Source organism: Canis lupus, chromosome 31, assembly GCF_011100685.1.
Source record: "Canis lupus familiaris isolate Mischka breed German Shepherd chromosome 31, alternate assembly UU_Cfam_GSD_1.0, whole genome shotgun sequence".
NCBI classification, from domain to species: Eukaryota; Metazoa; Chordata; class Mammalia; order Carnivora; family Canidae; genus Canis; species Canis lupus.
Window position 1 is genome coordinate 28,417,270 of NC_049252.1, and position 60,097 is coordinate 28,477,366.

Consider the following 60,097-nt stretch of genomic DNA (forward strand, 5'->3'; position numbering starts at 1 on the left):
CAAAATACGTGCTTTAAGATTTTGGCTTTTCCTGTGATCTGCAAGGGCTGGGTGGGGGAGTAGCTCTCTCGTGCCTGAGCTCTCTCTTTCTCCGTCTCCTTCTCCCACATCATGTCCACTCCACTGGAGCCTCCTTCTCAATCCTGGGCCTCCCCACAAGCCTCCTTCTCAACCCTGGGCCTCCAGCCCACATGGCACTATGGTGGATGTATACAGGGAAATCCAGGTCTCCCCAGGCCCCATGCCACCTGTTACTTTGCACCCCATCTAGGGGCTCACCTGAACCTTCTTTTTAACATGATCCACCCTCTTTAAAGACCAGCTAAGCTTACACATAGCTTTTAAGTTTTCGGTTTCTCTTAACAGCCCATGTAACCAGTTGTCTTGTTGAATGCCTTCTACATCATGGTGACAAAAAGGGCTCTGGAGCCGGACTCCAAGGTTAGAATCCTGGATTCACCACTTACTGTGTGTGTAACTTTGAGCAAGTTACTTATCCTCTCTGCACCTCGGTTTTCTCACCTACCAAGGGGGGAAGGTGCTAACAGCTCCTGACTCTCAGGGTTGGGGTGAGCACATGACTCAGTATGTCAGGAGCACGCCGCAGTGCCCGTGTTGTGTAGGAGCTCAGTCGGTGGTGCTGTGTGGTCTGCACGGGATGAGCTGGGAAAACAGAGCCCAGGGACAAGGAAACCCTCTACGTGGTGTCACAGTGCTGTTATGACAGAAATACAGGGTGCTGTAGGCTTTAGGGAGGGTCATCCTGCCCATATTCCGGAAGCAAGAGGCTTCCTGGAGGAAGGGACAGATAAGCAGAGTCCAGGAAGGGAAGGAGGGACCAGAAAAGAGGAGGTTGAGGGTCTTCCAGGGACAGGGAAAAGCATTTGCACGCACACCCCCACAGGGACCAGGGAAAACAGAGGTCAAGGGAGGACGCTAAGTTAGCCCAGCAGGGCAGAGGATGGGAGGAGGAGTGACCCAAAGACGGGAGCAGGAAGTGGGGACGAGAACAGCTGGCCTTCACCCCGTGGAGGAGTCTGCATTTCACCCCAAGGATGATGGGAGCCCAGAAGCCCCGTGGAGGAGTCTGCATTTCACCCCAAGGATGATGGGAGCCCCAGAAGCCCGTATGCAAGGGGGCAGAGGGATGGAATTTGCATTTTGGCAAAATGTTGCCGGCTGCTGGGTGGAAAGCGAGTGAGAGCATGGGATTTTGTATTTTTTATCTTTGCCTACAACCCACAGGAAGTGAAACATGCCCCACCACAACCAGAGGAGGTCCAGAGTTTGAGGGGAGGGAAGCTTATCCAACCCTAAGAAAAACAGTATGAGGGGCAGCCCCGGTGGCCTAGCGGTTTAGCACCGCCTGCAGCCCAGGGTGTGATCCTGGAGATCCGGGATAGAGACCCACGTCAGGCTCCCTGCATGGGGCCTGCTTCTCCCTCTGCCTGTGTCTCTGCCTCTCACTCTCTGTGTCTGTCATGAATAAATAAATAAAATCGAAAGAAAGAAAGAAGAAAGAAGAAAGAAAGAAAGAAAGAAAGAAAGAAGAACGACAGAAATAAATAAATAAAGAAAGAAAGAGACAAGAAAAGAGGAAGGAAGGAAGGAATGAAGGAAGGAAGAAGGAAGGATCCTCCCTCCCTTCCAAGACCCTCCCTCCCCCTCCCCTCCTCCTCCCTCCCTCCCTCCCTCACCCTCCCCCCGTTCCTCCTTCCTGCCGTCCTTCCTCCCCTTCCTTCCTTCCTTCCTCCTCCCTCCCCATCCCTCCCACCCTCCCTCCCTCCCGCCCCCGCCCCCGCCCCTCCCTCCCTCCCTAACCACGTATGAGGGGGCGCCTGGGTGACTCAGGTGGTGAAGTGTCTGCCTTCGGCTCACGTCATGCTCTCAGGGTCCTGGGATCGAGGCTCCCTGCTCAGCGGGGAGTCTGCTTCTCCCTCTGCCCCTCAGCACACATGTGCATGCTCCTTCTGCCTCTCAAAAAAATAAATAAATAAATAAAATATTTTAAAAAAAGAAAAAAGAAAGGACAGCAATACAATAAACAATACAATATGGCATTACAAATACCCTAATAGGGAAAATAGGGACAGGGCTTTGCAAGGGGGCTTGCAGCCCTGAAGTTCATGCTTCAGCCTTGGGGTAAAGCCACTCCTGGGACGCCGGGGTGGCTCAGTGGTTGAGCATCTGCCTTCGGCTCAGGGCGTGAGCCCGGTGTCCTGGATCGAGTCCCGCATCGGGCTCCCTGCATGGAGTCTGCTTCTCCCTCTGCCTGTGTCTCTGCCTCTCTCTGTGTGTGTCTCTCATGAATAAATAAATAAGATCTTTTTTTAAAAATGAGACTTTCCTAAACTTTAAAATAAAAAAAGGCACTTCTGATTACAACCCATTACATCCACGTCACATACACACAGACACATCACACATACATACACACATAACATACACACACACCACATACCATACACACCCTTCACTACACTTATACTACACGCACACATACACCATACACACCACACACATACTACACATTACACACACACGCCACATACCACACACACCATTCATCACACACATACTACATGACGCACACACCACACATACTACACACCAGGCACATGCACCACGTACTGCCCACACCATTCACCACATATACACCACACACCACATGTATCATTCACCGCACATACACACATCCCATACACACCACACATACACTTCATGCAATGCACACACCTGAAACAGTTCGATATTTATCATTATTATGTACAGTGTGCTGTGCTATTTTCTATTCTGCTTTCTTTCTTCTATTCCATTCCATTCCATTTTTTTTTCTAATGATGTCTGAGACTCACTAAATTGGTTTCATGAACTACTAGGTCCCAAGCTGCAGTTTGGGAAAATGCTGACTTTGAGGGAAGCATGGAAGGCCCACAGGCTGCTTGGGAATGGGGCTTTGAAGCAGAGGGGGCCGCAGGGTGTGCTGTAAGCATGAGTGGAGCCCCAGCGCCAGCTCTGACACACAGCCACCTCCCACAGTGGGGTACCAATGGGGTGACGCAGGGCCTCGGAGTCTGCTGGAGGTGCTGACACGAGCGGGCCCCTTGCTGTATTGGCATAGCTAAGCTGACCTTAAGAAGTTTTGATTTTTAAATTTTTTTTATTTAAATTCAATTCAAAAACAATTTTTAATTAAAAAAAAAACAAAAAATAAATTCAATTCAATTAGCATATAGTGTATTATTAGTTTCCAAGGTAAAGTGTAATGATTCATTAGTTGAATATAACACCCAATGCTCATTACATCACGTGTCTATAATTAATGCCTGTCACCCAGTTACCCCATCTGCCCACCCTCCTCCCCTCTAGCCACCCTGTTTGTTTCCTACAGTTGAATCCCTTATGGTTTGCCTCTCTCTCTATTTTCATCTTATTTCATTTTTCCTTCTATTCCCCTATGTTCATCTGTTTTGTTTCTTAAATCCTATTTTGTTTAGCATAATACACTCTGGTTCCATCCATGTTGTTGCAAATAGCAAGATTTCATTCTTTTTGATGACTGAGTAACATTTCACTACATAGGGATGCCTGGGTGGCTCAGCGGTTGAGCTGCCTTTGGCTCAGGATGTGATCCTGGAGTCCGAGGATTGAGTCCCACATCAGGCTCCCCACAGGGAGCCTGCCTCTCACTCTGCCTATGTCTCTGCCTCTCTCTGTCTCTCATAAATAAATAAATAAAATCTAAAGAAAAAAATTCCATCATATATATAGACCACATCTTCTTTATCCATTCATCTGTCGATGGACATCTGGGCTCTCCATAGTTTGGCTATTGTGGACACTGCTGCTATAAACATTGGGGTGCAGGTGCCCCTTCAAATCACTATGTTTGTACCCTTTGGATAAATACCTAGTAGTGCAATTGCTAGGTCAGAGAGTAGCTCTATTTTTAACTTTTTGAGGAAACTCTGTACTGTTTCCTACAGTAGCTACACCACTTTGCATTCCCACCAACCATGTGAGGGTTTCCTTTTCACCACACCCTCACAAATATCAGTTGTTTCCTGAGTTTTTAACTTTAGTCACTCTGACTGGTGTGAGGTGGTATCACATTGTGGTTTTGATTTGTCTTTCCTTGATGCTGAGTGATACAGGACATTTTTTCATGTGTCTGTTGGCCATTTGTATATCTTCTTTGGTGAAATGTCTGTGCATGTCTTCTGCCCATTTCTTGACTGGATTTTTTTGGCTTTTGGGTGTTGAGGTTGAAGAGAACACAGGCAGCAACCTTTGAATTTGGCCGGAACAACCTCTTACTAGACATGTCTCCAAAGGCAAGGGAAACAAAAGCAAAAATGAACCATTGGGACTTCATCAAGATAAAAAGCTTTTGCACAGCAAATGGTCGACAAAACTAAAAGGCAACCTATGGAATGGAGAAGATATTTATAAATGTTTATCTGATAAAGGGCTAGAATCCAAAATCCATAAAGAACTTAAGATTTTATTTTTTCTAAATTTTTTAAGAAGGTTTTGATTTTTTGATTTTTTTTAAAGAAGATTCGATTTTTAATTGTACTTTGCTTACAGTGGGCTGTGGGTTTCCTGTTCGTCTCTCCAAATCAACGTTTTCTAAACTGCACTTTGGAGCTGGGTTGTGAAATCACTTCAGTGAGTCTCAGACAGCATTACAGAAAAAGAAGGAATGGAAATGGAATGGAGTGGAGTGGAATGGAACAGAACGGAATAGAGTGGAATGGGATAGGATAGGATAGGATAGGATAGGATAGGATAGGATAGGAAAGAATGGAATGAAATGGAATAGAATAGAATAGAATAGAATAGAATAGAATAGAATAGAATAGAATAGAATAGAATATGCTGCGCACATGGCATATGGTAAGGATAAGTACTGGCTTGTTTGGACTGTATATGTGTCTATATGTGTGTGTAACTTTGACTTCAGACCAGCCATTGAGTAAGTAAATACAGGGCAGAGAAAATCACGTCCAATGATTCAGACACAGAATATACAGAATGGAGCAACCCAAGAAACTATAGCCTGAAAAACAAAAAAGTACCCAGTGCCCACAGCCTGTCGCTGAATCTGCCAGATGATGCCTCAGTGAGAGTTTCTGAGTAATCTCTTCATTGGGCCAACTTTTTTCCTCATTAATGTTCATGCCAGCTGTCCTTTCCTCCTGCTTCCAGTGGGCCTGGGTAGGATGGGGCTTACAGTAATGGAATGACTCACCCTCCCAAAAGCTACTTCAAAAGCCCTCAAGCCAAGATTGCTCTTTGCTTTTCCTCACAGAGGCCTCTACAGCGACAGGCCACTGCTGGAAACATGTGGGAACCTGCTTCAGGAATTTCCCACAAAGTGGTAACTCACTCCCTAGTGTGTCAGGGATTTTCTGAGAAATGGCAGCATTGCTGGACTGCTATTCAGCATTAGTGGGTTTTGTCTCTTAAAAACAAAACAAAACAGGATCCCTGGGTGGCTCAGCGGTTGAGCATCTGCCTTCAGCTCAGGGCGTAATCCTGGAGCTCCAGGATAGAGTCTCACATCCTACTCCCTGCATGGAGCCTGCTTCTCCCTCTGCCTGTGTCTCTGCCTCTCTCTCTCTGTGTCTCTCATTAATAAATAAATAAAATCTTTTTTAAAAAAATGAATAGTTTCTCAACTAAAAACCATGGCCAGGTGTTTTAATTTGACAATTTTCCTGAGTTGTATGACTTCTATGAAAATGACAAAGTCAAGTTCTACGGAAGTGTATTTTTAATTAACTGCCACTGTGAGAAAGAATTAAAATTTTTAAATGGTACTGTCCTAGAAAAATCCAGAATGTGGAGCCATCATATGTGGATGTATGTGTGTGCACACACATAGGAATGTATGCAGAGCCCCCCATGCTGTCTTCATCCCCCATTTCTCCAACCACCTCCTCCCTCCCCCGACCCAGGCCTGCATCTCTCACCCCACTCTGCTGACCTAGCCTTGCTAAGATCCTCATTGGTCAGGCTCTAAAATGCAATGGACACACTTTGGTTCTCTGCTTCATCTCGCAATAGCGTTCAATACAATTTACTTGCCTCTCTTTCTAAAAACACTCCCTTCTCGCGGCTTCCACTTGACATCACACATTCCTGGCATTTCTCCTGCCTCTCTGGCCACTCTTCTCAGCTTCCTTTGCAAGCTATTCTTCCTCTACAAAACCTCAATGTGCACAGTCTGTCCTGGGTCTTTTTCCCTTTTCATTCTATATGAGAATATAGAATTCTTTTCTTTTTCTTTTTTTTTTTTTTTAGAATTCTTTTCATTCTATATTTTCTCTCTAGGCTACAAGCAATCATGGGGAGGTAGCATGGGAAATGTGTGAGGGCAGATTGGGGCTGTCACAGTGACAGAGTGGAGCCTGCATTACCAGCTTTTAGTGGGTGGGGGCCAGAAAGCCAGGCAGAGGGCAATATCACCAAAAAATTCTTCACCCCCGAGCACACTACGCACCCCCATTAAGAAACACTGTAGCCACATGCACTCTTAAGGGTTTAGTTACCATCTACAGGCCAACAACTCCCCACCCAGACCTCTTCCCCAAGCTCTGGTGTTCCTCTTAGACCCATATATATACCACATATCATGTGGCATGTGTGTGCATGTGTGTATATATGTAGTGAATGGTGTGGGATATGTGTGTATGTATAGTGTGTGGGTGAGTGGTATGTGTGTGTGCAGTGAGTGATGATGGTATGGTGAGTGGTGTATGTGTGTAGTGAGTGGTGGGGGGTGTGAATATGTGTATGTGTAGTGAGTCGTGTGGGAGCGTGCAGGTGTGTGGGGAGTAGTGTGTGTGTGTGTGTGTGTGTGTTTATGCAGTAAGTGATGTGGGGATGTGTGGTGAGTGGTGTGTGAGTATGTATGTAGTGGGTGGTATGTGTTTAGGTGTAGTACGTGGTAGGTGGGTAGGTGTGCAGTGAGTGGTGTGTGAGTGGGTATGTGGTGAGTGGTAAGTGTGGTATGTGGCAAGCATGTCTTAACAGGCATACCAAAGTCAATATGACCAAAGTCAACTCTTCATCTTCCCCACAATGCTGCTTCTCCTCCACGATGTCATTCCTTACTTCTTGGCATCACCATTTGGGCACCTGCACCCAATGCAATCACCATACCCTACCTAGCCCAGCCCCAAAATATCTGCCAAACCCTCTACGTTTCTCCTCCGCCACTGCCAGCATTCAGGTCCAGCTCCCATCATCTCCACCAAGACTACTGCAGTAAGTATCCCCACAGATCTCCCTGCTTCCGAGTCCCTATCCTTACTGCAACCAGAGTCACCTTCTAAGGTAACAGCTGTTTCTCCCACTCTCCTGCTCACACTCACTGATGGCTTCCCATTGCTCTCAGCTTTCAGCCCCAAATCCTTCCCCCCTGCCTGTGAGGAAGACCCTGCCTGCTTCTCCAGTGTTGCTCACCCTTGGCAAGTTCCTTGAGCTCAGCTATCTCCTGACAGCAACTCTTGATGGTACTTTACATGCTAGCTACTGTGAAAACTTTTTTATCACTTAAATTAGCAATTTTGGTGACAAGAAACATTTTTGAGACTTATCAGCTAAAAAATATTTACTACTTCTGATCATTAAATGAATAAATAAACTATAATCACTGTTGTGGGTTTTTTAAATGTTTTATTTATTCATTTGAGAGAAAGAGAGCACAAGAAGGGGGAAAGGGAGAAGCAGGCTCCCTGCTGGGTGGGGAGCTCAAAGTGGGGCTCAATCCCAAGACCTGGAGATCATGACCTGAGCCAAAGTCAGACGCCCAACCATCTGAGCCACCCAGGTGCCCCTCATCACTGTTTTTAAACAAAGAACATTTTATTATGTTAACCAAACCTTTACTTCCTATTTACACAAGCAAAAAACATAATCCAAAACATCCCCACCTTAGAGAATGCCCCTTCTCTTAGCCTCTGGATCTTTTCCTCCCCCCATCCCGCCCCAGTAGCTAATGCTAACATTTCTGTAGGATCCTGGTATTGGTTCAGATGTCACATCTTCTCTAACTCCCTAGGATAAGTGCCCCCATATATTCTCATGGCTCCTAGTCTGTCTCCTTTCTAGAACTGATCATAACCCTCATGAATTACTTGGCTGTGTTGCACTTTATTGAATGTCTTTCTTCATGGCTCTGGAAAAGCTCTGTGGGGTGAGGAATAAGCTAGTCTCATTCACTGAGGGTCCTATGGCTCCCAGTGCAGCTTCTAGCAGAGTGGACATTCCAGATTCCAGCAAGACTGCTGATTCACCCAAGATAAGCCCAGGAGAATCTTTAGGGAGAAAACTGATAAAAATATGGGAAACTTCTGGGGAATGTGGTTGTGAAAGCATGGGGGGCTTTGGCCAGAAGGCAGGGGTTGGTAGGCTGGCTCTGAAGACTCGAACAGAAAAGAAACCATGGGCTCTGTGCTTGTTCCTCCCCAGCCAATGTCAGGGGCATACAGTGACTTCTCTACACCCATCCTGACCCAGAACTGTGGTCCAGACATCTCCAGGAGAAAAATCAGGGCATCTTAGCAGTCCTGTGCTTATGAGGAGTTAGAAAAACTAGTAGGGAAACACACACAGTTGATTGCCTTCTCTGGCAGTCTGCTTTCAAACCCCCATGCCAGAAGAATCACAATCCAAAACTCTTCCTAAATTGTTTCTCCCTGGTGCAAAAGATAGAGAGATAACCTGAGGAGTTTGTTTTGTTGAGTATGGACTACAGGGACTGATCCATCCCCACCCATACCCCTGGGGCCCATGTAGACTCGAGTCCAACCTTCATAGGTAATGCCTGAGAGAGACATCTATCCCCCACAGCCCCACCATAGAAAATGAGCTCGCTGGTCAAAATAGCAAAAAACATTTGAGAAGCATAACCATTTTCAAAACAAACAAGCAAGAAAAAACAACAAATTTTGAGTTACAGATTCCACCAGAAGCAGAAATGTTGTTTAAGGTAGGATGTTAAAATTAGCCTAATAAATTAGTGAGAAATAAGTAGAAGTGAAACAGTGATAAAGCAATACAAAAAAGGAAACAAGTGTAAGAAATAAAAAAATATATATATATAATTCAAGTAAAAAAAACCACCATGATGGAAATAAAGAGCAGACTGGATGCAATTCAAGAACAAGTTGCTGAATTGGAAATCCAGACTGAGGAACTTCTTTAAAAGAAGGCCAAGAAAAAATAAAAAGAAAATATTAGAGAGAAGCAAAGAAATGTGGGTGATGTATATGTAAGTGCTAATATACCAATAATGAGACTCAGACAGAGGAATAAAATGAAAAGAATAAAATGGTTGAAGGAACAATAGAGCTAGATTTCCTAACTTTAAAAAAATGAAATATCTCAGAATTAAAGGGCCTATTCAATGAGAAAGAGGAAAAATGGGGTGGGGGGGGGGCTGTGTGGAAACCACACCCAGACAGCTTAAATAAAACAAGGAACTATCATTAGAAGCTATATATGAAAAACCCACAGCTAACCTCATCCTTAATGGGGAAGAACTGAAAGCTTTTCCTCAAGGTCAGGAACAGGACGGGGATGTCCATTCTCACCACTTCTATTCAACATAGTACTGGAGTTCTAGCCACAGCAATGAGGCAAGAAAAAAAAGACATTCTACTGAGCAAGAAAGAAGTAAAACCTTCACTATTTGCAGATAACATGATATTATATATAAAAAATCCTAAAGACTCCACCAAAAAACTACTAGAACTGATCAATGAATTTGGTAAAATCATTGGATACAAAACTAATATACATAAATCTGTTAATTATTTACACTAATAATAGAAGTAGCGAAAAGACAAAATAATAAAATAATATTATTTACAGTTGCACCAAAAAGAATAAAATATCTAGGAATAAACTTAACCAAGTGGGTAAAAGCCCTATACTCCAAAAACTATAAAGCATTAATGAATGAAATTGAAGATGACACAAAGGGAAAAACATTCCATGCTCATGGATTAGGAGAACCAATACTTTCAAAATGTCCATGCTTCCCAAAGAAAGATATAGATTTAATGCAATCTCTATCAAAAATACCAACAACATTTTTCAGAGAACCAAAACAACCATCCTAAAATTTGTCTGGAATCACAAAAGACCCCAAACAGCCAATGCAGCAATCTTGAGAAAGAAGAACAAACCTGGAGATATTACAATCCCAGATTTCAAGATATACTACAAAGCTGTAGTAATCAAAACAGTATAGTACTGGCACAAAAATAGACATTCAGATCAATGGAATAGAATACAATGGCCAGAAATAAACCCATACTTACATGGTCAAGGAAGCTACAACAAAAGAGGCAAGAATATCCAATGGGAAAAAGACAGTTTCTTCAACAAATGGTGTTGGGAAAACTGGACAACTACAAGCAAAAGAATGAAACTGGACCACTTTCTCAGACCAGACATAAAACTAAACCAAAAAGGAATTAAAGACTTAAATGTGAGACCTGAAACCATAAAACTCCTAGAAGAAAACACAGGCAGTAATTTCTTTGACAGTAGCCACAGAAATATTTTTCTAGATATGTCTCCTGAGGCAAAGGAAATGGAAGCAAAATTAAACTATCAGGACTACACCAAAATAAAAAGTTTTTCCACAATGATGGAAACCATCAACAAAACAACAAGGCAGTCTACTGAATGGGACAAGATATTTGCAGATGAGATATCCAAGAGGTTAATATCCTAAATATATAAAGAACTTATACAATTCAGCTCCCCAAAAATGAATAATCCAATTAAAAATGGCCAGAGGACCCAAGTAGGCATTTTTCCAAAGAAGACAAACAAATGGCCAACAGATGCATGAAAAGATGTTCAGTAACACTCATCATCAGGGAGATGCAAATCAGAACCACAATGAGATACTAGCTCACACCTATCAGAATGGCTAAAATAAAAAAATAAAAAAATAAAAACAAGAAACAAAAAGTTTTGGTGAAGATGTGGAGAAAAAGGAACCGTGGTGCCCTAGTGGTAGGAAATCAAACTTGTGCAACCATTGTGAAGAACAGTATGGAGGTTCCTCAGAAACTTAAAAAAAAAAAAAAAAAGAAACTTAAAAATAGAACTACCATATGATCCAGTAATTCCATTACTGGGTATTAACCCAAAGAAAATAAAAACACTAATTCAAAAAGTTATACACACTCCTATGTTTATTGCAGCATTATTTGCAATAGCCAAAATATGAAAGTAACTAAAGTTTCCATTGATAGATTAATGAATGAAAAAGATATATGTGTATGTGTGTGTGTATATACATGGTACTGTATGTACACATACACACATATACACACACAATAGAATATTACTCAGCCATAAAAAAGAATGACATAGTGCCATTTGTGACAACAGGGATGGACAATGCTAAGTGAAATAAGCCAGATAGGGAAAGACAAATACCATGTGATTCTACTCATACATGGTATTTAAGACACAAAACAAAGAAATCAAGAGATAAATGAAAGCACAAACTTAATATAAAATGAAACTTAAATAAAGAGAAAAAAACTGGTGGTTGCCAGAGGGGGAGTGGGTGGAGAGATGAGTGAAATAAAGGGATTAAGAGCACATTGATCATGATGAGCACTGAGTAACTATGGAATTGTTGAATCATTATATTGTACACCTGAATGAATATAACACTGTATTCTACTTTTTTAAAAGTACTCAGGAGTTGAGATTTAGTAAAAATAATAAAATTTTTAAAATACGGAGCTATCAAATACAGAAAATTCTGAAAGCTTCTAGAGGAAAAAACATTTTATACAAAGTGAAAAATATCAGATTGACACCAGATTTTCCAACAGCAACATGGATGCATGAAGACAATGAAGCATTCTTTTCAATACTTAAAAAAGTACTGAAAGAAATGATCTTCGAAATATATATCCAGCCAAATTGGCACTTACTATCAGGGAATTAAATAAATACTCTCAGTTATTTGTTTAAAAGATTTTATTTTTTAAAAAAAAGATTTTATTTATCTATTCATGAGTGACACAGAGAGAGAGAGAGAGGCAGAAACACAGGCAGAGGGAGAAGCAGATTCCCTGTAGGGGCCTGATGTGGGACTCGATCCCAGGAACCCAGGATCACCCCCTGAGCCAAAAGCAGACACTCAATCATTGAGCCACCCAGGTGTCCCTAAATACTTTCCGTTATATAAGGTCTCAAAACTTGAATAAGGGAAGAAATGAATCAAGAAGTTGCTACAAAAAACACAGGAAAAAAAGTAACCAAACACCATAGAAATGTCGGTTATCATTTTATCCAAAGAACAAGAAAAAAGCATGTTTAAAATCACCCAGAACTAAAGTCTAGATCAGCACTATCCAACAGAAGGGCCATGCAAGCCACACATTTCATTTTGAACTAAAGCCACATTTAAAAGTTAAAAACAGGTACAATTAATTTTAATGATATTTTTATTTAACCCATTATACCCCAAATCATATAATGTCAACATATAACCAATTTAAAAAACTACTAATGAGACCTTTTACCTTGTCATATGCCAACTCTTCAAAATCTGGTGTGTATTTCACATTCAGAGCACATCTCAATTCGGACTCACCACATGTCAAGTGCTCAGTAGCCACGCGTGGCAAGTGGCTATTGTATTGGGCAGTGCTGCTCCAACTATCAGCAAGACAGTCTAGGAGATAGAGGACACCAAGGATTATGAGTGTGTGCCAAGTATGTGTCTTATTTGATGGAGAAGACAAATCCTAAGTTTTTAAGACATTACAAAAGGGAACAAACTGAACAAAAAATTAAGCCCAACTGGAAGTAGGATGGTTCCCAGGGCACAAAAGTCAAGGAAGCACTCACTCTCAGGTGCTCAAGACCTTGAACTTGTCTGATCCTGAGTAAGTACCTCACCCTAGTCCCAGCCCTGATTACGACAGCAGACACATTCCAAATATATATATATGTAATGACAATAAATGTAAATGAACAAAATGCACCAATTGGAAGATTCAGACTGATGATCGGGTGGGACAAAAATCCAAATATATGATGCTTTATAATATCTGAATACACATAGAACCTAAGAGCACACAAAGATTGAAACCAAAAGCATGGGAAAAGATACCAGGCAAATGCTAGCCAAAACATAGTTTGTATAACAATATTAATATCATATAAGAATAGAATACCTGTATATAATTCGTTATCTGCCTCAGCATAGAAAAAAGGGTATCATTAAGAATTATAGCAGGAGGGGTGCCTGTGGATCAGTTAGTTGAGCATCCGACTCTGATCTCAGCTCAGATCTTGATCTCAGGGCCCTGGGATCCAACTTTGGGCTCTGCACTCAGCAGGGAGTCTACTTGAGATTCTCTCTCTCCCTCTGCCTCTGCCCCTCTCCCCACTCTCTCATTCTCTCTCTAAAAATAAATAATAAAATCTTTTTAAAAATTACAGGAAAAGAGAAATAAACCAGGACCGTCTTAAGCAAATCAAGATGTATGGTCAGTCACGCAGTGTGAAACAAATCAGAAAGTATTATGAAGGATGAAGAAAACTTCTAAAAATCATAAAAGGTTTAATTCCCCATTAATATACAAAGCAAAATATTGTTAGAGAAAAAAAAGAGATGCAATAAACCAGACTCTTAAACGCAGAGAACACACTGGTGGTTCTAAGAGGGGAGGTGGTGAGTGGGGGGGATGAGTGAAATAGGTAAAGGGGATTCAGAGGTACAAAATTCCACTTACAAAATAAATAAGTTAGAGATGGAAAGTATAGCATAGGGAATATAGTCAGTAATATTGTAATAATATATGGCGACAGGGATCCCTGGGGGGGCTCAGCGGTTTGGCGCCTGCCTTCGGCCCAGGGCATGGTCCTGGAGTCCCAGCATCGAGTGCCGCATCGGGCTCCCTGCATGGAGCCTGCTTCTCCCTCTGCCTGTGTCTCTGCCTCTCTGTGTCTCCCATGAATAAATAAATAAAATTTAAAAAAAATAAAAAATAAAAAATAATATATGGCGACAGAGGGTGACTACAGTAATCGCGGTAAGCACTGAGTAATGTATAGAATTGTTGAATCATTATACTATCCACCTGAAACTAATATAACACTGTATGTTAATCATACTTCAAAAAAAATTTTGGTACAAATACAGGAAAAATTGATCAAATCCACCTTCCCGATAGAAGATTTTAACACACCATTCTCAGTGAATGATGGGTAAAGCAAAAAAACAAAAAAGTCGGCAAAAAGCATAAAAGATAATAGGCGCTCACAGAAACATAAAAAGTTGCATGTCTGTTGGTAGGGCAATAAACTCATGTAAGAACACTGGGGGAACATTTGGCGTATCCTCCTAAAGTGAAATATTGGGGGGCGCCTGGGTGGCTCAGTGGTTGAGGATCTGCCTTCGGCTCAGGGCGTGATCCCGGGGTTCTGGGATCAAGTCCCACATTGGACTCCCCAAAGGAGCCTGCTTCTCCCTCTGCCTAGTCTCTGCTTCTCTCTGTGTCTCTCTTGAATAAATAAAATCTTTTTAAAAAATCCTAAAAATTATTGAGTGTTTTTAAGGCATATATATAGATGTAACAAAGCAAAATAAAAGAGGAAAGTCAGGGAGATGATTGGCCCAGTTTTGGGGGAGCCACGGGAGTAGGATGCAGGAAGGTTACTGTTAGGGGCATAGAGGAGAGCAGCTGAGTGGGTTCTTGGATGTTATTATGTTACTTAAAATAACTAATTTGAAGCAGGATGAATACAGACCAATGATGGGAAAATGTCACGAACTAAGCATCACGATTATCCCGATTCTGCGCACCTGAGGTCAAATTAAAATTGAAGAAAAGAAAAAACGTGGTTAAATGAAAGAATACATTATGGAATTAAAAAGTCTGTTCCCTCAGTGGCAGGGGAAGCAGTTGGGGTCCAGACAGCACCAAAGAGGCAAACTTCCAAAATGCAAGGAGACATTCCCATTTGTTAGAAAAGCCTCACCTGAAAATGAGGTGTGATGACCAGGTACCACTCTCACCTGCTCAGGCCTTGAACTCTCTCTTAGCCCTGCTTCTTTATTCCTCTCCTCCCCAACACTGATGGTTCCCTGCACCAGCATTTAAACACACCCAAGGGGGCACCTGGGTGGCTCACTCAAGTGTCCAACCTTTGATTTCAGCCCAGGTCATGATCTCGGGGTCCTAAGATCGAGCCCCAAGATCGTGCTACAAGCTCAGCTCTGAGTCTGCTTGAAACTCTCTCCAGAGTCTCTCTCTCCATCTCTCAAATACCTCTTTAAAAAAAGATTCTCTCCCTCTCTCTCTACCCCTCCCCTACTCGTGCTCTTCCTCTCTCTCTCTTTCACTCTCTCTCTAAAATAAATAACTCTTTAAAAAAAGATTCTCTCCCTCTCTCTCTGCCCCCCCCACTCATGCTCTTGTTCTCTCTCTCTCAAAGAATAAAAAATTAAAAATTTTAAAAAATAAAAAAACTAAACCCATGCAACACTCTCCCATGTGGGGGGAAGGAAGCAGGACCTCTCTTCCCCCGAAACCCCTCCAGCAGCAACACTGTCTCCTCCCACACTTTGCTGGCAAAATGTGCTGCAAACAAGTCCTCTGAGATCTGTTTCAGTCCCCAGACCACCCGTGGCCATCTGGCTTTCTCTTTTCCCTACCACACAAAGCCTGCACTCCACTGAGTCACCCTCGACCACTAGGCATTTAATTCTCCTGACATTTTGGCACCCTTAGGTCAAAACGTGTCAACCACTTCCTCCATGAACCCCTTTCCCTTGGCAGCTGTGGTTTTTCTGCCAATTCTCTGACTGCTCCTTTCCTGTCTCATCTACTGGTTTATTTTCCTCCACTGTTCCCTAGATGTTGAGGCTGCTGGTAGCTCCATCCTCACACCCCCAGGGCCTACTCTCCAGAGTGGCTGGTCTGCGCTCAAGGCCCACACTCACGATTTGCACACTGCTAGTCTCCAAATGACTCCCCTGAGCTAAACCTTCTCCACTCTGGGTGCACAGAACCAACTCCCACCCTGGTAACGTCTTCGGAGCCCTTGTACCTTGAGCCCTCTGTGCCTCAAACTGAGCTCATCATTTCCTTCACTCCCCCCCCCACCCCAATGTCTGCTCCTTCCTTGATGTCTGCTCTATTAGTCAGGGCTGTCCAGAGAAACAGAATCAATGGGATATGAAGAGACACAGACAGAGCGACTCGTTTTTGGAAACTAGTTCACATGATTGTGGGGGCCCGCGAGCTGGAGCTACAGGAAAGACTTGACGCTGCAGCTTGAATCCAAAGCAGTCTGGAGGCAGAACTCTTTCCTCCTCAAGGGACCTCAAGTCTCTTTTCTTACCAGCTTCAGATGACTGGGTGAGGCCCAGATCCCAGTACCACGGCCTACCAAGCTGCCAGAGGAGATTACCCATCACACAGAACACCTTGGGACGAATGGTACCACTAGCTAACTGATGCCTAATCCAGGATCCTGGTAATTTGCCCTCAATCCTTGGTAGCCGTAACTCCACACCAAGTCCCACTTACTCATCTTCCCACAGATTTCTAACCCGCACCTGCACACAGACGTCCTGGTCCAGGGCCCCATCACGTCTCAGCTACCACAAGAGTGGCAGCCCTGCTCTCAGCACTTCGGGTCTTGCCTTCCTCAAATCCTCACTAGACACCATGAAGCATGAAGTTGTGAATCTGTACGTTGGACTGGGCTGATTTCCTGCTCTAGACTCGGCCAGCTGCTACAGAGTCGGAGGCAGGCGTGATCTGGGGTTGACTCAGATACCGTGAGCGGTGTTATGGGTATGTGCTTTTTCCAGGATGAAGAACTAGTGGCAAAGTTCTCAACAAGACAGAGTACAGGGGCACCTGGGTGGCTCAGTGGTTGAGCGTCTGCCTTTGGCTCAGGTTGTGATCCTGGGGTCCCAGGATCGAATCCTGCATCAGGTTCCCCCCTCAGGGAGACTGCTTCTCCCTGTGTCTCTTATGAATAAATAAAGAAAATCTTTAAAAAAAAGAAAAAGAAACAGAGTACAATCTTTCCTCAATTTATACAAGAGTTACATTTCTAGAAGATTCAATTATATTAAAACTGTACCATCTAAGTCTGCTTGGGCTGCTATAACAAAATACCCTAGACTGGGTGGCTTCAACAACAGGCATTTATTTCTCATGGTTGTGGAGGCCAGAAACCCAAGATCAAAGTGCCAGCCGTTGGTTCATGGTGAGAGTCTCTTTCTCTTCTTCTAAGGGCACTAATCCCATAGTTCCTGACAGCATTCACTCTGGGGGACACTGACTGAATCCTCCCCGGTGAGATCAGGAACCGCAGGGGGGCTCCCATACCCAAAGACATAGCCTAGTCAAGTTGCCAGAGGAAATCATCCATCACACATAACACCTCAGAAATGGTACCACTAGCTGTTGCACCCCAGCACTCACCAGGACCTAGGAGGAGGTCCAGGCAGCTTGATAGGTTCTTGCCAGCATCATATGAGCTCCCTGCCCTCTTGGGCAACTCCCCTAAAAAATCAGGGTTTCCTAGGAATCCATCACTCCCCAGGTGCCTAGTCCTCCCAGGGGATGACTGTGTGACATTGGGAGAGTCAAGGCACGTGAGAAAACAGTGAGGTTTAGGGATTCTTAAAAATGAATCCACATTTCCATAGTAGCTCACTAGATGAGATTGGTAACACGTATGCAAAGTTAACTCATTGCCATAATATTATCTCAACAGACTTTGGGAACCACTTGGTCCATCAGCATGCTCTGGATAAGAAAGCTGTCTCAAATCCCCTCACTTCGGTTTGTATTTCCCTTCAAGCCCTGGTGATACCCATTTCTCAAGCATGCTTGGGGGACAGTCTGGGCTCCATAGGACTGTAGCACCCCTGGGACCCTGGAGCCTTACTCGTAAAGAGCCTGGTCGTGTGAAGGAAGGACAGAGCCAGCCATAGAGAATGATGCTAGCCTACAAATAGAGTGAAAGAGGAAGGAAATGATTAATTCTGAGAATCATAGGTGGGGAAAGGAGGTCATGTGCTTATGGCGTAGTCTCTGCTCTGATGTTGGGTGTGAGGGAGGCAGGACCTCTTTGTCACACAGGGCCAGAAAATGACAAAGGGCCCAGGCTGTGATGCCCTGAACTATTTAGCAGAGACATTTTTGCAGGTGAGCTGGAAGAAGCAGCCCATCCACACACCGTTTCTTTCCAACTGCCTGGGCCACGAAAGGCAGCTGCAGAGAGAGAAACTAAGTGTGGTCAAACTACAGTTTAGGGTTTCAGTCAGATATTCAGAGGGTGAAGGGGTTGGGTGGGGAATTACCCTTACTGTCCTCACACAGGCAAATTTGAGCAAGAGCTCATGGCTTATAATGGGCACAACCATCAACAACCTTAGCCAGGGCCTGCCAAGAGGCAGCTAGCTAGAGCTGAACAATTGGCCTCAGAAGTAAACTTGACTAATGATACTTTCATGCCCTTCTTTCCTCCTGTTACAAAGGACAAAAGGTCCCTGCTTCTACTGAAAACCAGCCCCCTCAGTGTTCTGAATTCCCTTCCCATCTCAACAACTTCATTCTCGCCTTTATCTCCTCTTTCCCTATTATCAATTTATCTCTCTATAGTATCATCCTCATTAGACTATGAACATACCTGGTAGTCTCCCATCTTAAAAATGCCCACCCCTGGGTCACCTGGGTGACTCAGTTGGTTAAGCATCCCACTCCTGATTTTGGCTCAGATCATGATCTCAGGGCCTTGGGATGGAGTCCTACATCAGGCTCTGCACTCAGTAGAGAGTCTGTTTGATTTTCTCTCCCTCTGCCCCTCCCCACCCCTACTCATGCTCACACACTCTCTAAAATAAATAAGTAAATCTTTTTCTCTTAAAATATCCACCCCCTTACCAGAGGGGAGGTGGGTGGAGGGATGGATGAAATAGGTGGTGGGGATTAAGGAGGGAACTTATTGTTATGACTAGATTTTGTATTAAAGTGTTAAATCACTAAATTGTACACCTGAAACTAATATTACTCTGTACGTTAAGTAACTGGAATTTAAATAGAAATTTTTAAAAAATATCCACCCCTTAAAACAATGGCGAGACACAACTACACATATATGAGAATGACAAAAATTCAAAACACCAACACCACCAAATGCTGACGAGGATGTGGAACACTCATTCCCATGGTGGGGATGCAAAATGGTATACACCCACTTTGGAAGACAGTTTGGCAGTTTCTTACCAAACTAAACATACTCTTAAAGTATGATCCAGGGATGCCTGGGTGGCCTAGCATCTGCCTTTTGGTTGGGGCATGATCCTGGGGTCCTGGGATCAAGTCCCACATCAGGCTCCCCCCAGGGAGCCTGCTTCTCCCTCTGTCTCTCTTTGCCTCTTTCTCTGTGTGTCTGTCATGAATAAATAAATGAAATATTTAAAAAAAATATATATGATCCAGATATTGCACTCCTTGATATATACCCACTTGAGTTGAAAACATGTCCATACAAAAACCTACACACGAATGCTGATAGGGGCTTTATTGATAATTCCCAAAACTTGGAAGCAATTTAGAAGTCCTCCAACAAGTGAATGGATGAACAAACTGGAATGTACAGACAACGGAATATTACTCAGCCCTAAAAAGAAAGGAGCTCTAGGAGCTCTAGGGGCACCTGGGTGGCTCAGTGGTGGAGCGTCTGTCTTCAGCTCAGGTGATTCTGGGGTCCTGGGATTGAGTCCCGCATGGGGCTCTCTGCAGGGAGCCTGCTTCTCCCTCTGCCTCTGTCTCTCTGTCTCTCATGAATAAATAAATAAAATCTTGAAAGAAAGAAAGAAACAAACAAACAAACAAAGATCTCAAGCCATAAAAAGGCATGGAGAAAACTTAACATTGCCAAGAGAAAGAAGCCAATCTGAAAGGGTTATGTAAAAAAAAAAAAAATGAAAGGGTTATGTGCTGCACGATCCCAGCTATATGTCATGCTGGATAAAGCAAAACTATGGAGACAGTAAAAAGATGAATGGTTGCCAGGGGATTGGGAGGGAATAAAAGAGGGATGAATAATAACTGGAGCACAGGGCATCATACTCTATGCGATGCTGTAATGATGAATACATGTCATTATTCACTTGTCAAAACTCATAGAATGTACAACACCAAGAGTGAACCCTAAAAGATGGACTTTAGTTGATAATCATGATTCCATATTGCTCGATTGCAACAACTGTAGCACACTAGTACAAGATGTTAACACAGGACACTTGAGGAAGGGGTAATAGAGGAATGCTCTACTTTCCACTGGATTGTTCTGTGACTTGAAAGCTACACTAAAAAAAAATAATAAAATAAACATATTCACTTTAAAATATAAAATACAACTATTCGCTTTTTATCCCATGGGTCACCCTGGATCCCATCTCATTTCTCTACTCACTTTGACACCAAAACTTTTTCTTTTTTTTGTAATTTTTTTATTGGAGTTCAATTTGCCAACATATAGCATAACGCCCAGTGCTCATCCCGCCAAGTGCCCCCCTCAGTGCCCATCACCCAGTCACCCCAACCCCCCACCCACCTCCCCTTCCACTACCCCTCGTTTATTTCCCAGTTAGGTGTCTCTCATGTTTTGTCACCCTCACTGATATTTTCGCTCATTTTCCCTCCTTTCCCTTTATTCCCTTTCACTAATTTTTATATTCCCCAAATGAACGAGAACATATAATGTTTGTCCTTTTCCGATTGACTTATTTCACTCAGCATAATACCTTCCACGTCGAAGCAAATGGTGGGTATTTGTAATTTCTAATGGCTGAGGAATATTCCATTGTATACATAGACCACAGCTTCTTTATCCGTTCATCTTTCGATGGACACCGGGGCTCCTTCCACAGTTAGGCTATTGTGGACATTGCTGCACCACAACTTTTTCAAAGCTCTTTCCTCTCTCACCTGTCTGTGTTGGTTCACAACTCTGTTTCTTACTCTGTATTCCTCTCTTAGTTTTCTGTTGCTACTAGAAGAGATGATCACAGTCTTACTGGCTGGAGACAACACAAATGCATTATCTTACAATTTTGGAGGTCAGAATTCCTAAAGTCAAGGACAGGGCTGTAGTCCTTCTGGAGACTGTAAAGGGAAATCCATTTCCTTGGAAAAATCCATTTTTCTAGCTTCTGACGGCCACTTGCATGCACTGGCTCATGGCCGCCATCCTGTGTCTTCCAGGTCACCACTGAAGCATCTTCCAGTGTCTGGTCCCTCCTTCTGTACTTAAATCTTCTTTCCCTGACTCTGACCCTCCTGCCTCTGTCTTATAGGGATCTTGTGATTACTCTGGGCTCATGCAAATAATCCAGGATAATCTGCGCATCTCAAGATCCTTAATCACATTGTCAAAATCCTTTCTACCACCTAAGGTAAACATAGTCACAGATTCTAGAGATCAGGAGATGGATGTCTTGGGGTGGGGGAACATTACTCAGCCTGCCACACTCTCTAACTGGACTCCACTGAGACAGCTCTTGTCTAGAGGTTACTGGCGGCCTCTGAGTTGTAAAGACCAATGGTCACTCCATCTTGCTCAATCCATCAGCCACATTCAACAGAGTTGATTGAGAAATTCTCTTCTTTCTACTTCCATGACATCCAATCTCTTGGTTTTCTTCCATGCAACTAACCATGCATGGCAGTTCCTTTGCCTCACTTCTCTCCTAGATGTCTTAACACTGGCGAGACTCAGAGCCAGTCCTCAACCCTCTTAGCCCTCTTCTCCACCTGTTCTCTAGGTGACCCAACACATCTGATGACTTAACATCCCAGCTCTATGATGATGATGTCCAGTTTATAATTCCAGCTCACACCTTCCCACTGAAGTCAAAAATTGTAAATCTCACTACCTTCTTTGTATGTTTTCCATTAATTTTTGCTTTGAAACAATCACCAACTTACAGGAGAGTCGAACTTTGATACAAAGAACTTTTTTTCTGAGCCATTTCCTGGTGCCCCTTCACCCATAAATACTTTCATGTTTACTACCTACAAGCAAGAACACTCTTCCACATAACTACAATACAGGAAATTCACTCTGATTAATTAATAGTCTCTAATCCCCTGACATTTTTCACGGTCACCAGTCATGTCCCCTCGGTAAAAGGATCCAGTTCAGAGGCACAAGCTATATTTAGTTGTCAAGTCTCTTTAATCTCCTTCAGACTTTGAGCTTCATAACTTTAAGAGACTACTGGCCAGCTGTTTTCCAGAATATCACTATTTTTGGTTATGTGCCTTTGGTAGGAGTATCACTGATGAGGTCCTGCTGTTTTCTTGCCATTGCTCCCAGTTGAGTGGTGTGCAATTTTCTTCATTCCTAAATTGATGGTGTTCAATTATATCATTTGATTAAGATGACCACTGCCAACATTTGCCACTGTAAAGTTACTCTCTTCACCTTTGTAATTAATAAGTATTTTTGCGTAGAGGTGCTTTGAAACTTGGTAAACATCCTGCTCTTTCTTCATCAAACTTTTAATTTATTCAATAAAAAGCAAGGAAACTACCAGTGTGGACAGTGTGGACTCATGATTTCCCTTTTTATTCAGTGGGTCATAATCTGTTACTAGCAGTATTTATTTTGATAATCTAATTGTCCCTATCTATTTTGACACATCCCTATTATTCTTTGGTAACTGCCTTGCTTTCCTGAATAAATTGTTCTAGACCTACCTTGTGCTTGCCTGCCCTTACTCTGGAATCAGACATTTCTCCAAGGAGCTCAATTTCTTTTACTGGGTAATTATATTTAGAATCAAAGACCTGGGAACTAAGTATGCCTATCACTATTGGAATGTCACCAGGCCCCTCAGAGGGCAGAGCTAGGGGGGGAAATACACATGTGCATTCACTTATATCTCATAGAGCAGAGCTAGGGAAAAAATATATATTTTATAGTTGTATATATTTATATTGTATATAAAAATATATATTCACACATATTTATATCATATAAAAATATATACATTCACATGTGTGCATTTATATCTACATTGTATATATTTTATATATTATAATATACAATGTAATTCTATACAACATCTAATTATATTATATATTATATTATTATATCTCTTTATATTCTATATCTTTCTATGGATCTATCTATCCATCTAGATAAAACCCTGAGTTCACATGAACACCTCCAATTCCAATCCAATTCCACTAAGTAGGCCCTAGTTTCTTCTCTCTCAATATTTGTAACTTCTTTCTCCAATAGTGAGAACCCTAGCTCCCATTAGCCTCAATAGATTTAGAGTATGATTGATCTCCCCCAATCTCCAATCTCCCCTGCCACCTCCTTCCCAACATGGATGCCCTTCTTAACCCATCTGGGCCCCAAGACCTCAACTCCAGGCTGTCCCCATGAGAATTCCTTCTTTACCCCTTTGATGTCTTGCACCGCCCCCCTACTCCAGTGTGGATACAACCCTCATTCTCTGGCATGCTCTGATGCTCCATATAAGATTGCCTCCATGGCTGTCTCCTTCACTTTGTTTAGAATCTGACACCCTTGATAGATCTCCTTGGCTTCCCCATCCCTCACTGTCTTGCCCTGCCCCACCTAATGGCTTTAAGACTCTGTCTGCCTGAGCATTAGTAGGCCTCTCAAACTTAATACTATAAAGCAGGATGTTGGGTTTCCATCCTCTACCCCTAGACCCTTTTTCTCTTGGTCTTTTCCCTGTCAATTCACGATCACATCCGCCAGCCCATTGCTCCAGCCCTCAATATGGTCATCCATGACTCCGAGCTAGACTGGCTCTTTCCTTTCCTTCTTTGGCTGATTCTTGCCCCAGTGGCTTTTGGACCTTAGCTCTTTTTCCAGTCTGGACCTCTAGGAACTCTTGGCCTCAGATTTCCCCTTATTCAGGTCTCAGCCTACAGGTTCTCAGGCTGAGGGAGGCCCTCCCAGACCAGCTGATCCTAGGTAGCTCTCCCAGGCACCCTCCAGCTTACCCCCTGTTGCTTTGTCCTCATGTCACTCTGAAATTATCTTGTTTGCTTATTATTCATATCTGCACCACTCGCCCCACACTAGTATATACACCCCACCAAAAAACAGGAACTTGGCCTGCGTCATGCTGTGCTATCTCCAGAACACACAATACTTGGCATAAATATTTCTGAGTGAATAAACAAATGTACATTTTAAAAAATGTAGATTTTATTTACAGAAAAATAGAGCATATAGTACAGAGATTTCCCACACATATAACCCTTCTCCATATAGTTTCCCTTACTGTTAACATCTTGCATTAATGTGATACATCTGTTACAACTGATGAGCCAATTTGATACATCATTATTAACTAAAGTCTATGGTTTACATTAGGTTTCACTCTTTGTGTTTTTCAGTTCTATGGGTTTTGAAAAATGTATAATGTCATGTATCCACCATTACAATATCACACAGGATAGTTTGACCACCCTAAAAATCCTCTATGATCCACTTATTCATCCCTTCCCTCTTCATACCAGAACACTGGAAACCACTGATCTTTTTACTGTATCTATAGTTTTGCCTCTTCCGGAATGTCAGATCATTGGAATCATATAGTACGTAGCTTTTTCAGACTGATTTTTTTAATTTAGATTCCTCCACGACTTTTAGTGTCTTGATAGCTCATTTCTTTTTATTACTGAGTAGTATTTCATTACATGGATGTACCAGTTTGTTAACACATCCACTTGTTGAAGGAAATCTTGGTTGCTTCCAGCTTTTGGCTATTGTGAATAAAGCTGCCATGGATTTCTGTGTGAATACAAGATTCCATCTCATTGAAAGTAAGTGCATGGCTGCTGGATTGATCATTGCAGCTTTATGGTAAGTCTTGAAATAAGCTAGTTTCGGTCTTCTGACTTTTCTTTTTCAGCAATGTGCTGGCTATCTGGGTCTTTTGCCTTTGCACATAAACTTGAGAATCACTTCATTAATAGCCACAAAATAACCTGCTGAGATTTTGATTGGGATTGCAACTGAATATAAATCCAACTGGAAAGAACTAACATTTTAACACTATTGATTCTTCCTATCCATGAACATGGAAATCTACTTTAGATTTTTTTAAATTTCTTACATCAAAATTTTGTAGTTTTTCTTATGCAGATCTTCTACTTATTTTGTTAGATTTATATCTAGGTTTTTAATTTGGGGGTGCTAATGTTAATGGTACTGTGCTTGTAATTTCAAATTCCAATTGTTCATTGTTGTAAATAGGAAAGCAATTGACTTTTGCATATTATGTTAGTATCCTACAACCTCCTATAATCACTTATTACTCTCAGGAGGGTTTTTGTTTCAGGGTTTTGTTTTATTTTGTTTTGTTTGTTTGTTTGGTCAGTTCTTTGCAATCTTCTACATAACCATGCCACCTGTAGACAAAGACAGTTTTAGGGGCACCTGGGTGGCTCAGTGGTTGAGCGTCTGCCTTTAGCTCAGATGGTGATCCTGGGGTCCCGGGATCAAGTCCCATATTGGGGTCTCCACAGGGAACCTGCTTCTCCCTCTGCCTCTGCCTCTCTGTGTCTCTCATGAATAAATAAATAAAATCCTTTTTTAAAAAGACAGTTTTATTTCTCCCTTCCCAACCTGTACACCTTCTACTACCTTATTCATAGGACTTCTAGTGCAATGTTGAATAGGAGGGAGGAGAGAAGACATCCTTGCCTTGCTCCTGATCATGGGAGAATGCATCCAGTTTTTATAATATCAGCTGTAGGGTTTTCAGTAGATACTCTTTATCAAGTTAGGGAGTGTCCCCTTTACTCCGAGTTTGTTAAGAGTTTTTGTCAGGAATGAATTTTGGATTTTGTTAAATGCTTTCTCTGCACCTATTGATATATTCACATGATTGTTCTTCTTTAGCCTGTTGATATGATTGAATATATTAATTGATTTTTGAAGTTTGGACAAGCGTTGCATAACTAGAGTAAATCTCACTTGGTCATAGTCTATTATTCTTTTTATACGTGGTTGGATTTGTTTTGCTAATATTCTGTTGAGAACTTGTACTTCTATCTTCGTGAGAGTTATCGGTCTGCAGCTTTCTGGTCGTGCATTGTCTTTATCTAGCTTTAGTATTAGGGTAATGCTGGCTTCACAGAATCTGTTAGGAAATATTCCTTCTACTTCACTCCTCTAGAAGAGATCATAGAAAATTGTTATCATTTCTTCCTTAAATATTTGGTCCTGCAAGACTTCTCTCACTTCAGATACCTGTCATAAGTATTGGGTCCCTAGTTTACCCACACTTCTCTCTGACTTGACTACAAAGTCAGGGGTTTCCATGACCTCAGGTTTGATAATTTGCTAAAATGACTCCCAGGACTCCCTAAAGTCCTTTTACTAGTACCAGTTTATTACAAAGGCTACAACTTAGGAACAACCAAAGAGGAGAGATGCATAGGACAAGGTACAGGTAGGTGGGGCATAGAACTTCCATGCCCTCTGCAAGTGGTTCACCCTGCCAGTTCCTTGATGCTACCAACCCAGAAGCTTTCCAAAACCTGCCATCAATGGGCTTCCGTGGAGATTTCATCATGTAGGAATGATTGATTATTAACTCAATCTCCAGCTCCTCTCCCTGCTCCAGAGGTTGGGGGATGAGTTGAAAGTTCCAGACTTCAGTTATTATAAGGTTTAGTCTTTGTGGTGACCCACCTTGAAACTATCTGGGGTGTCCCAAGTATCACCTCGCTGAAACAAACATGTTCCTTTCACCCTTACCACACAGGAAACTACAAGGGACTTAGGAGCTTGGTATCAGGAACTGGGGACAAAGACCAAATATCTCTCTATAATACAGAACCCTTACTATATCAATCATACTACTTCTAAATTCCTAGTCTTATCATTCCCAATTCTCTACCACATCTTTGCCTATTCTCAAGCTTACTTTGCCTTTTCAGATCTTGTTTTTTTTTTCCCTGCCTTTTAGTATGCCTTGTCTTTTTCTGTTGAAAGCCAGACATGATGTATCTGATAACAAGCGCTGAGCTAAATAATCCTTTAGCATGAGATGCTATGTTTACCTGGCCAAGAGGATGTGTCTAACATTTGCTGTACCTGCACATGTCAGAGGTTTCAATTTTGTCTAGTGTCCTCATTTTATTTCCCTTGTGGTTTTGGGGTTTCCCTAAAAGCTCCTTCTTAAATAGACTTGTAATCTACTGTTTTTATCATAGAGTCCTGGGGATGTGGCGGTAAAGAACTGTGAAGGGGAAACATTCTATAATCTTATTAAATCTCAGGGCTTGGTCTTCTTTTTGATGGGCCTGAGACTGGGCTGTGACCTTCAGAGGGGTTCCTTGATCCCACCTCCCCCTCATTTTTTCTCCCCTTATGATAGACAAGAAGGCTCAAGGGGGCTAAGCTGTCTAATTGCCCTTGAGCTGAGTCGGATTAGGTTCAGGAGAATGTCTCTCTTCCCCACGCCTGAGTGGCTCACTGGTTGAGCATCTGCCTTTGGCTCAGGTGGTGATCCTGGGGTCCTGGGATCGAGTCCTGCATCAGGGATCCTGCTTCTCCCTTTGCCTATGTCTCTGCCTCTCTCTCTCTATGTCTCTTATGAATAAATTTTTAAAAAATATTTTTTAAAAAAACAAGATAATGAGGGACTCTCTATCTTCCCTCTCTACCTACCTTGAACACCTTGATGGGTGGGGGACTGGGGTAACAAGAACAGGGACAGAAAGACCCACAGACACAGAGGAGGGAAGCGAATTTACAGTATTTGTAAAGGCCTGCTGGAACAAGCCTTTTTTTTTTTTTAAGATTTTATTTATTTATTCATGAGAGACACAGAGAGAGAGAGGCAGAGACACAGGCAGAGGGAGAAGCAGGCTCCATGCAGAGAGCCCGACGTGGGACTCGATCCTGTGTGTTCAGGATCACACTCTGGGCCAAAGGCAGGTGCCAAACTGCTGAGCCACCCAGGCGTCCCATATCAAGCCTTTACGGCTGGATGGTGGCTATTTTTATTCCTGTTTTATTGATTGGAGAATTCGGATCCGAGCGGTTTACATAACTGCTAAGTGGGGGGGCCGGGAGAGAACCCATTCGCTCATTCATTCATTCAGCGCATTTTTATCGAGTGCAAAAAGGGCTGCTCTGCGCTGAGGATCCCAGGTAAACAGAGCCCCAGCCCCGGGTCCCCGCCCCCGCTGAGCTCCGGGGTCGGGGTGTTCCGGAGGGGGGTGCGGGGCTGTGGTAGGAGCCCGGTCGGTAAACGTCAATAGAGGAACCCGTCGGGTGCTCCGCCCCCCGCCGGCGACCCGGGCGTCCGCGAGCTGCCCGAGGCCGCGCTCCGAGCGCGCAGGTCCGCAGACGGTCGCTGCCCCGGGGAAGGCAGCCCCGCCGAGCGACCTCGGCGTCCCCCCGCGGAGCCCCGGCCGCCCCCGGCCCCGCGCCCGCCACAGCCCCGGGGCCGCCCGCAGCGCGCATCCGGGCCGCCGGCGCCGGAGCCCAAGCCGCAGCCGGAGCCGGAGCCGGAGCCGGAGCCGCAGCGGGAGCCGCAGCCGGAGGGGCGGGGGCGCCGGCGGCAGCGGGGGCCCGGAGGCCCGCACCCCTGCGGGGAGCCGCGAGCCCACCCTGCCGAGGTAAAGGGGCGGGCGGGGGCGGGGGGGCCGCTGGCGCGCCAGACCCCGCGGCGATCGCCGCCTCCCTCCCGCGGCCGCTTCCCGGAATCGCTCGCTGGCTCCCGGCCTCTCCGCGCTCCGCCTCCGCCTCCGCCTCCGCCCGCGCTGCTGCCTGCCCGCGGCGCCCCCGCCCCCCCGCCCCTCCCCGCTGCACCCCCCGCCCCTCACCCCCGCGTCCCCCGCCTCGCCCCCGTGCCCCCCGCCCCTCCCCGCTGCACCCCCCGCCCCTCACCCCCATGCCCCCCGCCCCTCCCCGCTGCACTCCGACCCCCCGCCTCTCCTGCTGTATCCCCCGCCCCTCCCCGCTGCACCCCCTCCTCTCCTCCCTGCGCCCCCCGCCCCTCCCCGCTGCACCCCCCCCGCCTCTCCTGCTGTATCCCCCGCCTCTCCCCACTGTATCCCCCGCCCCTTCCCCGCTGCACCCCCGCCCCTCCCCGCTGCACCCTCCGCCCCTCCCCGTCCCTCCTCGCTGCACCCCCGCCCCTCCCCACTGCACCCCCCCCGCCTCTCCTGCTGTATCCCCCGCTTCTCCCCACTGTATCCCCCGCCCCTCCCCGCCCCTCCCCACTGCACCCCCACCTCTCCTGCTGTATCCCCCGCCCCTCCCCGCTGCACCCCCCTCGCCTCTCCCCGCTGTACCCCCCGCCCCTCCCCGCTGCACCCCCCTCGCCTCTCCCCGCTGTACCCCCCGCCTCTCCCCGCCGCGCCCCCCGCCCCTTCCCCGCTGCACCTCCGCCCCTCCCCGCTGCGCCCCCCGCCCCTCCCCGCTGCGCCCCCCGCCCCTCCCCGCCGCGCCCCCCGCCCCTTCCCCGCCGCGCCCCCCGCCTCTCCCCGCCGCGCCCCCCGCCCCTTCCCCGCTGCACCCCCGCCCCTCCCCGCTGCACCCCCTCCCACCCGACCCCACCCACCCCCAGCCGGGCCGGTCGGCGGGGCATCCGCCGCGCTCCTCCGCGCGCTCCGCTCCCCGCCGCCCCCGGGAGCCCTGGGTCTTTGCACCGTGCCCCGCGCCCCCCGCCCCCGCCCCCGCCCCGCTCCCACCGAGGATGCTCGGGACCCCCGGGGCACTGGGGGCGGCGAGACGTGAGCCCTGGAGCCGTGCGAGGGTCCTGTGCCTCGGAATCCACTGGGCCTTGCGAACCTGGGGTGCCCCGTCTCTGGGGCCTCGGTCCGGTCCGCGGCCGCCCCCGCGAGGACACCCGGCGGGAGCCGGTCACCGAGGGGCGACGGGGCCTTGGGGGCCCCGAGGTCCTCCCAGACCCCCCAGCCCCTGCTTGGAAGCTGGGTTCGGGAGGAGGGCGGGAGACGGGGATGTGGGGAACCGGGTGCGAGTGGATGCTGGAGTTTCAACCCCGGGGAATTCAGCTAGTGGTGAGCGCGACCTTATTGAGCAACTCTAGATATCTCGCCTCGTTTTTAAAATTCTTGTAATATTTGTTTGGTTTCCTTGCTTTTGTTTGAGAAGAGGTCTTTTATAAACAGGCCGGAGGGGTCACATCTGCGTCTGTTGAGCAGGGGGGTGCGGAGGGGGGCTCAGGGACTCTGCACGGGTCCACGCTCCCCGGGGGTCCTACTACCTGACCCCGGGGACTGAGACCTCAGGTCGTCCCCTGTCGCACACCTTGGCAAGGTTTCTGAGTCACCTCCCTCCTCCCGCTTGCCTTTCGGGTTTGGGGACAAAAGGATGGAAGCAGAGGCCACACCAAAATGTGCCCTGAACACTGAGGGGGGCACTGGAAGGGATGAACACTGGGTGTTATACTCTAAGTTGGGAAATTGAACTCCAATTAAAAAAAAAAAAATACATAAAAAGAAAAAGAAATGGCCAAAAAACCCAAAAAACAAACAAAAAAACCCCAAAAACCAAAATGTGCCCTGAAGAAAACATCTTTTCAACTTCCCTAGCAGTATGGGCTTCGTTGATAAGATTTGACCTGTTAGTTCCAGGAAACAGTTTGAACTTTTTAAGTTCTAACAGTTCACCAGCTGGCTTTCCATTTTAAAACATCAAAAATCTGCCGGGCTTTTTTATTCCTACCTGAGTTTCCTCTAAAGTTCCTCGTGTATTTATTTAAAAGTTAAAGAAAAAATCTCCCTGAAATTTGGTTCCTGTGATTTTTTGACAAATGGTAATTTGTCTAAAAAAAAAAAAAAAAATCAGAACCCCAGCCCCAGAGATAGTCTTGGAAGTGAAACTATTAAAATATACGTTTCATCTCTCCCACTTGCACACAGCGCTACTGAACTCATTTTTCTGTTCTATTTATAAATATTCAAACTGTTGAACAGTCAATGGCATATAATCTTCTTTGACTATCAGCCATCTTATCTTAGAAAAACTAAAATGCCACTGAGTGTAAGATGCACTTTTTCATGTAAAATTTTTAGGAAGTACTAAAACACACACATTCTGATTTCAAAGATGTTTGGATGTAAGAAAGAAACGTGCATTTTTTAAAAATTTTTTTGAAACGTGCATTTTATAAAGTGTAAAATGTCATCTGAGCAGAAGCAGAGCTTGACAGTACTTTGCCTGAGGATGCTGCATTCATTCTGAGAGTGAAGCTGCTTGGTGTGCGATTCTAGGAGAATAAAGGAAAAGGTGTTAGTTGGGAGAGCAGGTAGGCCGAAGTGTCCTGGGAAGTCCAGAAAAGAAGAAAAAAGTGAGAGACAGGGAGGGGTTGAGAGCCACTGAACATTTTCTCTGGAGCCAGCAGGAAAATGAGGATGCTTGGTTTCCCCGTAAGCCAGAGTCCACGGGAGAGATAGTCTTAAGCATTGTTTGTGTTCTTGTTTTAATTCTGAGGGCTTTATATGTATATATAGTTAAAATTTGGGGTGCCTGGGTGGCTTAGTAGGTTGAGCCCTCTTGGTTTGGGCTCAGGTCTGGACCTTACGGTTGTGGGATTGAGGCCCCCATGGGGCCCTGAGCTCAGCACAGAGTTGGCTTGGGATTCTCTCCCTCTCCCTCCCCCTCCTCTCAAATAAATAAATAAATAAAACCTTTAAATGTATTTACAATTTGAGTATGCCTGACCACCAGAAACTATACTGGCGAATCAACAACAATCTTAAAAAGACTCCCTAATAGACAGGAAAGAAGAAAACAGGGCCTTAGCATACTTGACTTTTTCCTTTTCTGGCAAAGGGGCAGTAGTCAGAGGCCGTGAGATGGGGAAAGTCAGCTGGGTGAGTGGGAGCTGGGAAAGCCAGTGCCAGGATCAGGAGAGCCATCCGCAGGCCCAGTGGTTGACCTTGCCTCACCTCTCCACTAGTCAGTGCACCTGCGTGCAGAGCGTGTACCAAATCTTCCAGGAGAAAGCAGGGCCCCAGTATCCTGACATCTGTCTCTACCTTGACTGAGCACCCCATCCCAGAGCCAGTCCTTCAGGCTCAAGAAACTGCTCAGTCTTTACAGAACAAACTGGAAAGTCAGGGTTAAGGAGGTTAAGATTTCACTCCACTATATCATAATAACAGATGACAAAGCCATCCAAGTACCAGCGAGGTGACTGGAAGTGATGCGGGGGGAGGAAGGAAGGGAGATAACGACATGGTTTGCAAAGGAGTCTTACTTAAAAAATAATATTACAGGGCACCTGAGTGGCTCAGTGGTTGAGCATCTACCTTTGGCTCAGGTCATGATCCTGGGGTCCTGGATTTGAGTTCCACATCGGGCTCCCTATGGGGAGCCTGCTTCTCCCTCTGCCTCTGTCTCTGCCTCTCAGTGTCTCTCATGAATAAATACATAAAATCTTTAAAAAATAAACATAAAAATAAAAAATAATGTTATTCCTAGATTAGAAGAAAACTTCTTCCAATGGCCTTATATCCTACAACTTGATAAAAATAGGAATTCAATTGGATAAGCTCAAAGATGAGGATATTTTGAATTGGGATGGAACAGGAGATTGTAGACTTAAGGGAATAAATTGACTGCCATGGAAACATAACCTCAGAAGAAGTAAGAAGAAGGAAAAGAATAGATACTGCTGAAAATAAAAGCTTTTTTTAAAAAGGAAAGGTTTGATTCAGGCCCAGTGAACGTAAATGAAAAAGAAAGACAAGTCAATTAGGAAGAATCTGACGTGGAAGGTAAAGAACGATCAAGCATTAGGATAATTGGGATCCCTGATGTGCAGAAATGACAAATGGGACAGAACATGCAAGTAAAGGTAAAAGAGAAGAAATTTTCTTGAAATGAAGAAAAAAATGGTCTATAGGCCCAAAGAAGTTTTTCCAGGAAATTTTCATATGGGAAAGCTCAGCATCAAGATAACTTAAATGATTTACTTTTTTTTTTTTTCAAGAGAAGACTTATTTAGGAATCCAAGAAGAAAAAGTAAACAAAAGAGGGACAAACCAGACCAGGACAGCCTCAGACTCCCTAGTGCTAAATGCCAGAGGATGGAGGTTCCCAGAAGTGTTCTAAGTGGAGGATACTGTCCCCAGAAGGGTGTTTTATTCAGCTAAGATGTCATTTGAGGTAAGAGTCAACAGGCAGGCCTTCTCAAATATGAACGAGCCAAGGGAATTCAACACTCAGTGAGCCCTCTTTGGGAAAAACTGCTGGTTTGGAAAAATTCAGCAAATTAGCAAATTAAGAGATAAATCAAAATAAAGAACCCAAGCATACCATAGAGAACTCATGCTCAAAAGGAGCATTAGTAAGTGTTTATATGAATGTAGAATTAATACTGGACAGCTTTGGAAATTGTAGGTAGAATAAAATGTGATTGTTACATCAACCTAGACACAAAAATCAATAAACCAAAAAAAAAAAAAAAAAGACGTAGGGAGGAAGATGGGAGGGAAAAGAGAGTAGTAAAATTCTCATCTTTGAAAGTATGGATCAATAAATATGGTTTAATAGTAAAAGGTGCTGTGAACATATAATACCCCAACTTTCTGATGTCTCTGTCACCTTTTCTTTGAAACATTATGAAGATATTTTAGGAACTTATTCTTATCTAAAGAGAAGAAGAATTCTAATTCCAACAATTCCTTCATCTTTTGAGTTTTCTTTCCCAAGTATAGTTAAATTTAGACAGAAATGGTCTGCATGTGTGTTAGGAAGGCCCTAAATACACATGCATAGAAAGATCTCTGGGATTATGTCCACCTAATGTTAATGATGGAAATACCTGGATGCTGGAATTTGCACTGTTACACATTTTTAATTTTTTTAATGAGCACACAAGAGAAGTTCTACAGGAATAAGAAAGCCATTTGAAAACTCAACTAGAAACAAACATGCCAAGATGTTAAAATAACAATGGTTGGTCTTGGGTGGTAGAAATAAGGATGATTGTTACTTTCTTCTTTCTATTTTGGGGGGTTTTCCCCCCTAATTTTTAGGGGAAAATATACGTAATTGTATTTGTGTAGGATTTCTAAGTCCAGTCCGTTCATTACTCATTGACTACCAATGTTATGCCGGGTGTCAGGCCAGATAGAAGAGACCCTAATGTTCTCCACCAGGAGCCTGGGAAGCCTCAAACTCCTTGAGGGTTGGCCATCTGTCCATCTGTTGGAGGAGTTGGAATTCAGAGAAGAATCATTTCACTTTCTAGTGTCTACTTGAGCAGGGCCCTGAAAGGCAGCAGGGTTGGCTGAGGTGTCAGAGGTGAGGGTTGCTCCAGGAGCAGTGGAACAGGGAGCCAGGGTAGGGTGAGGGGCACCTAGAGAGCCAGAGCAGGGTGAGAGGCACCCAGAGCTGGGCACCTGTGTGGAGCAGTGACTCCTGGGAAGACCAGGAAGGCTGAAAACAGCCTTGAATTCAACCCAAGGTGCAGGATGACTTGTCAGGTGACAGGGAGCTGCGGACTGGGCTGGCCGCAGAATGTTCTGGTCCCAGAGCAAAAGGAAGAATCAGGGTTTGCGTGTCTATAGAGCAAGAAGTTTAGGGAAGGCCCTAAACTATAAAGCTTTTTCTTTTCTTCCATTGTCTCTGTCTCCCAACTTGTCACTTTCATTTTTACAGTGTAACCTCACCCCAAGTAAAAAAATAAAATTTTACATAATTAGCAGGCATTTCCCCATTCTACTTTCTGCTGTGCAAAGCCAGATCTAAGAGCATTTAATTCGTATGGGGAATCACCAGATTACATAACTGGCATCTCACAGCACATTTTAAGAGGGTACCTCGAACTAACCAGAAGAAGCAAACTTAGGCCAGACTTGGGGAGGAGGAAAGAGGTCCCTCCAGGCATGCCCCTGCCCCAGAGGCATTCGCTCATGCCCCAGGGTTACTGTTAGGGCCAGCACAGCTCTCTGCAGCTGCCCAATGCCACTCCACCCCTTGCGACTCTGGGCACACATGTACTTGGGACCTAAGGGAGCTGGGATCCCCCATCTTGCTAGCCGCCCTGTACCCCAGCCTGGGTTGGGCTCATCCAGCCCAGAATCCCTCCTTCCCAAGGACCTGCTGTCTCTCAACCCCAATATCCAAAGGTCTTTATTGTTTTTTTAAGATTTTATTTATTCGTTCATGAGAGACCCAGAGAGAGATGCAGAGACATAGGCAGAGGGAGAAGCAGGCTCCCCACAGGAAGCCCAATGTAGGACTCGATCCCAGGACCCCAGGATTATGACCTGAGCCAAAGGCAGACGCTCAACCACTAAGCCACCCAGGTGTCCCATCCAAAGGCCTTTAAACCTCTGCATGTGCTAGGTACCTGGGTCAAGGCTGACCTGGATGCTCATCCTCACCAGTCCAGCTAGCTGCCCCCCTGGGTGAGGCCAGCCTGGAACACGGGCAACGTTCACCCTGCCAGGCCCCCATCCTGCCTGCTTCCCCCCCAGGAGGGCATCAATACAACATGGCACTTTCCAGCCATGTGACCCAGCTGGTACCCCACTCAGAGGATATCAGCAGTTCCCATTGTAGAGAGAGAGGCCAGACGGGGCCTGGGACCCCATCCCATGGGGGAAGGAGGGCAAGACCGAGTGTGAGCTGAGGCTCCAAGCTCACCATGGATCCCTCTGTCCCATCAGACTTCGTCAACAAAACACAAGTTCAAAAATAAGATCATTAGGAATTTCAAGCCAGCCACAGGAAGGCAGCAAACCAAGCACGGAACCCTTCTGCCTACAGGACCCAGGAGGGGAAGTGAGGGAAGAGTTAACAGAGATAAGAGTGACCACAGCTATGCCTTAGGGAGGTTGATCTGTAGTCAGGGTGAGTTCTCAGGCGCTTCATTAACGATTCCAGGCAGGATGCCAAGACAGGAAATTAGATCTTCTAAACAAGCAGGAATCTAGTTACTAGACATTGGGTTGGAAGTGGAGTACAGGTCCTCAAGAGCAAAGAGGAGAAGACACATTCCCCTGGCTCACAGGGGGTGAGTGACTTACAATTGTGTAACTGCGTGTGTGTGTGTGTGTGTGTGTGCGCGCACATGTGCCTCTCAGCCACTGAAGAAATGAAGTGTTCCACAGATGAGAGCAAAGGTGAAGATGTGCCACCATCAGGAAAGGACAGAGGGGTGAGAGGCCACAGGGCAGATGTTCAAGTGCAAGGGGGTGCCACCCCCATGTGGCATTCTGCACTCCAGATGCGCCCACAACCGTGCAGGCCGCCTGCCGGGGAGTAATGGTGGGAGATGACCTCACACGTCGCAAAGAGCTCTGGAGATGTTCTCAATGGGCACAGAATTGTGGCATAAGTTGTAGGCAGAGGTGCCTGGATAGCTCAGGGGTGGTGGAGTCTTCAGCAGGGTTGGCAGTTTTAACCTGGAATCCCTTGGATTCTCTAGGAGGGCACCCTGGTGGGACCTGTTGCCCTCATAATCAAGAGGACTTTTTTTTTTTAATTAATTAATTTATTTGACGGACTTTTTAAAATTAATTTATTTATTTGACGGAGAGAGAAAGAGTGCACAAGCAGGGAAAGGGAGAAGGAAAAGCAGGCCCCATGCAGAGCAGGGAACCAGACACGGCGCTCGATCCCAGGACCCCGGGATCATGACCTGAGCGGAAGGCAGACGTGCAACCACTGAGCCCTCTAGACGCCCCCCAAGAGGACTTTTTCATTTGTTTTGAGCTTGAACTAAAGTCTGCTACTTTGTGGCCTTTCTTCAGTCTCAACTTGGGGCCTGAGGCAGCTACAGTGTTGGGGAGTACAAAACACCCAGAACCTATAACTGTACCACTGACAGAAGCCCTGAGGCATAAAATTCAGGAAGAATTTCTCAGCTTGGAGTGAGGAATGTTCCTGACTGTGACTCAAAATGCAGATGCCAAGAAAGAAAAAAGCTTTAAAACTGAAAACATACACCTCAGAAACTCATGGGTGAGATTTTTTTTTTTTTTTAATGCCAGCATGAGCAAATCAAAGGGCAAGTTGACAACAGAGGAGAAAATGAAGTGATTTGTATCACAGACCAAGGGCCAGGTTCCCTCATACTTAAAAGAGTTCCTACAAACAAACCAATAAGAAAACAGGCTACAACTCAGTAGAAAGATGAACAAAGGAACACACAGTTGACAAAAAAAGGAAATACAAGTAGCTCTTACATGTATGAAAAGGTAGACAAGTCAGAACAGAGAGATAGAAGTGTGTGTGAGTGGGGAAAAAATTGGTTTTTATTTACGAATTTGGTTTTCCAAAGTCCAAGAGTGGGATGTCTGGGTGGCTCAGTCAGCGAAACGTCTGCCTTGGGCTCTGGTCATGATCCCCGGGTCCCGGGATCGAGTCCCTGTAGGGAGCCTGCTTCTCCCTCTGCCTGTGTCTCTGCCTCTCTCTGTGTCTCTCATGAATAACAAAAATAAAATCTTTTAAAAAGAATAATAATTACCTGCTTCAGCATCTGGATCACCTCATACTGATTTCCTTTCAGATGTGATAGTAAAGAGAAGACTTAATAACCAAGATGGTTTGGAACCAGAATGCTTCCCTGGTGAGACCACAGAACCTGTATCTCGTGGGTAAGTGTTACTTTTGCCTGAGCTCTTGTAGGAGCAAGCCAGCCACATCACCATCCCCCAGAGCCCTGTCGGGGAGTAGCAAATGGATTTCCCTGACCGGGGCCCAGCATCAGCCTGTCCAAGGCCAAGAGCTAAATGGATCGTAGATAGGAAGCCTGGACGGATGGTCTGGTTTCTGCCCTACTCTTCATTTTAAGAAGACAAACAAATACCCAAGAATGACTCGGTGATGATGGAGAGTATCCTCCTAAGCACTGTGAGGAGCTAATTTCTCTTAATGCCCTCATTCTAATCCAGGGAGGAGTTTCTCATCCTACTCCCAAACTTAGGAAGAGGCCAAGCCCCTTCCCTCCTAGCACATCACCAGACTGAAAAGTCATCCCTGAACATCGGTTTCTGTGATTCATTTATTCCTGACTTTTTTCTGCAGTCCTATTCCACTCTTCCTCTACGTTTCTTTTGATTCTATTTCACTGTCACTGTGTCATCTGTTCCATAGCTTATCAGTAGGGGATCCATGAGTGGGACACTTCTCCCTTTATAGAACTGTCCATGCCTGTAACCCCTCCCGTCCCAAGTCACTGTGACATCCAGAAAGCAAAGGAGAGTCCCCAATTCCTGTCACCATTGATTTTCTTCCTACACCACCCCTGACAAATGTCTTTAAAATGTAAACTAACAACCTGTGAAATTCATAGTCTGAGACCTTCTCCAGACAGATGACTGTTTCTCGGGGTGCACGCCCAACCAGTCAGCCCTGTTATTCCACATCAGCCCCCAGACAGACCTTATTTTAGATTCACTCGGGTGGAAACCTGTGGACCATGTGCTGCTGATACCAACACCCATCCTCCAAGAACCATTTACTTGAGCATTTTTTAGCACAAGGAAGGAAGTATCGATCCAACATTAAGACGTGGGTACAGGGATCCCTGGGTGGCGCAGTGGTTTGGCGCCTGCCTTTGGCCCAGGGCGCGATCCTGGAGACCCGGGATCGAATCCCACATCGGGCTCCCGGTGCATGGAGCCTGCTTCTCCCTCTGCCTGTGTCTCTGCCTCTCTCTCTCTCTCTCTCTGACTATCATAAATAAATAAAAATTTAAAAAAATATTAAAAAAAAAGACGTGGGTACAAAAAAAAAAAAAAAAAGCCAGGCTCAGAGCAAAAATTACAGATTCAGCCTGGAGAGGGTATTTTTGCTTATCTAATATTTTTTTTTTCCTCTTCCCAGTGTGTATCAGCTTCGTGTTTGGCGTGTCATCTGCGTTTCCTGGTAAGAGGTTTTCTTGGCTTGGCTGAATTTTGTGGAAGGGCCAGACTATTGGGGTGACCATTCAGAAGTGTAAAATGTGGGGAATTTGATTTTTGATTGCAGAACTGTTGCCCATTTTGTTTGAATCCTTTTTCTTAGATTTTCTCAAATACTCTCCTTTTTCTCTGTCAATGGAGCCAAAATCAGTCAAATTTTCATATTTCTCTCTCAGAACTCTTAGAAGAAATTACCACCCCCCCCAAAAAAAAAGAAATAAATTAATTAAAATGACACCAGAAGTCATTTTAGAACTCATTAAAAGGGACACCTGGGTGGTTCAGTGGTTGAGCGTCTGCCTTTGGCTCGGGTTGCAATTCTGGGGTCCTGGGATGGAGTCTGGTATCAGGCTCCCTGCTCAGCGGGGAGCCTGCTTCCCCCTTTCCCTCTGCCTACTTGTGTCTCTATCTCTATCTCTATCTCTCTGTCACATAAATAAGATCTTTTTTTTAAAAAATTTAAAAATAAGACTCCTTAAAAGAATATTCGATTTCAAACCCCTTAATTGAAGAATGAGAAGGCACAGATTATGTCAAACAGAAAATAATCCAGAAATAATTTCCCCTTCATTTGCATTCTTCCACCTGCTGTCTGGTACCTGGTGCCAGACAAAGGAAAATAATTTTTTTGAACCAAACATCTTGCCTGCATCTATAAATCTGTCCACATAATCTCATTCTGCATTAACTCCATGTCCAACCTTGTGATGAGGGCAGGAGATGAAGAATTCACAGCCAAGAAGAAAAGTCCTGAGTCTAAATCACAGACAACTTAGAGGATCATAAAAATTGAATTTGGAAAAAAAAAAAAGACTTGAACAGGATTTGACAGGTAGAGCTTTCGAGTCTCACTTGCCACCAGCTTCCCAGCTACGTAACATTGTATAACTCAAGTGCTCAGTGTCATATGGTCTGCAGAATGGGTCTCTCACTAGCACTGACTTCATTTTTTTAAGATTTTATTTATTTATTCATGAAAGATACAGAGAGAGGCAGAGACGTAGGCAGAGGGGGAAGCAGGCTCCCTGTGGGGCGCCCGATGAGGGACTCGATCCCAGGACCCCGGGATCACGACCTGAGCCAAAGGCAGACGCTCAACCACTGAGCCACCCAGGGGCCCCTCACTAGCACTGACTTCAGCATTGTTGCTCTGATTAAATGCCTGGGAAGGGCCAGTCAGGGCATGTGTCATCTGCTCCCTCCTTCCATGACCTGGGAGTAAGTGCACGGGAAGTTCAGAGGAGGGAAAGCAGCCAATGGGCTGAGCTGCTTAGGGAGCCTGCAGGAGGGAGTTGAGAGAATGAGACGGACACGGATCATTTTGATCCAATGAACCACTGAGAGTCCACGATGACTGAGTGAGCCCAGTTCTGTTTCCGCAGTGCTGAGTTCTGTTTCCTAAGCTGGCCTGCCCCTAACGATATGTTGCTCGTGAATGATTCTTTGACTTCATTTCTTGTCTCCACTAGAACCACCTCCTTCCTGGGTTTCCAAGACCCCAGGGTTTCTCTGCTGGGCAGGTGGGCTCCAGATCCCAACGAACAGATGGGACGATCTTGGGTTCCAGATTCAGTGTCTCTTTCTTGTCTCCTGTTTCCTATAGATTTGTCGGATAAATTTTGCACTTTCAAGGTGACTTTTCGAAATTTCCGGCTTATCTTATCATGGGAATTAAAAAACCATTCGGTTGTGCCAGATCGCTATACATTACGGTACACGGTCATAAGGTTGGTTTGACGTCTCACTTTCTTGCTTGCTTAAGTATATTAGCTTTCTATTAATTGGGGAGTGGGGAAGAGTTGTGACCTGACTTGTGCTGGAGCTCCTCTCTTCTCTCCCACTCTCTCTATTCTGAATTCAGAGCTTTAAAAGGCCAAGTCCATTTTGAATTAAATTGGATACTTTAACAAACCTCAGACTGGCTTTGACAAAGCTTGGATTTATAACCATTTCTACGGGTTAAAGCCACCGAAGCAAAATAATCACTGTGTATGGTTTTCACAATTACTCCTCTCACTCAGCTAAGCCTGAACATTTCAAGCGCTATTTTCAAGAGAGAAAGAAATAATAAAAGCGCTATTTTCTGAGGACAGGATTCCAAATATCTGGTGACCATATTGATGTTGTGTTCACTTTTCTTTACCCAGGGAGGCATGTGGGCACATCAGAAAGCTGCCTCGTCCAGTCTAGGAGAGGCCCAGGTCCACAGGCTGGGCTTGATTACTGAGCAACCGTGACCTTCGGGCACAGAGCTCAGCTTCTCTGAGCCAAGTGTCCTACTTAGAGGAGGCTGCAAAGATTAATGACATAATGGATGGAGCCCTCAATGGCTTTCTTTTCCCGATGTCTAACATCACCCTTATAAGTTGTTATTTTTATCTAGTTGCCTCTCCAAGTTTCTTTTGTGTGCTGTTTATTTGGCTAAGAGCTGTTACTACTACTGACTGGCTTGGTGGAAGGCCTCTTGTGAGTTTTTCTTGTGACTGCCAAAGTCCTAGTTTCTCTTTGCATTAGGTGGTGATAGGTATCACCCCCCTTACCTTTCTGAAGCTCAAAAAATCAGTGTCTGTGTTGTCCCTACATAGCACAGGCTGACTTAGGACTAGACCCTGTGATCCTCAGCTGGAGAGAGGGCTTCAGGGAGGACGCTCATGATTTTTCTGTAGGGGCAGGGAGATCTGGGGCCTTTACCACAAAAGCGTAAGGTTTGTTCATGCACTTATCCAGCAAATATTTACTGAGCACTGACTGCATGCCAGGGGTCCGACCATAAACCAAAGTCCTTGACCTCTTGGAGCCTAGAATAGATATTCTGAAAGTAGGCAGATATCAATGAACAAATAAAGATATAATGTGGTAGGTGCTGGTAAACAATGTGCAGAAAAATGAAGACAGGCAAGAGGGATTAGGAGAGAAGAGGGTAAGGAATTCCAGTTTAAATAAGGTGGTGAGGGCAGATGACTTGGTATAGTGATATTTGGGCAGAGCTGTAAAGAAATGAAGAAGTTAAAAAGAAATGAAGAAGTTGATCATGCAGTTAGTGGATTCTCGTCACATAAATGCTGAAGTTTTCCTTTTGCCATTTCTTTTCCTTCTAAAGTAGACCAGACCAGGTGAAGATTGTTGAGCACTGTTCAAATACCACAGCATCATCTTGTGACCTAACAGACGTGTGGGAGGTCCTGCCTGAGACCTACTCCATCAGAGTTGATGGATTCAGAGGGAACACAACGCTGGTCCAGTGTAGCAGCTATTTATTCCTGGTAACACACAGTGAGTGGATCTCTGTTTATCATCACCATAATTGTCATCAAGATCATCATTATTTGCTTTGCCTTGAAATAGGAAGGTCCTCAAAGGTGTCTCAGACTCAGGGCTAGGTGCACCGCTTGGCCCTGCCACTTCCTAGCTCTGGAACTGTGAAGCATTTACATTGCCTCTCTGAGCCTCTGTTTTCTCATCCCAAAAGTGTAATGATAATCTGTACTTGGCAGAGGATTCCTCTCGGCCTGTGTGAGGCAGGCATTCTGGCAGCAATGGCCGTGGCTTTCTACTATATTTCAGAACCCGAGAGGAAGTAGACAGTGAGGTCTTGATGGCCTGAATCTGAGCTGTCGCAACTCTTTGGGTCAGTGTTTTCCTTCATACTGCAACCCCTCCCCTGGATCATAACCCAGTAGCTCTTATCTGTGTGAGTGGGTCTGTCTCTCTCTTCTTTTCCAATGACTGGAGTCAGCTCCCTATGGCACTTGCATTAATAGCTCCAGGGCAGTTGCCAGTGGTCCTCAGCCAGACTCCAGCACTTCTTCAGTGTCCTAATTTGCAACCTATTTCCAAAAGAAAGATTCCATTTCAGCTCCCTGTTAAAGGCTGTGTGGGTGTGCACTCACACATACGTGCTTTAGCAAAGTGATAATGACCAAATCCCACTGCCGCCAACAACTTAGATGTGAGGTTCATTGGAATTGGGTGTGTACATTTAGGTGTGTGTATACATCTACATACCTGTGTGTGTCCAAAAAAGAAAAGAAAGGAAAGCGCCACTTCTAGATTATGGTATTCAGACTATTGCAAAAATAGTTAAAGTAAGAATGAGATGTCATTTTTCAAGACCCCATAAATATTAAAACTATCTAGCTACCCAGGTGTAGAGGAAACACAGGGAGTGTGCCACAGTATGGTCTTTCTGAAAGTATTTGGCAGTATGTGTTAAAACCTTAATGTGTGCCTCCTCTAATCTAGAATTCCTCTTTAATAATTCATTCTAAAGAAATAATTGTGGATGAATGTCATGATTTAGCTCCAAGAATGCTCATTGACACAATGATTCTATTCAGAAAATTTAGAGACTATCTAATGTTCAAAACAGCAAATCAATTAAGTTATGGTCCAGCCAGCCACTTAGTGGAATAGAATCGACCATTGAAGAGTCACAGTGAACATCAGGGGTCAGCCAACTTTCCATAAAGGACCAGAAAAGAAATACTTTAGACCTTATGGGCCACATATCGTACACTATATCACCTTCTTTAATTGTATTGCCACGCTTCCCAAAATAAAAACCACTCTGAACTGGCAGACCGTGCAGAAATCTAACTCATAGGCCAGTTGGCCAGCCCTCAATAGAGATAAATATGCATTAATGTATTTATGAAATGAGTTAAGTGCAATATATACCATGCAAAACTGTGGGTAAGAATGATTTAATTTAGGGGTGTGTGTGTGTGTTGTACACTAGTTCAGCTTATATACGTATGTATATATATTTACAGTCGTACATTAGAGACAAAAGATGGTTAACCACATTCAGGCACAATTTGTTTTCTACTATTTCCACAATGGTTGGGTATTACTATAATATGAAAAGAAGTCATTTTTACTTTCATATTTGGAATACAGCTTGAAAATTGGGAAAGACTGACCTTCATCCCAAAACCTATCCTCCATTTCTCCATTAAGTAATTACACCACTTTTATTGTTCTCAATTTTTCACCAATAAAAATGTATAACCCATGCCTCAACTAGGACCATAGGTAGGTTAAAGAGAAGATAGTTGTCTCCCTTTGAAAATTGATGTGAGAAACAAAGGCAGAAGAGAAATTATTAAATTTCCTTACTCCCTACAGCCCATTGACAAGTCCTTCAAACAGGCAGAGTGACATTCCTCTAGGACATTCCTCTAGTCCCCTCTAGGGGACTGCCTACTTTGCTAAAGGCAAAAGGCAATCTTAGCCCAATCTCCGGGATCCTGGAAGTCTACTTTAACATATGAAAATTCCTTTAGAAATTTCCTTTATTTCTAAACCCCACAAGATATGTGTTGGCAATCATCCCCCAAGTATATGACCCACCAATACACATCTGAAGGGTCTCATGACTAAGGTTTTACTAGACAGTAATAAATGACCTTTTCCCAACAATAGCTGGCTCCCTCAAGGTCCTGGAAACCTTGCTTCCAAAATTCCTTAGACACATCCCTAACCCCCTCCCAACTTAAGAGTATATCATGGGCCACTCCTCATGACCCCAGTGCAACTCTTTCTTCAGGACAGGGGTCCTGTACCCATGCTTTAATAAAATCACCTGTTTGCACCAAAGAGAGAGAGAGAGGAGATAGTTGTCAAGAAATCAGGTTGTATTACAGCCCTGGAAATACTGTTAAACATTGGGATTTGTTTCTGATTTTGTTTTTTAAACAGTGTCTTTGGAACCACCAGAGTTTGATATTGTTGGCTTTACCGACCACATTAATGTCCTAGTGAAATTTCCACCTGTCATTCCCAAGATACTAGGTGGAGGAGTATTAAAGTTTTACTTATCACTCATCATCGAAGAACAGTCAGGGAACATTGTCAAAAAGGTAAGTGGTCAAAACAGTTCTGAGTTGGCAATGAATATATTCGACGCTCTTCTTTTAAAAAAGACATTTGTAGGGGCACCTGTGTGGCTCAGTTGGTTGGGCATCTGCCTGCAGCTCAGCACATGATCCTGGAGTTTTAGATAAACCCTGCATTAGGCTCCCTGATCAGCGGGAAGTCTGCTTCTCCCTCTGCCCCTCCCCCTGCTCATGCCTTCTCTCTCTCTCTGTGTGTCTCTCTCTTTCTGTCTCTCTCTCATATAAATAAATAAAATTCCTTTAAAAAAAAAAAAGACATCTGTAATGATTAGAACAATTAAGGCCAAAAGATCTGAGGCAGTGGGTCTGATTTTAGGAAAGAAGTCTTCCTAAGTTCCTTCATTGTGGAAATACATTGACTTAGCCTAGCAGTGTGGTCTTCTTTCAAAGAATAAGTCCCTTGCACAGCATCAGGGGACACACAGGAAAGAGAAAGGAGTGTAGTGTAGATGAAGAGAACAGGCTAATTTCAGCACACACTAGGTGAAATTCCAGAATGCTGGAATGAGTGAAGTGGCCCTGCCATAAGAGCAGCTTACGTTGGCATAGCCCATTGCCAAGTATAAACCTTTGCAAGCAATACCAGCCTGCAAGTTATCAGGGGCAGGCACGGGCTTTTCAGGCAAAGGGCACAGGAAGTCAGAGGTCCTGAGGCTGCAGAGGATCCAGTGGATTTGAGAAGCAGCAGAGAACTGGAATGGAATGACCAAGACAGGAAAATAGAAGGAGGTGAGGTCAGAAAAGCAATGGAGCCCAGATCTGATAGTGCTTTGTGGGTCTGTGTCTTCGGAGTGTCCCGAAGCTGCTGGAGGACCTGAGGCTTTAACAGGGACTCCAGCCCGGTATGTTGAGAATAGAGCATAGGGGCCAAAGGTGGAAATTGGGAGACCAGTTAAGAGGCTATTGTGATGGTAATTACCCAATAGGAAGTAGCAAATTATAGAATTATAATTTTCCCTTTAATATACACTTGGATTACAATCAACACCCTAATCCTTTGATTAGGAAAAGGGTGCAAAAAATAACAGAAGGGAGAAATGAGCTTATGTAGCTCAGAGACTGTATCAAGTTTCTTTAAATATCACAATCCAGTCACATCTAATTTATATTCAACCCATGAGCTACTAACTCTGTTTGAGATTATTATTTCTAAAATAAGAACGCTGTGCTTATTAGGATATTGACAACACTGTAAGACGAAAATGGTGGTTAATGAGTATCTTCTTCATTAAAGAAAAATAGTCTTGGGGTTAAATTAGACCTAGAAAAAAAGAAGAGGCTACTGTCTGAATCCAGGTGACAGCTGGTGGTGGCTTGGACCACTTGGCAGTAATGAGAAGTGGTCAAACTCTGCATATGTCTTGCAAGTGGAGCTGTTTTTGAATGGATCGGATGTGCAGTGTGGTGAAGAGACAAGAGCACCTCGATAGATGGAGTTTCCATTCGTTAAAATGGGGTGGATTATGGATGGAGGAGGTGAATGGTTGGATATCAGTAGCTTGGATTTGGATATGTAAAATTTGAGGTATCTGCAAGGCATCCAGGAGGAGATAGTGAGCAGGAGTTGAATACTCCAAAGCTGGAGTTCAAGGGAGAGCTTCTAGCTGGAGAGATGTCTGAGGGAGTCACTGGCTTCTTAATGTGTATTGATACCTTGAGACGAGGCAAAATCACCCAGAAGTGCATATGCAGAGAGAAGAGAAGATGTCCAAAGTCAGAGCCCCAGAGGACTCCAAAATGTACAGCTCTAGCAAATGAAGAGACAGCAAACAAGACTGGGAAGGAGCAACCAGCAGGGTAGGGGGAGAAGTAGATGAGAGTGATGTCCTGGTGGCTGAAAGAAGAAAGTTCCAGGAGGAGAAAGTGATCTCCTGTGTCCAGTGCTATAAATGAGACACGTGACGCCAGGACTATAGATTGACTATTGGATTTAGCAACATGGAAGTCCTGGTGACCTAGATAAAGAGTGATTTCTTATCAAGGGGTGAGGCTCTGATAGGAGTGGAACCCAGAAAGAAAAGAAAGAGAGAAATTGGCCTGGTCTGTTGGGGTGAGGCTCCAGCAGGAGTGGAACCCAGAAGGAGAAGAAAGAGAGAAATTGGCCACAGGGAGGAGAGCTAATTCTTCTAAGGAGTTTTTCTATAAAGAGGAGAGGTGTTCTGTGATGGAAGGTGAGGTCAAGGGAGGCATGTTCCTGTGCAGATGGGATGTTCCAGGGAGATCGTTGGAGCCATGTTATAGAGATGAGTATGGATGGAATCTCATGAGCACAAGAAGGGGTTGACCTTGGCTCAGAGCAGGGGCCGTACATCCGAGGCACAGGGGGAGAGGCAATGTCCTCAGGCACAGAGGCAAACAGAAGCTTGGTGAAACAGGAAGCGAACACTGCAGACCCCATCAAGATCATACAATGGCAACACCAGGTGTGGGACCCATTGGCTATTCTCTTTGAGGCAAGAGCCCTCCCATCATGACCCTGTTTCTACTTCTCTCCCCTTTTTCTTCTCTGTTGCTTATGGGCCATGCATGAGATTTTAGTTTGTTAGGGCTTTTCCTTTCCTTTTTTTTTTTTTTTTCTCTTTTTCTTTTTTTTTTTTTCTTTTTCTTTTCTTCTCCTTTCCTTTTTTAATTCTTCCTCCTTCCACACAGAAACTTGCAGAAAAACATTATACAGAAGGCCATATTTGGACCACTGGAAATCTTAATCCCTAGAACTGCTAGTATTTTGAAAACTATAAAATATTTTGCAGAAGCTGTTTTTTAAATTTTTTATTGTTTTAATTTATTTTTAAGATTTTATTTATTCATGAGAGCCACAGAGAGAGGGAGAGACGCGGGCAGAGGGAGAGGTAGGCTCCTCACAGGGTCCATCCCGGACCCCGGGATCACGCCCTGAGCCAAAGGCAGATGCTCAACCACTGAGCCACCCAGGCATCCCAGAAGCTGTTTTTCTTGAAAGGGCCTTCATATCATCTCTTTTAATTCCAAAATGGAACAGAACTACCTAAGAAAGAAGAAGCCAGGTGTTTTAAGGGAGCAGATAAGAAATTAGGCATCAGCCACAGTTCTGCCACAGGCAAGCTGTGTGGCCTTGGAAAGTTACCTAACCACTCTGAGCAGTAGTTTCATCATCTGGAGAATGAGGACAGCACCAGCTTTGCGGACTGTTTTAATAATCACGTTCATTAATATTATGAAAGCACCTCCTGAAGGGTAGACATATATCATTAATGATAAAAGATCATCTTTTTTTTATTCTCTTAGTTTTGCAGGATTATCTTAATGCAAGACAAAATGATGTCATGGAAAACTTTATTCCTCATTGAAACTTTTTCTACTCATTTATAATATGAAGCTGCTAGATTAGATTTCATGGTTTGAAAATGTGCGTGGTATACACATACATGCAGTTTTGTCATCAGTTGCTGGCGCCAAATAACTTTAAAATACTTTCTCCTTTGGAGCCTAAGATATTTCTCTCCTTGTTTAAGATTTCCATGTGAATCCCCAAAGTGACTCTTAGGGCCTGCCTCTAAATGAATTTCTCACTCAAAGTCTTCCTGATTTTTTGCTTCTTTTTACAGCATAACCCCGAACTAAATGAAAACATCACTGGAAATTTCACTTACGTCATCGACAAGTTACTTCCAAACACCAACTACTGTGTATCTGTTTACTTTAAACCTAGAAATCTGGGAGCAGTACATAGATCTCCAGTAAAATGTATCCTCCTTCAGCCTGGACAAGAAACAGGTATAAGTTTTTAAAAATTCATGTGTTGCTTTTACTCTGCGAGAAAACTTAGTTAATGAAAATAATCTGAAAGTCATAGAGCACGAAAGGTATTTCTTCCACTGAAAGTGCATCACAGAGATGTGTTCTGTTGGTCAGTCTCTACTATGACATGGAGTCATTTTGAAGGCGCCATACCATCGAGACAGTCACGTATCTACCTTTAAAAAGTCAGATCCTCCTGAAGTAGAAACACTTCTATTTCAGGGAATCAAGATGAAATTCAGTTCTGAGTGCCCTTCACTTGGCCATTATTCAAGCCAAGTGCTGGAGGAGGCAGGGTTCCTGGAAGCAATTGCACGCAGAGGTATCAGAGGCTCAAATTATGGTCGTTGAGTGTGGCTCCTTGATGTGGCCTGGCTCGCAGGAAGGTTGGCGATAGCTCCAAATGGAAGGAAAACTCACCAGTGTGTGTGAGATAGTCCCTGACAACGACTGAAAAGTCCTCTGTTTCAAAAGCATCAGAACAATAAACAGTGTAGTCCGTGAACCTTCCCCCAATGGAGAAATCTGCAGTGAGAACAGTCAGGCTTAGGAATATTCACTGCTGATTATTGGCCTAGGAAGTAACTAGGTCTCTAATTGTTTCACCAAAAGTGAATATCTCCACGGAAGAAGCCTTTCTTAATTTCCCCATGAGAGTTTCTTTAACCTGCTGACTTACCACATTAGGGACAAAATAAGCCAAGAGAAGGAAGCAACCGTAAGTGGTATAGCTGATTTGTGGACTAAGTGAACCACACTCCACGGTGCCTGGTGCCTGGTGGACTAAGGTGCTGGGTCTGATTTTACTACTCTCTGTTTCTCAGCATTGAACGATGCACATTTATTTGAGATTTTTGAGATTTTATTTATTTATTCATGAGAAACACAGAGAGAGAGGCAGAGACACAGGCAGAGGGAGAAGCAGGCTCCATGCAGGGAGCCCGATGTGGGACTCAATCCCCAGACCTCAGGATGAGGCCCTGAGCCAAAGACAGATGCCCAGCCCCTGAGCCACCCTGGCGTCCCTGCACAGACCAGTCTTAAAGGAAATAAAGTATCTCCTTTAAAGTATCTTTAAAGGAAAAAGGCCTTAGCTTAAATCATTATTATAGTGTCAGTTAAATACGAGCAAACCTAAACTTGCATATAAATTCAGTATGCCTGTAGCTCTTACAAAAATGTGAACCCCAAACACATTTACATATTTATGTCCTTGGACCAATTCTCCAGCATCAGCTGGGTGTCCAACGATTCCATTCATTTCTGACACTCTCTGGAGTTAACGCAGGTCCCCACAGGTGAAGAGGCTAAGTCTCTCAGGACTGCTCCCCCTTTAAGGTACCAGCTCCAAGTCTGGCCACCCAGACTTCTGTCTGAGGTGGCTACAAATTCAGAGCTCCCCACAACCTCCCTTCTGATTTAGTAGTGCAGGAGCTTCTGTCCCCTGGAAGTCACGGGGCACCACCCTCCCAATACTTCCATGTGTTCACCAACCTAGAATCTCTCCAAGCCTGACTATCCACAGTTTCTATTAGGTTTCATTACATACACAGGATTGATTAAATCATCATCTGTTAGTGATAACATGCGATCTCCAACCCCTCCTCCCTTTTCCAAAAGTCAGTGGGTCCAGAAGTTCCCACTCTCTAATGACTAGGTTGGTTTTTCATGTGACCAGCCCCCATTCTGGAGTTATCCAGCACTGTCCTGGACTTACCTCATTAGCATAAACTCAGATATGGCCTCCCAAAGACACTCATATCACTCAGGAAATTGATACTCTGTGTCAAGTACCAGGAGCAAAGACCAGATATTTTATTATTATTATTATTATTATTATTATTATTATTATTATTATACTGTGATCTTATAAACAAAACCCCAAAACCAGTTGAATGGACAAATTATTTTTCTCCCCTACTCATAGAATACTCCTGTACTCCATTTGTGTGGGGGTGTACCCCACATGGAGCAATCCTCCCGCACCAGCTCAGAGTCCTACAATCTAACTCAATTCTGACGCCATCTACCTGGTGTTAGAGACTCCACTCACAAGACTGCCCCCACCAACACTTCAAATGCCAGTTGCAGGTCAAAGTTGTCACCTCGGTGTCAGATTGAAGATTCTCACGGCCCCCTCCGCGGGTCTGATAATTTGCTGGAGTGGCTCTCTGAACTCAGGAAAACCATTTCTTTACCACGTTCCTGGTTTATTATAAAATGATACAACTCAGAAACAGCCTAGGTGAAAGAGCTATAGAGGGCAAGGAGCCTCTATGCCCTCTTAGAGCACATCACCCTCCTAGCTTCCCATCCCAGAAGTTCTCAGAACCCGGGTTTAATGCAGACTTCATTACAAAGGCAAGACTGATTAAATCTTTTGCAGTTGCAATTAATTCACCCTCCAGTCCCTTTCTTGCCCCCAGAGGTCCAGGGTTGAAAGTTCCAACCCTCTAATCTCCGGTCAGTTCACCTGGCAACCAGCCTCCATCCTTAGGGGCTTTCCAAAAGTCATCTCTTTAATAGTAAACTCAAGTGTGGTTGAAGGGGCTTGGTTATGAACAACAAAAGACACTCCTTTACCTTCCTTGCTCTTATCACTTAGGAAATTCTTAGGGAACTTCAGAGCCCTATGCCAAGAATCGAGGATAAAGACCAAAAAAAAAAAAAAAATATATATATATATATATATATTTTATTATAAATCACGAGATCACCAATAAGAGACTCAAATTGGTAACATGACATGACAGACAGGGATTTGCTGAAACCCAGTCCCCATCTGGAAGACGAATATACGACTGACCTTCTTTGAGGTTGACATGTGATGATTAAGTTTCTCCCCTGACTTTTCTGTTTCACCCTCTAAGAAATGGTCACGCAGCCCCACGTTGTCATGTCATCTCATTGTCACTTGGTGTGAACACATCCTTTTGCATGTGAAATCAGCCTCCTTTCTTGTATCATTACCCAAGAAGACCACCTGGGACCAGTGTTAACTTCCTCAGACTCGGAGATGAACATTGCTATCTTAGGGGGTTACTTATCTGGTGGGGGGAGTTCAGTCCAGAGATCTAGAGAAATGTCTCCACTCTGTTCAAGTCCTAAATCAACTGGTTGGCTCTTTCAGGAAGCCTTCGAAGGAAAGCTGTGTTCAGCCATTTGACAAATACTTATTTGGAGGTCTACTCTATGCTGGATTCTTTCATAGATGCTTGGGAGACAGCAGTGAACAAAACAAATAAAACCAAACATTCCAGACCTCGTGGAGCTTATGTTGCCGTAGAGAGATGGAAAAACAAAATTTAAAAAGCAACTTGCAGTCAGAAGGTTGAGATTTTCCAAAAGGAATTTCGACAAGAAACTTATGGGGGCCTCAGTAGGACAGAGCAGGTTCTGTGGAGCCCTGGTGTGGCCAAAGTCCAGCCTCAGAATGACCCAGTTATTTCTTTCATACGAACTCTTCTTTTCCGTGTCTTCCTGTCTCTAGGGCATCCTGTTAAATAACAGACCTTCAAGTAAATTTTAAAGATCTAATTAGCTCGATTGAATGATTCCTGAATGGGGTAGCATCCCATCTAGCAAGTAGAAATGAGCCCCAAAAAAACAAAAAAAAAAAAGAAAGAAAGAAAGAAAAGAAAAGAAAAGAAAAGAAAAGAAAAGAAAAGAAAAGAAAAGAAAAGAAAAGAAAAGAAAAGAAATGAGCTCCAAAGGGCTGCAGAGAAGGAAAAGGTTTTTAAAGGCAGGACAAGGAAGTCAAACAGAAAAAAGGACTTTGGAGTGAGGTCACCTCTCTTTGGGGGACAAAAGGGTCTTATTCTAGTAGGTGGATTACCTCATGGTGCTGAGCGGGAAATTCCAGAATGAGCAGTAAAGATCACAGTCCTGGGGAGGGTTGAAAATGCAATCAGTTATGAAGCCCCAGTAGTGGCTGCATGGGCCAGGCATAAGTGACTTCATTTTGGGCCTAGGGTTTTCTTTTTCTTTTTCTTTTTCTTTTTTTCTTTTCTTTTTTTTTTTTTTAACAGTACTAACAGATGGCTATGGAGCATTTGAGATGTGGCCAGTATGACCAAGAAGCTGAGTTTGATAGGGTTTTGTTTCATTTTTTTATTTTTTTTTTTTCAGTTTTGGTCATATAAATTTAAGTAACCATGTGTGGCTTATGGCTACTGTGTTGGGGAGTGCAGTCATAGAACATTGTTAGACTAGAAGACATTTTACTTTGAAAAATTAAATCTGCCACTTTTACCCTTGGAAAAATATGTATACTCGGATTCCTTTCCATTCTATTGTATTGAATGATAGTTTTTCTAACATTGGCTCCTTTGTGTGTGTGTGTGTGTGTGTGTGTGTATGGTGTGTGTGTGTTTTAAGATTTTATTTATTTATTCACGAGAAACACAGAGAGAGAGAGAGAGGCAGAGACACAGGCAGAGGGAGAAGCAGGCTCCACACAGGGAGCCAGATGTGGGACCCGATCCCAGGACTCCAGGATCACACCCTTTGATACCTCATTCCACCATCAGCCCAATGGTGATCTGTGATCATTTATTGAATTTATTTCGAAATAAAGTCATTTCATTTTTCATCAACAGAGTCATCAGAATCTGCCAAAATAGGAGGAATAATTACTATGTTTGTAATAGCGGCTGTCATCGTAATCACCATAATAATACTGAAACGTGTTGGTTATATATGCTTAAGAAATCATTTCCCCAAAGTTTTGGTATGTAGTCTTTTTTTTAAGTTCTATCTTCATCTTTTATTTTAATTTAAGGGTTTTTATTACACTTTCAAATATTTTCACAGCAGGAAAATATCCCATTTTCTAAAAACACCAAGCTGTTTTATCACTGAGTGATCCCCAAATATATATATGTACCTAGACTTCCGTTTTCTATCTGTTTATACTTTGCCCACATAATATTCTTAATGATCACATAGTATTCCATTGTCATTAGTGTATTTATTATCTTTCCCTTAACCATTTTCCAACTGTAGGGCATTTGAAATGATTTCCTTTCTTTTCTTTTCTTTTTTGGCCTTTATGAATATTGTAACGTGTTTAATTTTTTTATAAAGTTTGGGCTACTTCAGTGGAACATGTACACAAAGTGGATTTATCTTATAAAAAGATAAAGGATTAATTTACAATGCCAGTGGTGACCAGTAAGTACACACATTTCTCCATAGCTCTGCTGATGTTGACTAATCATTTTTACGACTTTGGTTCATATAATGTGTGTATAAAGGTCACCCACAGTTGCTCTCATTCGTGTTACTTTAATTACTAGTGAAACCAGCCATTCTGTGTGCCTTCATTTTTCACTCTGTCCTTCCCAAAGTACATGCTTTCTGCTCGGGACCCTCAACCACTCAGACAAAGCTTGGTATTGATGTTACATATTTCCAAAACCTCCTCGTGTCCTTTGACACGTTGACCCATTATTTATCATTTTCTCTGTCCGATTCCTGTCTCTCTATATTTGTTTTATAATTTTTCATCCAGAAAGATCTCATTTTTCTACGTTTGAACTCATTTCGCCTTTTTCTTCACACGTTTTAACAACCACATATTTCAGTCCTCTACAGTCGATAAAATAGTACTCTTCTTTTTCTCATCCTTATTTGTTTGGTTTGGGTTGGGGGAGGGATTGTTTTTTGGAGGGGGATGCTTTGGGAAATTTTAATTACAACTGGTATTTGAACCCAGCCGGCATCTGGCTGTGCTGTACTGCATTTTATCCACACTGTAATCCTTGCAATTCAAGAATGGACTTTTTTTTTAAGATTTTTTTTATTTATTTGAGAGAGAGCACGGATGTGAACACATAGTTGGGAGTGGCAGAGGGAGAGAAAGAATCTCAGGCTGATTCCCTGCTGAGCAGGGCGCCCAACTCAGGGCTCAGTCCCAGGACTCCGGGATTACAAACTGAGCTGAAACCAAGAGTCAGACACTTAACTGAAAGAGCCACCGAGGCACCCAAAGAATGGATATTTTTTATCCTTGGTATAAAATATCCTTTGGAGTCTTTTATGTCAGCAGCCAGTTGCAGCGTTATCTCAACCTAAATCCACCTCATCCTGTCTGCTGTGTATTTATTCCTTTGGCCTTGAGGTTCTAAGCGAATCCTACTCCAATTCATATTTCTCATTGCAGCCTTGAGATAGACCTGTAGCACCACACCCATTTCCTCCTAGATAAATTCTCTGCCTGAATTACCTAACTGGTTACTAATCCTCCCCCCAGATCTCCCTGAGTTTCTCCCCTTCCTAAGATTCATCCAAATTATATGCTAATTATATATATCCCTGTTATTTATTGTGTTGACCCAAGTACTGAGAGGAGGTATTGGTAACTTCTGTCTTTCCAGTATTCCTTCATTAAAAATTGTTGCTCTGTGTCTAAGTAAAAACTCTAGGAATGACAAAACAAACACTTAATGCCTAGTGTATTTGTTTAATCAAGAATACATGTTGCAAGATTTTTAATGGCATCTTTTTTATTCTTTTCTCTTTGGTTCTTTTTTTGTTTTGTTTTTTCGCATTTAACAAATATTTATTGAGTATCTACCATGTGTCCACATGTTCTAGGTGCTAGGGATACAGAAGTGAACAAAACAAACAGAAAATGCTGCCCTCGTAGATTTTAAAGTCTGCGGAGTAAGGGCAGAGACAATGACAGTTTATAGATGATACAACTGGTGAAGTAAAAAATTCACATGAATCTAGAGATAAATTATTAGGATTAATAAGTTTGACAAATTTGATATGTACAAAATAATATCAGTATGAAAATATATAAACATGGACCTGCTTTTCAACATCCAAGACATATACATATCGTAGCGTAAAGCTCTGTGAATTTTCACAAACTCAATGCACACATGTAACTCATGCCTAAATCAAAGAGAACATAATCAGCCTGCCCAGAAGTCTCTCTCCTGACACCTTCTAGTAAGTACCCCCCACCAAGGATAACCATTATCCTGATCACTAACAGCATAAATTTTGAACTTTTTGAATTTATAGTTAAGTGGAATCACAGAGTTTTTTAAAAAATACCGTTATAGGGGCACCTGGGTGGCTCATTCAGTGAAGTGTCTGCCTTTGGTTCAGGTCATGATCTCAGGGTCCTGGGATGGAGTCCTCATTGAGGCTCCCTGCTCAGCGGGGAGTCTGCTTCTCCCTCCACCCCTCCCCCCTGCTCATGCTCACTCCCTCTCTCTCACACACACTCTCAAATGGATACATAAAATCTTTTAAAAAATTGTTTTGATAAATAAAAATAAAGATACCATTGCAATAGTAATAAAATTACTCTTAAAACATTTCAGAAATCAATCTAATAGAAGATATTACAGATCCTTTGTAAAGAAAATTATAAAACCTTATCAAAAGACTTTAGCAAAGATTTGGTCAAGTAGAGAACCCAGAATCAGACCCACACATATGGAAACATGACTAATGATGAGTAGATATTGCCATGGGGAAAGGATTGGCTAGTCAATAAATATATCTATATGGGAGAATATGAAATTGGGTCTCTCCCTCACACCATACACAAATATCAGTTCCAAGTATATTAAAGACTAATGTGAAAGACAAAACTGTTAGAGTTTGAGAAAGCACCATAGGAAATTCTGTGTGACCTTGGGTAAGGAAGATTCCCTCAGACATAAAAAAAAAAAAAGCAGGAACCATAAAGGAAGAACATCAGTACATTTTTGTTATATTACATTAAAATTAAAACTTTCTTTTCATCAAATGCCATTGAGGTTGTAGAATAATAACCCACAGGCTAGGGGGAAATATATGTAACAAATAATGATAAAACAAATAATCAACAAACCATTAGCATCCAGATTATATAAAGAGCTCCTACAAATCAATAAGAAAAAAAATGAACAACCCAATCGAAAAATTCACCCCAAGGCTGTGTTGGGTAGGATAGAGGAAGAGCAGGTTTGTCAAACTGAGCAACCCAGATAGGCATAGGAGAATAGAGAAGAAGACAATGCGGATGACGATTCCAGGTTGATCACCTCCTCCCCATTAGCTTTATGGTCATGAACCTAGAGCAGAATCCACCAACACGGCAAGACTCAGCCTGCCTTGTATTCTCCATAGCTCACCCCGCTCAACTGTATCCTGGCAGTGCTTTGTTCTAAGAGCTGTGATAGAGCGAGCTCTAGTCTTGCCATTCTCACCCCTGACTCTAGGGATCTCCTTAAGACCCTCTCTCCAGTCCAGGGGGCTGTGACCCTGATGGAATCGGCTCCCTTAGAGTCTCTCCTCACCCACAGTTCCTTGGCATCCTTTAAGAATGTCTTGACAGCCCAGAATCTAACTGGATGGGTACTCTGACATGCAAGAAGCAGCAAGGGGAGCACAGTAGGCAGGAGTAGAAGCCAGAACCTCGTCTCTGCTGCAGGCAGCCCACCTAGCTTGAAATCCAGCCTCCCCCACTCACTATTCATGAACCTTGGGTAAATTGCTTCACCTCTGTCTCATTTTCTCATCTGTAAAATGGGGATAAGAATCGTGAGCCTACTTCGTGGCATGGCTGTGAGGGCAAAATGCATTATAATGAGTAAGCAGTAGGACCAGTGCCCAGCAAATAGTAAATACTACATAACCGTTAGCTCCTATTACTGATTCTGCTGGCATCATCACCGCCATCCTCATCTCTGTGCAGTTACTGTCATTGAGCTATGTTATGTCAAAAAGTAAAAAACACTTACAATTGATATTCTCTCTCTCTCTCTCTCTCTTCTTTTTTTTTTTTTTAAGAATTTTTATAACTTCTCAACCTGGGTATTCCCTGAGATGCCACCATTAGAAACAGTGGCTTTCGTGGAGGTGATTCACGTTAACAGGAAGAAGAAAGTGTGGGATTATAATTATGACGACGAGAGTGACAGCAATGATGATACAGCAACCCCTCAGACAAACGCAGGTGGCTATACCATGCATGGACTGGTGGGCAGGCTTCTGGGTCCAGCCTCTGCCTCCTCGGCCACCCCGGAGGACTGCATGGAGCCGGACGCTGAGGAACCTGACCCGTCGGAGCCTGACACTGACATTGACACTGAGCCCCTGGTGCCATCTGGGCCCAGCCCGGGGCAGTCAGAAGGCACAAGTGGGGCCTATGAGTGCAGAGGGAAGCAGCTCCAGGACCCCATTACCGAGGAGGACAGCTGGTCCACTGGAGGGTCTGGGGACAAAATTACCTTCAATGTAAACCTAAGTTCTGTTTTCATGAGGGTCCTCGATGATGACTTGGAGGTCCCTCCAGGGCTACCAAGTTTTCCAGAAGAGACATACAACCTACAGGAGTCCCACAGACTGGAAACGAGTTCGCTGGCGGCCAACGGGGAAGGGACACAGCCCCTCTTCCCCACCCCCTCTGCAGAGTGCCAGTGGCCTGAAGATGTTCTTTCTGATGAAAGTGACAGTTCTGAATCAGATGTTGACATCGGAGATGGCTATATAATGAGGTGAACCCCCAAATATTTCCATGGACTGACAGATACCTCCAGAGTTTCCCTCCATGCACTGTCACTTGCTCCTTTGTGGTTTGCAAGTGTTCCCGCAGGGATGGTGTTGGAGACCAAGGTGGGCGCTCAGGGTTCCTGGTGATGTCGTCTATGCAAAGTTCATGCAAATTACCAGCCTGGGAGGAGAGTCTGGAATTCTAGGACTATTCAGCGCAAGTCCCATTGTTTACATGTCCCAAGTGATGCACTTTGAAGGGGAAATGCCCTGTCCAGTCCCTTTACTCTCCTGCCTTTATGTTTCTGCATCCTATCTCCCAGAGTAAGGAGCAGGCTTCCCTGGGGTTTGCAGGGGTGGTCCAGGGCCCTACAAGATTTCTGGGAAATCATGAAATTGGCCAGGGTGGGAGTGGGGAGAGAAAAGGTAGACGCTTAGCGTGGTTGATAGAGGGAGCAATCAGCAGTGTTGAGTCCAGCAGGCTCAAGGAAGGAGCCAGAAGGCAGGCCAGAAAAGAGAAGGAAGGGAAGGTAGCCAGAGAGAAAGGAAGGGGACCTACAAAGAAACAAAAGCACAGGTTCCAATTTGGAAATAGGGAAGGTCCTGCCCAGTCTTGGGCTCCTCCCAGATGTCACATTCTGTCACCTACACTCAGAGAATTGCACCCCTGGCCATTTGTCCAGATGGCCTCAACTGGAGTCTGGAAGAACTCCAGTCTGGAGGAAGACAAACTCACACACAGAAATAACTCTAGTATCTGGCAGGTGACTAATAGGAGACATTTGCATGAGGGAGAGGGGTAGAGACTCAGAGCCAAACTGTAAGATAAAAAAAAAAAAAAAAAAAAAGAGCGAGAGAACAAATGCAAAATTGTTTCAAGGTCTTCAGAAGAAATTAGGCATAAAATTCCCAGAGATCCTATTTAACAATTTAAGAAGCGCTGTGTGCACTGATTCCACATGTCCTGTGTGTGACCACAGTTCCTGTGGATGGTGGGGAGGGGGAAGGGAAGTCCCAGAACATCATGGAGCAAACCAGATAAGAACTGGGACTCAGGTCTGACTCAGCTGCTATTTCCCTGTGGGACCCTGGGTACTTTGCTTTGCCTCTCTGAGCCTGTTTCTTCATTTAGGAAGTAAGGGGATTGGACTAGGTCATCTCCAAGATCCTGTGGTGCTAGGAGAAATATTCAAACTACACAGGGTTGAAGACTCCGGTGAAGGTGCTGCAACCCTGAGAGACCCCTCACAAGGTGAATCAACTGTGTGGGACCTCCTGTCTCGCTCCCTTCGCCCCAAGAGCCAACTTCTCAGCCCTTTCTTCTAGATCCATCCCAAAGGGGAAAAACAATTATGAGTCCTAGTTCAAGGACTTTGAAGAGACTACTATTTCTACAACTGTTCTCAGTAGGAAAGGGACTTTGTCGTGTAGAGTCCATTTCTCTGCCCTCTAAGTCATCTATCATATTTTGAAAGAGTTCCAGAGTGGTCCTTTGGAATACCCTTTATATGGCTGCTTTTCTGTGTGTGTTTCCATTTTGTATCCTGGTCTTCAGTGGGTGAAGGATAATAAATACTTTTTAATACATACTGGGTAACAGTGTTCAGAGTAGTTTCTCATGAGAGTGTAAATAAAATAGGCAAGCCGCTTTGTGGTCCTGCTGGCATCTCTAGGGTTAAACAAAGGTCCCAGTGTGTGCCAAGTGGAACCAAGGGAACGCTCCTCTCCCCTGCTGCGTTCCTGGTGGAGCATTCTAAGGTCAGACAGCAAGTAGGGCACTGCATCACTCTGTACTTACCCAGCTCTGGGTTTTCCAACCTCACCCCTGCCAAAGCTTTGAAAGGGGAAATTAAATCTTTCTCAAGCATTCCTGACAGAGAAACGAGTTTTTGCCCAACAAATGACTGGTTTTGTGGCGTTTATCCCTGG

The 60,097-nt window shown here is 44.0% G+C and overlaps 1 protein-coding gene across 5 annotated transcripts; it reads left to right on the top strand.

The window, feature by feature from the left end:
• Window positions 1-28,196: 28,196 nt before the first annotated feature.
• Window positions 28,197-59,762, top strand: IFNAR2 (interferon alpha and beta receptor subunit 2). Of its 5 annotated transcripts, none has more exons than XM_038581370.1 (9): window positions 28,197-28,254; window positions 37,601-37,688; window positions 38,920-38,961; window positions 40,600-40,723; window positions 42,097-42,269; window positions 44,697-44,857; window positions 48,478-48,646; window positions 53,269-53,399; window positions 57,467-59,762. In XM_038581370.1, the coding sequence occupies exons 2-9, from the start codon at window positions 37,634-37,636 to the stop codon at window positions 58,175-58,177; spliced, it is 1,566 nt and encodes a 521-aa protein (XP_038437298.1). In that variant the 5' UTR covers window positions 28,197-28,254; window positions 37,601-37,633; the 3' UTR covers window positions 58,178-59,762. The 5 variants fall into 5 exon arrangements, with proteins under 5 accessions (XP_038437298.1, XP_038437297.1, XP_038437300.1 ...); XM_038581369.1 differs by lacking the exon at window positions 28,197-28,254 and adding an exon at window positions 28,603-28,724; XM_038581372.1 differs by lacking the exon at window positions 28,197-28,254 and adding an exon at window positions 28,603-28,724 and having other exon boundaries at window positions 42,100-42,269.
• Window positions 59,763-60,097: the final 335 nt, after the last annotated feature.

What these genes read in the sequence shown, in the direction of transcription:
- IFNAR2 (XM_038581370.1), top strand. Translation starts at nt 37,634, where the DNA reads ATGGTTTGGAACCAGAATGCTTCCCTGGTGAGACCACAGAACCTGTAT. An exon ending in ACAGAACCTGTATCTCGTGG is followed by an intron (nt 37,689 to 38,919) that starts GTAAGTGTTACT and finishes TCCTCTTCCCAG; the next exon opens with TGTGTATCAGCTTCGTGTTT. An exon ending in ATCATTTCCCCAAAGTTTTG is followed by an intron (nt 53,400 to 57,466) that starts GTATGTAGTCTT and finishes TTTTTTTTTAAG; the next exon opens with AATTTTTATAACTTCTCAAC.